This window comes from Ovis aries, chromosome 3, assembly GCF_016772045.2.
Source record: "Ovis aries strain OAR_USU_Benz2616 breed Rambouillet chromosome 3, ARS-UI_Ramb_v3.0, whole genome shotgun sequence".
Taxonomy (NCBI): Eukaryota; Metazoa; Chordata; class Mammalia; order Artiodactyla; family Bovidae; genus Ovis; species Ovis aries.
Genome location: NC_056056.1, coordinates 13,121,658 through 13,183,547, shown reverse-complemented (window position 1 = coordinate 13,183,547; position 61,890 = coordinate 13,121,658). Strand labels below are relative to the sequence as shown.

The window sequence follows — 61,890 nt, the reverse complement described above, 5'->3', positions numbered from 1 at the left end:
GCCACCATCACCCTAATACCAAAACCTGACAAAGATGCCACAAAAAAGAAAACTACAGGCCAATATCACTGATGAACATAGATGCAAAAATCCTCAACAAAATTCGAGCAATCAGAATCCAACAACACATTAAAAAGATCATACACCATGACCAAGTGGGCTTTATCCCAGGGATGCAATGATTCTTCAATATCTGCAAATCAATCAATGTAATTCACCACATTAACAAATTGGAAAATAAAAGCCATATGATTATCTCAATAGATGCAGAGAAGGCCTGTGACAAAATTCAACATCCATTTATGATAAAAACTCTCCAGAAAGCAGGAATAGAAGGAATATACCTCAACATAATAAAAGCTATATATGACAAACCCACAGCAAACATTATCCTCAATGGTGAAATATTGAAAGCATTTCCCCTAAAGTCAGGAACAAGACAAGGGTGTCCACTTTCACTGCTACTATTCAACATAGTTCTGGAAGTTTTGGCCACAGCAATCAGAGCAGAAAAAGAAATAAAAGGAATCCAAATTGGAAAAGAAGAAGTAAAACTTTCACTGTTTGCAGATGACATGATCCTCTACATAGAAAACCCTAAAGACTCCACCAGAAAATTACTAGAGCTCATCAATGAATATAGTAAAGTTGCAGGATATAAAATCAACACACAGAAATCCCTTGCATTCCTATACACTAATAATGAGAAAGTAGAAAAAGAAATTAAGGAAACAATTCCATTCACCATTGCAACGAAAAGAATAAAATACTTAGGAATATATCTACCTAAAGAAACTAAAGACCTATATATAGAAAACTATAAAACACTGATGAAAGAAATCAAAGAGGACACTAATAGATGGAGAAATATACCATGTTCATGGATCGGAAGAATCAATATAGTGAAAATGAGCATACTACCCAAAGCAATTTACAAATGCAATGCAATCCCTATCAAGCTACCAGCCACATTTTTCACAGAACTAGAACAAATAATTTCAAGATTTGTATGGAAATACAAAAACCTCGAATTGCCAAAGCAATCTTGAGAAAGAAGAATGGAACTGGAAGAATCAACTTGCCTGACTTCAGGCTCTACTACAAAGCCACAGTCATCAAGACAGTATGGTACTGGCACAAAGACAGAAATCTAGATCAATGGAACAAAACAGAAAGCCCAGAGATAAATCCACACACATATGGACACCTTATCTTTGACAAAGGAGGCAAGAATATACAATGGAGTACAGACAATCTCTTTAACAAGTGGTGCTGGGAAAAGTGGTCAACCACATGTAAAAGAATGAAACTAGATCACTTTCTAACACCATACACAAAAACAAACTCAAAATGGATTAAAGATCTAAATGTAAGACCAGAAACTATAAAACTCCTAGAGGAGAATATAGGAAAACACTCTCTGACATAAATCACAGCAGGATCCTCTATGATCCACCTCCCAGAATACTGGAAATAAAAGCAAAAATAAACAAATGGGATCTAATTAAAATTAAAAGCTTCTGCACAACAAAGGAAAATATAAGCAAAGTGAAAAGACAGCCTTCTGAATCGGAGAAAATAATAGCAAATGAAGCAACTGACAAACAACTAATGTCAAAAATATACAAGCAACTTATGCAGCTCAATTCCAGAAAAATAAACGACCCAATCAAAAAATGGGCCAAAGAACTAAATGGACATTTCTCCAAAGAAGACATACGGATGGCTAACAAACACATGAAAAGATGCTCAACATCACTCATTATTAGAGAAATGCAAATCAAAACCACAATGAGGTACCACTTCACACCAGTCAGAATGGCTGTGATCCAAAAATCTGCAAGCAATAAATGCTGGGGAGGGTGTGGAGAAAAGGGAACCCTCCTACACTGTTGGTGGGAATGCAAACTAGTACAGCCACTATGGAGAACAGTGTGGAGATTCCTTAAAAAATTGCAAATAGAACTACCTTATGACCCAGCAATCCCACTGCTGGGCATACACACCAAGGAAACCAGAATTGAAAGAGACACATGTACCCCAATGTTCATCGCAGCACTGTTTATAATAGCCAGGACATGGAAACAACCTAGATGTCCATCATCAGATGAATGGATAAGAAAGCTGTGGTACATATACACAATGGAGTATTACTCAGCCGTTAAAAAGAATTCATTTGAATCAGTTCTGATGAGATGGATAAAACTGGAGCCGACTATACAGAGTGAAGTAAGCCAGAAAGAAAAACACCAATACAGTATACTAACACATATATATGGAATTTAGAAAGATGGCAATGACGACCCTGTATGCAAGACAGCAAAAAAGACACAGATGTGTATAATGGACTTTTGGACTCAGAGGGAGAGGGAGAGGGTGGTATGATTTGGGAGAATGGCATTGTAACAGGTATACTATCATGTAAGAATCGAATCGCCAGTCTATGTCCGACGCAGGATACAGCATGTTTGGGGCTGGTGCACGGTGCTGACCCAGAGAGATGTTATGGGGAGGGAGGTGGGAGGGGGGTTCATGTTTGGGAACGCATGTACACCCATGGTGGATTCATGTCAATGTATGGCAAAACCAATACAGTATTGTAAAGTAGAATAAAGTAAAAATAAAAATTTTTTAAATAAATTAATTAATTTAAAAAAATAATAATAATAATTCACACCATAGACAAAAATTGCTTCCAGAAGATTATAGATCTAAAAGTGAAAGGTAAAAACTAAAAGCTTCTTAGAAATAATATACAAGGATATTTTTATATATTTGGCCATATTTTTAAAAACACAAAAATTACAAATCATAAAGGAACAAATCAACAAAGTTGACTACCTTAAATTTATGATCTGTTGTTCATCAAAATATATCCTTTAGATAGTTAAAAGGCAATGCACAGAGTAGGAAAAGATTCTATCTATCTATCTATCCACCTGTCTATATAGCTGGCTACCTACCTTTCTTTAACAAAGAAATCAGATTCAGACTATATAAAAAATTCTTTATATCAATGGAAAAAAAGGGGGAGAAAATGCCATAGAAAAATAAGTAAAATATTTGAATGACTACTTCACTTAAGATATCCAAATGAACAACATTCATAACAAAAGGTGTTCAAATTCAATTTTTAATGTCAAATAAATACAAATTAAAACCACCATGAGATACTATCACACACCCATCAGCATGACTAAAATTTAGAAGACTAGCAATCTGAGTCTTCCTGGGGTTGTGGAGCGACTAAAACCATCTTATGCCACAAGTGGGAGTACATACTCTGGACCCTCTGGACTGCCATTGAAAGTGATAGTGAAGTTGCTCAATCACGTCCGACTCTTTGCCATTTCCTTCTCTAGGAGATCTTCCCAACCCAGGGATTGAACCCAGGTCTCCCGCATTTTAGGCAGACGCTTTACCATCTCAGCCACCAGGGAAGTCCTGGACTACCATTGGGTGGTATCTTTTCACGTATTCCCTGTAACCTAGCATTTCCATACCTAGGTATGTGCCCCCAAAGAATTACATATATATGCATATTAACAGATGATAGTTACAAGAATGTCACAGCAGCCCTATTTATAATAGTCCCAAACTGGAAAAAAAAAATCCTAAATGTCCATTTACATTGTGTGTGTGTGTGTGTGTGTTAGTTGCTCAGTTATGTCCAATTCTTTTCGACCCCATGGACTATAGCCCACCAGGCTCTTCTGTCCATGGAATTCTCCAGGCCAGAATACTGGAGTGGGTAGCCATTCTCTTCTCCAGGGATTGTTACCAACCCAGGGATCAAAACCAGGTCTCTTGCACTACAGACAGACAGATTCTTTGCCATCTGAGCACAAGGGAACATTTCATCAATGTTACAATGGATTAAAAATTGTAGTATATTTGTATAATGGAATTCTAAACAGAATGAGAATAAACAAAATACACACTAAACAGTGATGAATCTCACAAACAAATTTGGTGAACAAAATAAATCAAACAATACTGATAAATTGGTCTACATTAAACTAAAGAATTTCTGTTCCTTAAAAGACACCCTAGTTGCACTTGATGAGGAGAATAACATACAGAAGGGTTGAAATATTTGTCAAGATACTTGGGCTAAGACCGTGTCAAGTCCAAATGAAGAACTAGATTATGCCCAGACTGTTCACCCAAGTTCTTCCTCTGAGCCACAGATATAAGAGAACAGGGCAACAGTAGCAAGCCCAGAACATTGCCTCCCCAGGTGACGGACAAAAGGAACGCTCTCTAAGAGCATGCATGTAGAACAGGAATCCCAACTGGAAAGAGCAGTGCTCCTCCTCTCTTTAGGGATTCAGAGACACTTAGTCTCTATTCCCACTAACGAGGTCACTAGGGTCTCCAAACCTGGAAAATATTCCCAGCATGAGTCCCCTCAGGCCCTCTCAGTTTCATTTATTGTGATTCTAGAAATCTACTCCATAGTTGCCGACAACACTGGGTTTCATTTCCATCACACGAGGAGAAGAGGCTGAGTCTCCTAATGGGGCTGTGATGTGAATTTGCCACTGTCCAAGGAGAAAGTGTTTGAGTGCACAACCCCATGCTGAGTAACAGCTGAGGTTGGCTTGAGATCAGCCGGGTAAGTGTTGAATCAGATACCCTGCAGTTCAAGTCTGGGTTTTACTGCTCACCTGCCACCTCATCTGGGACAAATTGCTTTACCTCTTTACATCTCAGTTTCCTCATCTGAAAAATAGAGAGTTCATCTAATCAGAGTGAAAATACCATGGTGAGAGAAGTAAAGCACTTTTAGTTCAACGTCTGGCGGGATGAATCAATACTTGTTATTCTTGCTATTGCTATTGTTGTGATCATTGAGATATTTTGTAATTTATCCCTGGCTCACAGATGAGGGAAGAAATTGATTGCCAGGTCCGTTTTACGCTAGAGTCTGCCCTCTTGAGCACTAAGTCATTCTGCCTCCCATTGAGGGTTGGGGTGGGGTAGGAAAGACTCAGAAGAGTGAAAATGAACTGGAACATCAGAAAGCAGCTGCTCTGGGAAAATGTGTTTTTATTATGTCAATGAGGTGAATTTTGGACCCCATCCAAGGTAGGATTGGGGAAGGCAGTGGCACCCCACTCCAGTACTCTTGCCTGGAAAATCCAATGGACAGAGGAGCCTGGAAGGCTGCAGTCCATGAGGTCACTCAGGGTCGGACACGACTGAGTGACTTCACTTTCACTTTTCACTTTCATGCATTGGAGAAGGAAATGGCACCCCACTCCAGTACTCTTGCCAGGAGAATCCCAGGGACGGGGGAGCCTGGTGGGCTGCTGTCTATGGGGTCGCACAGAGTTGGACATGACTGAAGTGACTGAGCAGCGAGGTAGGATGCTGGTTGTCAGGTGACCTTCCGTGGAGGGGAGGGGCTAGAGGTTGAGTGAATAGCCAGTGGCCAGTGATTTAAGTCAGTGATTCCAGTGTAATGATGTGCTCAGTCCCTAAGTCTTGTCTGACTTTTGGTGACCCCGTGGACTGTAGCACATCAGGCTTCCCTGTCCTTCACTCTCTCCTGGAGTTTGCTCAAACTCACATCCATTGGTCAGTGCCCTGTGTAATGAATCCTATATAATGGGCTTCCCAGGTGGTGCATGGTAAATAATCTGCCTACCAATGCAGGAGATGCAAGAGACAGGTGTTTGACTCCTGGGTTGGGAAAATCCCCTGGAGTGGAAAATGGCAACCTGCCCCAGTGCTCTTGCCTAGAAAATTCCAGATGGATGAACATATTTCTTGAGAGTATAATTACTTTACAATGTTGTGTAATGTCAGCTACAAATTGGCGCTTGCCAAGAACATTGTCCAATAATTCAACAACAACAAGGGCATTCGTCATCTGCAGTGGCACTAGTGGTAAAGAACATGCCTGCTAATGCAGGAACCGCAGGAGAAGCGGGTTCGATCCCTGGGTCAGGAAGATCCCCTAGAGGAGGGTATGGCAACCCACTCCAGTATTATCGTCTGGAGAATCCCATGGACAGAGGAGCCTGGCAGGCTACAGTAAAAAGAGTTAAAAACAGTCAGACAAGACTGAGAGACTTACACACCCACGAACACACAGGGACTTATATTTTCAGAGCCCAAAACTAATGGTTCAAGTCTCTGTATCACTAACTCTGAGTTTTAAATGACAATTCTCCTGACTCACTTTGACTCATTCAATTCCGTGGTTCAACCACCTGTGGCCAAAGAGGTTGTATTACATGCAGCTCATTGCCTGCTCACTACCCTCCAGTCACACTGCTTTTCCTCTACCGACCAGCCCTTTCCCTCCTCCAGACCACCACATGTGCTGGAAAGTTTTCATCCCCTCCTCTTCTTTCCTCTACTCCTGATTTTCTCAAAGAAGTTTTCCCTGAACTCCTTTCTAAATTAGGTCCTCTAATTATATGTTCTCAGTGTCACCCCTGTATCTCTCCTTTTCATACTCAGCAGAGTTTTGACCATGTATTTTCTTGTTCATTTGCTTGTTGTCAGTCTCTCCAATCAGACTGTACATGCAGAGACTGTGCCTGCTTCAAATAACTTTAAATATCTCATGCCCAGAGGCATTTCTAGTGTAATGTAGACAATCAATAAATATTTGAATAGATGAAAAATTACAAACATGGCTCCACAGACCCAATGTGGAGGTATTTTAAAGGTTGGATTTATTTCACATGATTACAAAGTTAACAAATATCTCTAGTGAATGTTTAGTCACCCAGTCATGTCGGACTCTTTGTGACCCCATGGACTGCAGCATATCAGGCCTCCCTGTCCCTCACCATCTCCCAAAGTTTGCCCAAGTTCATGTCCATTGCATCGGTCATTCCATCCAGCCATCTCAACCTCTGACACCATCTCCTCCTTCTGCCCTCAATCTTTAACAGCATCAGGGACTTTAGTCCCTCTCTAGTACCCACGAGAAAATAAAGGCCTGCCTTAGGAGGTAGAATTGCATGATGGACCAATTTCCAGATTTGGTTTAAGAGAGATCTTAGTTTGAATACTGACTTATTCCCTTATTGCTGTGTGATCTTAATCTGATCCCTTAGCCTCTCTGAGCTTTCCTGATCTGGAAGTGCAGGGTAAAGATGCATGGCATAAAGGTTGTATGGATTAAATGATAGACGTCATTGTCACATAGGAAACACATCAGAAATGATTTCTATATATATCCACAGTCCTGCAAATGGTCCCTGAAGCCTTTGCCTTTTTAATTCTCCCTCTTCTGGAAATAATTAAGAGTTGTCTGTATCACTGGCACTCTGCTTTTCTTTCTTTTTTTTTTTTTTTTACTTTAAAAGATTTAATTAAAAAACAAAGTTTGAAAACAAGTCAATGATCACCTTAAAAAACTAGAAAGTACTAGAAGCAATACAACTAAAAAGCTTCAGAGAATACAAATAGTAAAGACAAATGCTGAGACTAAATTAATACAGAGTAAAAGAGTAAATATTGCTGGCTAAACTGTAACAATAATAATTTTCTCAAGAAGGGCAAAGAAAACTAACAGGTAATTTCCATTAATGTTTCCAGGGCATTACAGGGATTTTTGCCATTTGAGAAATATTCTAAAGAAAGACCATTTCTTGGATATTTTAAGCTATATAATTTTTAAACAGATTCCATTGATAAAAGAAATCCCCTTAATCCTTTCCTGTTTACTTTAGAGAATTTTACTACTTGTACCTCTAAGAATGCAGCCATAGGAGTGAAAAGCCTTAATCTACTCCATATCTCTGTCTATCACTTCTGGTTTCTTGGGCAAGTCACTAAACTCCCTAAATCATCACCCAAATCCAGCTACTTCATCCTGTCTCTATACCTGGCTGGGTCCTATATGAATTTTCTCTTAAAAAAAAAACAACAACAACTTCTCTATCTATCTATTTATTTATTGCTGCTTCTGATCTTAGCTGCACCATGTGGGATCTTTCATTGCAGTGTGTGGGGCTCAGTTGTCCTGAGGCATGTGCAGTCTAATTCACTGTCCCCTGCATTGCAAGGTGGATTCTTAACCGCTGGACCATCAGGGAAGTCCCTGAATTTTCTAACTGGTCTCCTTGTACTATATAGTCATTCTTGCCCCTAAAGTCCTTCTCCCCACAGTAGCAGAATGATCCTTCCACACCCTCAGTCAGATCCCATGATAGATCCCGTCTGCAGAGAAGGCAATGGCACCCCACTCCAATACTCTTGCTTGGAAAATCCCATGGATGGAGAAGCCTGGTAGGCTGCAGTCCATGGGGTCACGAAGAGTCGGACACAACTGAGCGGCTTCACTTTCACTTTTCACTTTTCTGCATTGGAGAAGGAAATGGCAACCCGCTCCAGTGTTCTTGCTTGGAGAATCCCAGGGATGGTGGAGCCTGGTGGGCTGCCATCTATGGGGTCACACAGAGTCGGACACGACTGAAGCTACTTAGCAGCAGCAGCAGCTTTTTAAAGAGCCACCCATGCCAGCAGGTCTCCAGTGTTACCGGGAATCTTTACTCCATGGTGTACACGCTCTGTCTACCCCTATATGCCCCTCCCACCCCTCATCCCCTCTCCCAACCCTCTCCCTTCTCCTACCCCTCTCCACCTCCCCTACTCCTCTCCACCTACCATATTTGAGCCCCACTTGCCCTCCTTCTGCTCCTCCAAATATATGTGCTCCTGCCCTGTTTACACTTCCTGCAAACACTCTTTCCCACAATTCTTTACTTCGTTGGCTCCTTTTTAATCATTCATGGTGAGTTCTTTGCTGACAACAAAATTTAAAGCAACCAGCTAGTGATAGCTATATTTTGCCTTCATTTGAATTCTTATTTGTTTTTTTATAAAAGTCTTTGTATATTACAGGACTCCTCTGACTAGCATGTTATCCATAGAAAGGCAGGAACCATTGTTTCTCTGGTAGTTAGTTACAGTCAGTACTCACTGAATATGTGGAATGAATAAATGAATGAGTTCTGGACACCAAATCAGAGGCAGACTGGTAAGGAGGTTAAGATCGCAAACTCCAAAATCAGAATTGCCAGGTTTAAACTTTGCCTTTGACTCTTTCAAAGAAACTCATTCATTTATCAATAAAATGGGTATAATAATAACAGTCTCACAGATCTGTTTAGGTTTAAATGAAATAATGCATAGCTATTAATATCCTGATTCTATATTTATTTTATGCTTTTGTTTACATCTAGACAATATGAAGGCAAGAAAAGTTTTGGAAGCATCATCCTTCATTTTATTCCTTAGTTTACACCAGTGAGATGAAACCAGGAAACCACACATTCAGTGTCTCTGAATTCCTCCTCCTGGGCCTGTCTGAGCACCAGGAACAGCAGCCTCTTCTCTTTGGCATCTTCCTGAGCGTGTACCTGATCACTGTGGTGGGGAACATCACCATCAGCCTGGCCATTGTCTCTGACCCTCACCTCCACACCCCCATGTACTTCTTCCTGGCTCACTTCTCCCTCACTGACCTGGGTTTATCATCCACCACTGTCCCCAGGATGTTGGTGAACATCCAGGCTCACAGGCATACCATCCCCTATGCTGGATGCCTGTCTCAGCTCTACTTCTTCCTGTGGTTCATTGGTCTAGATGTTTTCCTCCTGGCAGTGATGGCGTATGACCGGCTGGTAGCCATCTGCCACCCTCTTCACTACACCTTGGTCATGAGTCCCAGATGCTGTATCCTGCTGGTAGTCATGTCCCTAATCCTTGCTCAGGCTTACTCTCTAACCCACACCCTTCTCCTGGCTCAGATATCCTTCTGCACTGACATCATCCCCCACTTCTTTTGTGAACTTCTCCCCCTGTTGAAGCTCTCTTGTTCTGATACTTATGCCAACAGGTGTGTGTTGACATACTGGGGAGGGGCATTAACCATCTTGATCCCCTTGCTGATTGTCATTTCCTATGCCCGCATTGTGGCTGCCATATTGCACATCCCATCAGCGAGTGGGAAGTGGAAAGCCTTCTCCACCTGTAGCTCCCACCTTTCAGCAATTTGCTTGTTCTACGTGTCTGCTATTGGGGTGTACTTCATTCCGTCCTCTGCGGATTCAGCCAGCAAGGACAGGATTGCAGCGGTGATGTATGCCGTGGTGACTCCCATGCTGAACCCATTCATCTACAGCCTGAGAAACAGAGACATGAAGAGTGCCTTGAAGAGACTCCTGAGCAGAAGGGCTCTGCAATCTCCATGAGGTCAGACACATCACTGGGGGGAATTCAGGGGAAATCAGCTTAAAGAGGTATCTTGGTGCCTCCATTCAAATTCTGTATCTGCCACTTGCTAGCTTTCCAACCCAAGGCAAATTAAATAACCTTCAGTCAGTTCAGTCGCTCAGTTGTGTCTGACTCTTTGTGACCCCATGAATTGTAGCATGCCAGGCCTCCCTGTCCATCACTAATTCCTGGAGTTCACTCAAATTCACGTCCATCAAGTCAGTGATGCCATCCAGCCATCTCGTCCTCTGTCATCCCCTTTTCCTCCTGCCCTCAATTCCTCCCAGCATCAGAGTCTTTTCCAATGAGTCAACTCTTCTCATGAGGTGGCCAAAGTACTGGAGTTTCAGCTTTAGCATCATTCCTTCCAAAGAACACCTGGGGCTGATCTCCTTGAGAATGGACTGGTTGGATCTCCTTGCAGTCCAAGGGACTCTCAAGAGTCTTTTCCAACACTACAGTTCAAAAGCATCAATTCTTGTATATTTTTGAGATTAGTTGTTTGTCAGTTGCTTCATTTGCTATTATTTTCTCCCATTCTGAAGGCTGTCTTTTTACCTTGCTTAGAGTTTCCTTTGTTGTGCAGAAGCTTTTAATTTTAATTGGGTCCCATTTGTTTATTTTTGCTTTTATTTCCAGTATTCTGGGAGGTGGGTCATAGAGGATCCTGCTGTGATTTATGTCAGAGAGTTGGTGAGTGTTGTTGGAGAGTGTTTTGTCTATGTTCTCCTCTAGGAGTTTTATAGTTTCTGGTCTTACGTTTAGATCTTTAATCCATTTTGAGTTTAGTTTTGTGCATGGTGTTAGAAAGTGTTCTAGTTTCATTCTTTTACAAGTGGTTGACCAGTTTTCCCAGTCCAGGTTCAATGCATGATACTGGATGCTTGGGGCTGATGCACAGGGATGACCCAGAGGGATGGTATGGGGAGGGAGGAGGAAGGGGGGTTCAGGATGGGGAACACGTGTATACCTGTGAGGGATTCATGTTGATGTATGGCAAAACCAATACAATGTTGTAAAGTGATTAAGCTCCAATTAAAATAAATAAATTTATATTTTAAAAAAAACACACACACAAAAGCATCAATTCTTCGGCACTCAGCTTTCTTCACTGTCCAGCTCTTGCATCCATACATGGCCACTGGAAAAACCATGAGACACAATTTCCTTACTTGCAAAAGGAGGTAATAAAACACTCTCTATCATGCAGGGTTTCTGGAAAGGTTAGAAGAAAAAACTATGTGTGTGTATGCAAATTCATTTTTTATGGTAAACTCTTAGGAAAGTTCATTATTACGTGCATCATCATTTGAGATTTTGCTTTTTTCTTTTGCCATACATTGACATGAATCCACCATGGGTGTACATGAGTTCCCAAACATGAACCCCCCTCCCACCTCCCACCCCATATCATCTCTGTGGATCATCCCCGTGCACCAGCCCCAAGCATCCTGTATCCTGCATCAAACATAGACTGGCGATTTGTTTCTTACATGCTAGTATACATGTTTCAATGCCATTCTCCCAAATCATCCTGCCCTCTTCCTCTCCCTCAGAGTCCAAAAGTCTGCTCTACACATCTGTGTCTCTTTTGCTGTCTCGCATACAGGATCATCATTACCGTCTTTCTAAATTCCATATATATGTGTTAGTATACTGTATTGGAGATTTTTCATTTTTATTTTATAATGGAGTACAGTTGATTTACAAAGTTGTATTAGTTTCAGGTATACAGCAAAGTGATTCAGTTATACATACACATATATCACTTCTTTTTCAAATTCTTTTCCCATTTAGGTTATTACAGAATATTGAGTAGAGTTTCCTGTATTATACAGTAGGTCCTTGTTAGTTATCTATTTTAAATGGGTGGGTGTGTTCAGTTGCTCAGCCATGTCTGAATCTTTGTGACCCCATGGATTGTAGTCTGACAGGCTCCTCTGTCCATGGTATTTTCCAGACAAGAATACTGGAGTGGGTTGCCATTTCCTTCTACAGGGATCTGCCCAACCCAGGGATAGAACCCGCATCTCCAGCATCTCATCTCCTGCATTGGCAGGTGAATTCTTTGCATATATCAATCTCAAAGTACTCTGTGTTGTATAAATTTATTTACATCTTCATTATTTTCAGCAATAGACAACATGAGACTTTGAGGCAAATATTGTGCAGAAGAGAAAGCAAAGGTTCAAACAGGCTAAATTGTATACCTGAAATAATTAATTATTACCACAGGAAGTAAGTGGCAGAGTCAGAATTTGAACCGAGATATCTGATTCTAAAATGCATACACTTGGTTCAGTGGACATGAAATACACATATTCCGAGATATCTGATTCTAAAATGCATACACTTGGTTCAGTGGACATGAAATACACATATTCTTCTCAATTACTAGCTTTCTCTTTTTTTTTTTTCTTCCTTCACATTGTTCACATACACAGTTCTAATCGACAACTTCTCCCAATACGACAAATGATTTGAAAACAAGGTAAAGCAAATAAGAAGCTGGAGAATGAGAGTGTGAAACAGGCCCAGAGATTATCTCTCCTCAGGGGTGCATACCCTCTGCTTGAGCATAAGCCCTTACTTAGATATCCTGCAATGACTTGTGAATCAAGCCCCATGATCAGAGAGAAGGGAACTTGGGACCACATTGTTTGAGACTCTCACCAAGTTTCTTTCATGAAACCATCATCTTTCTTCAGCAATATGGCAACAGTCCACCTTAGATTTGCTTTAAAATGTAACTGTATCAGTTTCATTATTGCATCCCCCCCCCCCCCTAAGGATGCTGCTAAGGATATATCCTAACAATCTGCAGAGGATTTTTAAATAAAATGTATGAGGAAGTTTGGAACCTGTACTGCACTCTGTATTTCTTCCCCACATAACTCAGATTCTACTGAGATCTCACTGATAAACTCAGATTTTTTTTAATAGTTTTTTAAATGAAAGTAAAACTTACATTAGTATCAGAAATACTTGGGTTTATAAGTTAGATTTACGGTTCACTGTCTTTGTTTTTGTTTTTGTTTTTAGTTTTGCTTTTAAATTACTCTTTTGATTTTATTTTATGTATGAATGCTAATCTCTTGGAGGACAAGCACTCTGTCTTATTCATTTTTGTTTCTTTTTTTTTAAATTTATTTTTATTTTTATTTTTACTTTATTTTACCTTACAATACTGTATTGGTTTTGCCATACATTGACATGAATCCACCATGGGTGTACAATGTCTTTGTGACTGTCAACAAATTCTCAACATCTCTGAGTCTGCTTCCAAATATGAACACATGAATAGTATTTGCTAGCAACTACAGTAACTATCATCTAAGGCTGCTGTGACAATTCTTATAAATGATAACACATAAAATGCTTATCACAGTGATATGTATAGTCCGCAAATTCTGTGTAAAATACAAATAATACCAAAATTTCTCTTCTTTTCTCTCTCTTTTTCCCTCCTTCTCTCTTCCTTTCCACCTGCTGTCAGAGAGAAGCTTGACATTTGCCGTTGTTAATGCACAAGTGATATGTCCACCCTAACTTTTTCCTAGTGAGTAAATCTCTGGGACTGGGAAATTGCTTCCAAGCTTAAAAAGATATTGGGGATGTGTCTCAATACTAAGGCTCTATCATGACCCTGGACCATCTTCTCCTTGAATGGTGGAAGCAATTATAATTCTCTGTTATCTCAGTGCTTTCTACCGATGCTAATCAGGGTTACAATAAAGTGGCAAATCCCTGACTTTTCTTGCTACCTGCAATCTAGACAAATATTGATTTCACCACCCTTCCTTGCCTTTTAGTGTTTGAGGATCAATTGAATCATAAAGCAGACACTAATTAACGAATTGATGGCCAGGAGCCATCTTAAGTGGCAGTTCCCAGTCTGCATACATTATCAAGTTGACATCAAGAGAATGATTGAAGATCCTGGGATCAGGAACATTAGATTCTCAGGTTGCCTCATACAGAGGGCAATAGATTCTCATCTTTTCTTGATATTATTCTGTATCTTTTCAGATATTTCTCCTGCCTTGAAAACTTCTATTTTCTGTTTTCTACCCTCACTTCAAGGCCCATTATAAATGTTTCCTTCTGGGTGAAATCCTCCTGGATTCACCCACCCAGAGGGAATTATTAATTTACACCTGTATGTACCCGCACACTTTTGCAAAATTTTCTATAAAATGATTGTAAATAGGTGTTTACATTTAGCTATTTTGGGTCCATGTGTTTAGTTGCCTGAGGATAGATAGTGTGTCTTAAATGCAGTAATTAAAGAGTGTGGAACTGGTGAATGAATCAACAAGTAGGCAAGTGAATAGAATAGAATACTCAGAAATAAAAATTTAGAATATATACAGATAGAACTTCAGAATAAAAATTTAGAGTATATACAGATAGAACTTCCATGCTTGTACAAAGATGCTTTGTTTAATAAATGTCCTAGACTAAGTGAATTGCCATTTGTCATACAGGTACTAGGAAGAAACATGGTAAATTCCTCTTTAACATCAATATTGAGAATAACTTTCATTCATAATCAAGAGGTAATACAATTTGGATAAATTTGATCATATTAAAACTTAAAACTTTTCATGACAAAGAAATCCTGTAAACAAAGTAAAAGATAGTTGACAAACTGGAAAAAAAAAAAGATATTTGCAATGTCTGTCGCAAATAAAGACAAACAGCTCTTAAACTGAGAGAGAAGAACATAACAACTCTATTCACTTCCTGATAGGATGTAATAAGGAGACACTTGCATTTTTGTGGTATGTCAAAGTGGTATCTGCTCAGTCCAATCATGAAGAAACATCTAATAACTCCAAATGAGGGATAAAATTCTACAAAATAACTGTCCAGTATTCTTCATATATATCAAGGACATAAAAAACAAAAGAACTATACAATATCAAAGGAAATTTGACAGTGAAGTATAATGCGTGACCCTGGATTGGCTTCTAGCTTAAAAAGGATATTACTGGGATAAGTAACAAAATTTGAAAAAAGTCTACTGATTATTTAATAAAAGCTTATCAATATTAATACCTTGATTTTGATAAGTACACTAGAGTAATTGGGAAAACTGGTTATCAGGTATATAAGAATACTGTTCAGTATTTTTGCTCTATTTTAAGAGTCTAAAATTATTTCATAATCAAGTGTAAAATAATTAAACACAAAAATTTTAAAAATAATAAATAATAATGAAATATGTAGGAACCCATGAAGTAACCACCATGCTTCTAAAAAGAGATCACCAGTCAAAAAATTAAAAAAAAAAAACAAGGGAAATAAGATAATATTTTAAGTTGCAAGATGTAGAAAAGACAACATATCAACATTGACAAGCTTCAGATAAAGCAATGCTTAAAGGGAAATTTATCACTTTAAATACTTACATTGAAAGAGAATAAAAAAACATCAACAAAAATAATAAAATTTTCTACCTTAGAAAGCTATAAAAGGCAGGATAAAAGATACCAGAAGTAGAAGGAAGACATAATAAAAATAAATACAGAAGTACTGAAACACAGTATTGGTAAGGGATAGAGAAAATAAAAAGAAACAAGCTGATTCTTTGAAGAATCAGCAGATTCATGTTGATGTATGGCAAAACCAATACAATACTGTAAAGTAATTAGCCTCCAATTAAAATAAATAAATTTAAATTTTTTTAAAAACTGATAATCAGCTACCAGATAAGAAAAATGAGAGAAAGCAAGTTGAATATATCATAGGAGGAAGAATTCTCACTGATCAGTGGTGGTAAACTTTATATGGATAAAATTGTCCAACTGGATGAAACAGACAAATTCTTTGAAAAAGAATAGCTGAGTCACTTGCTATACAGTAGAAAATCAAGCACAACATTGTAAACCAACTACACTTCAATAATTTTTTTTTAAAGATAAATGCCAAAGGTAAATCTGAGGATTGTGAGATTAGTTCACTTTCGCTCCCTTTTCTCATGCAAAGATGGGCTCAATAAAGGACAGAAATGGTATGGACCTAACAGAAGCAGAAGATATTAAGAAGAGGTGGCAAGAATACACAAAAGAACTATACAAAAAGATCTTCACAACCCAGATAATCAGGCAGGCGTGATCACTCACACTCACTTAGAGTCGGACATCCTGGAATGTGAAGTCAGGTGGGCCTTAGGAAGCATCACTACAAACAAAGCAAGAGGAGGTGATGGAATTCCAGTTGAGCTGTTTCAAATCCTGGAAGATGATGCTGTGAAAGTGCTGCACTCAATATGCCAGCAAATTTGGAAAACTCAGCAGTGGCCACAGGACTGGAAAAGGTCAGTTTTCATTCCAATCCCAAAGAAAGGCAATGCCAAAGAATGCTCAAACTACTGCACAACTGCACTCATCTCACACACTAGTAAAGTAATGCTCAAAATTCTCCAAGCCAGGCTTCAGCAATATGTGAACGTGAACTTCCAGACATTCAAGTGGGTTTTAGAAAAGGCAGAGGAACCAGAGATCAAATTGCCAACATCTGCTGGATCATCAAAAAAGTGAGAGAGTTCCAGAAAACATCTATTTCTGCTTTATTGACTATGTGAAAGCCTTTGACTGTGTGGATCACAATAAACTGTGGACAATTCTGAAACAGATGGGAATACCAGACCACCTGACCTGCCTCTTGAGCAATCTGTATGCAGGTCAGGGAAGCAACAGTTAGAACTGGACATGGAACAACAGACTGGTTCCAAATAGGAAAAGGAGTACATCAAGGCTGTATACTGTCACCCTGCTTATTTAACTTATATGCAGATTACATCATGAGAAATGGTGGGCTGGAAGAAGCACAAGCTGGAATCAAGATTTCTGGGAGAAGTATCAATAACCTCAGGTATGCAGATGACACCACCCTTATGGCAGAAAGTGAAGAAGAACTAAAGAACCTCTTGATGAAAGTGAAAGAGGAGAATGAAAAAGTTGGCTTAAAGCTCAACATTCAGAAAACAAAGATCATGGCATCTGGTCCCATCACTTCGTGGCAAGTAGATAGGGAAAGAGTGGAAAGAGTGGCTGACTTTATATTTCTGGGCTCCAAAATCACTGCAGATGGTGATTGCAGCCATGAAATTAACAGACACTTGCTCCTTGGAAGAAAAGTTGTGACCAACCTAGATAGCATATTCAAAAGCAGAGATATTGCTTTGCCAACAAAGGTCCATCTAGTCAAGGCTATGGTTTTTCCAGTAGTCATGTATGGATGTGAGAGTTGGACTATAAAGAAAGCTGAGCGCTGAAGAATTGATGCTTTTGAACTGTGGTGTTGGAGAAGACTCTTGAGAGTCCCTTGGACTGCAAGGAGATCCAACCAATCCATCCTAAAGGAGATCAGTCCTGGGTGTTCACTGGAAGGACTGATGTTGAAGCTGAAACTCCAGTACTTTGGCCACCTCATGTGAAGAGCTGACTCATTTGAAAAGACCCTGATGCTGGGAAAGATTGAGCACAAGAGGAGAAGGGGAAGACAGAGGATGAGATGGCTGGATGGTATCACTGACACAATGGACATGGGTTTGGGTGGACTCCGGGAGTTGGTGATGGACAGGGAGGCCTGGTGTGTTGTGTGTGGTTCATGGGGTCGCAAAGAGGTGGACATGACTGAGCAACTGAACTGAAGTGAACTGAACTAGACATACTAATGAAAGACAAGAAATTGTTAGCATGGACAGCTAGCCACTAAAGGCATTATATGAAAGCCAAATGGCTCCACATAGGTATTTAAAGAAACCAGCCAAAGCACAGCATGTTCTGGAAAATCACACCCACTCCTGTCCTGAATCCAGGGTTCTGATGGGAAAGACTAGACTCATGGAGCAATATTTGCCACCCCAATTGTCTCTTTGACTTGTCATTTAGTTCAAGTTGACAACAATTACAGCCCAAAAGACTCAGGAAGAACCTCGACCTTTCCCAGAACTCCCTAAAAGAAAGTAGACGAGGACCTGTTCCAGGAGGGAATCCATCACCGTAGATCACTACAGTATGAACCCAAGGTAGTAGACAGAGAAGAACCGAACAAAGTCTGTTAAAATTTCTCTCTGAGCCCAATGTTTATAAGACAGTACTTGACGTTAATGAAATACAAGTACTGTATTTCATTAATGAAATACACAGATGATTCACATTGTAGGATTTGGGGGCTTAAGTGAATGATTTTGAGATCACATTTCTCAAACATAAGTCAATATGGTAGAGGATGGTATTCCTTTATAAACGCATGGGTTCTACAGAGTGAAACTGCCAAATATGGATTTAGGATTAAAGTCCCTGAGAAGACAGTGTGTGAATTCCCAAAAGCCTGCTCAATGCCACCTTCATTTCCTTGTTCCTGAGGCTGTAAATGAAGGGGTTCAACATCGGTGTCACTACAGTGTAAAACACAGCCACAAGCCTGTACTCACCCCCAGAATTTGATGAAGGAGGACACAGGTAGACCCTGATAGCCATGCCATAGAACAAGAAGACCACCGTGAGGTGGGACCCACAGGTGGAGAAGGCTTTTTGCCGGCCAGAGGCAGATGGGACCCTGAGGATGCTGGAGATGATCCGTGTGTGTGACAGGATGATCAGGGAGAGAGGACCAGTCAGTATCATGGAGCCCACAGCGAACAGGGCTACCTGGTTGATGCTAGTATCTGAGCAGGAGAGTTGCAGCAGAGGGACCACATCACAGAAGAAGTGATGGATAGTGTTGTCTGCACAGAAAGAAAGGCTGGCCATGAGCAGGGTGTGTAAGAGGGGCAGCCAGCTTGATGAGAACCCAGCATGATGCCAAAAGGAGCACGCACACAAGAGGACTCACGAGTGTGGAGTAGTGAAGGGGCTGGCAGATAGCCACATAGTGGTTATATCACCCCCAAGAGGAAGTCATCCAGTGCCCCGAATGTCATGAACAAGGGCATCTGGGCCAATCACCCCCTATAGGATATGGTCTGACTGTGAGTCTGAATGTTCACCAGCATGTTGGGAACCATGGTGGAAGCAAAGCTGGCATCAGCCAAAGAGAGGTTGGCCAAGAAGTACATGGGGGTGTGGAGGTGGGGGTCAGAGCCAATGCCCAGGATGATGAGCAGATTTCCCAGCATGGTGACCAGGTACATGGCCAGGAAGATGCCAAATGGGAGAGGCTGCTGCTCTGGCCTCTCAGAAAGACCCAAGAGGAGGAATTCAGTGGCACTGGACTGGTTGTTCTGGTCCATGCCACCACTCTTGCTGAAGGGAGAGAAGACAGACATGTCAGAGACTGTACAAAAGGTGGTACTTCTAACTCTCTTTGAAAGAGACACCCCCTCATCCAGTTCATATGTGTGCACATCCCAAGCCCTGGATGTTCCCGCCTGGTGCCTATTGTCCCCTATTCATCTGATTTAGGCCTCTTACTCAGGCTTCTCCTCATAATCTAACTTGCACTATCTGCATTTTGGGTTCCTGCCCATAAATAAAGCTCACCAACCACCTTCTCACCAGCAAGCATGTTATATTCTTGCCAATTGCTTTATTTTGCTGACCACATGGGGGTCACCAGTGTTGCTCTGGAAGCCGCAACATTGTACGACAAAATAAAATAATCAACACCAACCAAGAAATAGCCAAAATAATATTTGAATATACTGTTTGCCTGCCACCACCCTTGAAGCCCTGACTGAAAGGCAGTGCTCCCTGGCAATTATGGTTGCTGACAGTCCCTTAGATTATCTGCCGTCAGCCAAGCGGGCATTTGTCCCCTGAAGGATACATGTTGTAGTATGTGAATACTCAATACAGAGTTAATCAGAGAGCACAGCACATGATCTGTCCCTCCAGCAGAACATTTTCCCCAGTCCCACGCCTTAACCACTGAGAGTTCTCAAACCCTCTCTCTACTTTGTCAAAGCCAACCTGCTTGCTCACACCCAGCTCTCCCCAGGAATCCTTTAGTGTGAGTAATAAACTTTCTCTTAAATTATCTTCCTGTCTTGAGTTATTCAGATGTTTCTGACATATGAATGAAATCATATGCCTTCTGATATATGTGCTGTTATACCTATCAAAGATTAACAGTGTGAATATTTGATACACACACACATATTAATAATAAAGCAAAACATGGTAAAATGTTAGCCTTTCTGGAATGTGGGTAAAGGGCATACAGGAATTCATTTTATCATCTTTACAACATTTTTCTAAGTCTGAAATCATTTAAAAATTAAATTAAAAAATTCTGAGTCCCAGCTGGAACTCTGCCCAAGGTAAGTTTGAACTTGGAACCATGCCCAAGAGGGAAGGAATCCAAGTCAGCCCTGGCATTAGAGACACTCTCCCCTGTGACTCCTCCAGTCCCCTCTGGCTCCTGGACATGCTACTCCCAAAACGGTAGTAAGAAATTGGCTGATTAATCCACAGGAGCTCCTCCTGTACTATGAAGAAAAGCTGAGGATTTAAGCAACAGTCTGAAAGAGGTGTCTGAACTCATGACAAGCACAGGTCGGAAGGACTTGGAAATCCACACTTGCTGAAGGATCTGTTTGGGTTTGAGTGTGAGTATGTCTGTGTTCATGAGTGTGTGTGTGTATGCTTGTGTACGAGCTGTCTGATAGCCGTGTGTGTATCGTGTGTGCTTGTGTATTTGTTGCTTGGTAGTTTGTGTGTGGGGGCTGTGTATGATTGTGTACGTGTTGTTTGATCATCGTGTGTGTGTGTGTCCTCTGTACCTGACTCCGAGCTTGATTCTCTTCCTGAGTTAGACCCAGTCCAGGCCTGCTTTAGCGCACAGAGATCTAGTTATCAGCCTCTTAACATGCAATTAGAAGCTCCTGAGCGGTGCCCATGATCTTAAATATCTGCCTCCTGCTGTCACAATGGGGCACGTCCCCACCAGGCAGGCATTACAGCTCAGGGTGAGCGCTCAGCATCGGGGCTGCTGCAGCAGATGCCCAACCTCACCAAGGAAGCAAGGTCAGACAGGACTCAACTTCCACTTGGCAGCCAGAGCTTAGAGTGTGTCCAACCTGTGTTTGTGGGTGACACACTCGTGCGTGAGAGCCGGAATGTGTGTTGTTTGCTTCTGTCTGTGCGTGCGTCACCATGGGCACAGGTTGGTGGTGGTGGTGAATAGGCTTAGCCTACCCATGCTAACTGCCTTCACCTCGCAAGGATTTGGGGCACAAGCAAACCTCAGTTAAGGTGTGTGTGTGCTGCTTGCAGTGAGTGTGTGACTGGTGTGCGTGTGTGTTGTTGGTGTGTGTCTTGTGAGATTTTGATTGGCAGTTGGCCTTGCATGTTCTGGTGGTGTGTATGTATAGTGATGAGCCATGGGTGTGCGGTATGTTTATGTATTTTATCAGGTGTGTCATGCTGTGCCAGTGGTGTGTTGTGAGTGTATTGTTGGAGGACACATGATTGTGCATTGTATATGTCTTGCTTTGTGTGATATTTATGACTTGTACATATATGAGTGTTTACGAACTGAACCACAGACTGGTTATCCTTCCCCTGGCATGAGTCTCGGACACAGGTGACAGGAATCCTCAGATCAGCAGGGTGTGTGTATATGCATGAGAGAGAGAGATTTCTATGTGTGTTTGAGGGCTCCTGACTTGCACCCATGACCTCAAATATCTCCTTATGTGACCTTCTTCTAGGGTAACATCCACTGATATAACCAATGCTCCAAGTGACTGTTCCTTGTAAAGGAACCACCCTCATTTTCAGACACCTGACAGTGACCGAGTCTCTCAAAGTTTTGTATCTCTTTGCTTCATTTAATGTCCCAGCAAAGAGACACAAGGCACCCTGGTGAGTGAAGTTAGAGCGCAGGACCCCTCCCCCACCAAAAATGGGTGCAAGACCTTGGAAGGCCACTTAATTCTTTTATTTCAGTTTACATGTCTATAAAATGGAAGCTCACACACTCTCAATAACGATCCATGGCTTAAACATAAGCTAATGTATGTGAGAGCCTTTTGGCATCTGGAAAGTATACAAACATGAATGAAAGGAATTATCTAGACAGAGCACTAAGAGAATTCAGGACAGCTTCAGTTTCCTTGCAGCCCTCAAACAACACAGAGTATCTGGCGCCAGTGACAATGGTGATGCTTCCATATTAAAGGCACGGAATCTGATCACACGAATAGCATTAGACTGAACTACATGAAGTAACTAATAGTTGACCATTTTTAACCTACAGAAAATGGCAATTTTATATGTGTAATACGTATATATTCTCATATATTCTTATTTGTATGCTGCTGCTGCTAAGTCGCTTCAGTCATGTCCGACTCTGTGTGACCCCACAGACGGCAGCCCACCAGGCTCCCCCGTCCCTGGGATTCTCCAGGCAAGAACACTGGAGTGGGTTGCCATTTCCTTCTCCAATGCAGGAAAGTGAAAAGTGAAAGTGAAAGTATATTCACTTTGTATATACAAATATACTTACTTGTATATTCCTATACATATGTGCAGTATGTTCATGTGTGTTTATGTATGTATATGAATATAGTTCAATCTCTATCTGTATGGGATATATACACATATGTATATGCCCCAGTTTCCATATATGTTTTTATACAGTCCATCTATGTATGTATATATACACACATATTACCATATATACGTGAATATATATGCATCCCATCTCTGACGGCTACATCAGCTACATGCCTGTGAATTGATATCATTTATGTTGTCATTTCCTAAAAGCTTAAAAGCAGAAAGAACACTAATTCTTAATACCATAAAGATTCTGTTGTAAGGCTGACATGTGGATTTAATTAGTAAATGTATATAAAGTGTTAGTCGCTCAGTTGTGTCCAACTCTTTGCTACCCCATGGACTGTAGCACACCAGGCTCTTCTGTCCATGGAATTCTCCAGGCAAGAATACTGGAGTGGGTTACCATTTCCTTCTCCAGAGGATCTTCCCTACCCAGGGGTCAAACCCTGGTCTCCTCATTGCAGGCAGATTCTTTACCGTCTGAGCCACCAGGGAAGGCCAATAATGTAAGAAAAACCCTTAGCATAGTGCTGGTAACACAATAATCCCGCAAGTGTTCACCATCATTACGAAAGATAATCTGTGGACTTTTTTGTTTGGGGAGCTATCCTGGCATCAAGTGGTGTTAAGCCATTTCTAGAGGACCAATGAGTTTATAGCTATGGGTCAATGGCACTAACCAGGGTCCCAGGAGGTGTTTCACATGGCTCAACACCACCACCTCAGCCCAGAAACACCTGAGATCAGTTTATAGAGACTCATTTACTATTTCTGCCACAGTGAAGTATTATGGTTTGGCTCCATCTCATTGGCATAAACTATCCCAGCATGTTTATAGAAAATATTCTCACCGAAGAAAGGGACCTTGCCTTTCTTCTTCACTGCTGCATTTTCAATCCTGAGTAGAGGGCAGGGTTCAGACTCAATGTTCAATAAATAATGGTTGAATGAAACAGCAAACATCTTCTGGCATTTGTGCAATGAGGTCTTGTTGGATACTTCTGGGTGTGATGTTTTCCTGGATCCAGACTGGGATAGAGCAAGGATGCATGCATCCACAGGGGCTAGAAATGAATAGGAAGATAGTTATCAATTCATTGTTTTCTCAGAAAATGCAGTACAGAATATATCCCTACCATTCTTCCTGATGTTCCTAAACCCCCTTTATCCCCAGCACGGTATGAGACCTGAGAACCAGAGCAGCATGTCCAGATTCCTCCTCCTGGGGCTCCCTATTCGGCCAGAGCAGCAGGGCGTGCTCTTCACCCTGTTCTTGGGTGTGTACCTGACCATGGTGTGGGTAACCTGCTCGTCCTCCTGCTCATCAGGCTGGACCCTCGCCTCCACACCCCCATGTACTTCTTCCTCAGCCACTTGGGCCTCACTGACATCTCCTTATCTGTCACCCTCCCTAAGATGCTCGTGAACATGCAGACTCGATGCCAAGCTATCACATATGCAGGGTGCGTTTCACAGGTGTATTGCTTTATATTCTTCGGTTGCCTTGACAGCTTTCTTCTTGCCGTGATGGCCTATGACAGGTACGTGGCTGTGTGTCACCCTCTCCACTACACTGCCATCATGAGGGATGGGCTTTGTGTCATCCTAGTGGCTGGGTGCTGGCTCGCCGCTTGTGCCCAACCTCTGTTGCACACCCTCCTTGTGGACCAGTTGGCTTTCTGTGCAGGGACTGTCACCCCTCACTTCTTCTGTGATCTCGCTGTTGTGCTCAAGTCCTCCTGCTCCAACACCTCCCTCAATGAGCTGCTCATCCTCACTGAAGGAGGGCTGATCTTCACCTTGCCTTTGGGTGGTATCTTGGGCTCCCATATCCGCATGGCAGCCATCATCCTGAAGGTCCCCTCCCTCACAAGAATCTTCAAAGCCTTGTCTACCTGTGGTTCTCACCTCTTCGTAGTGTTTTTATATTATGGCACAACTGCAGGTGTATACTATTTCCCCTCATCAGGCAACTCCAAAGTCAAGGTCATAGTTGCTTCACCCCCATGCTGAACCCCTTCATCTACAGCCTGAGGAATAAGGATATGAAACATGCTCTTCAGAAATTTTTCAGGACCATGGACACCCCTGGCTATCATTAATTCCTTCCCTATGTCATGGGCACTCATGAGGCTGTAAAATATGTTTCCTTTAGAAGTTGTAACTTGGACAAATCTTATCACTGACACCATTTTTCTCAGTCTCATTTTATATTTTCTCTCATCTTTTTCTTCACCTGATTTTTTTCCCTATCTGCTCTCTGAATTCTATGTATTAATGTTTCTGCACTGAAATTCCAACCCCTCCTATGATGGTCACTGCAAACTGTGAGACTTTGAATCCACTTCCCTGAGATTTTAGTTTTCTTGCCTCCATATTTTTCTTCAGTAATCTTCTCTGTCTTGTACTGATATCAACACATAATCATATGAATTTTCTTAATACCACAAAATTTCATCAGTTCATGTGTGAGGAATTCAGAAGAAGTTACCAAACTAGTTTATCTATGGAATCATCAATTACAGCTGGTATTAATTAATATACAGTTTTAATGTGCAATTTATATAATCCTCAGCACCATCCTCTTCAAGGATGCTAACATTTTCCAAATTTACAGAGAAGCATAGAAAAGTCCAGGCCCTCCAGGTGGCACTAGTGGTAAAGAACACGCCTGCCAATGCAGGAGACATACAAGACAAAAATTCTGTCACTGGGTGGGGATGATCCCCTTGAGGAGAGCATGGCAACCCACTCTACTATTCTTGCCTGGAGAATCCCATGGACAGAGCTGACTGGCAGGCTACAGTCCATAAGGTTGCAAAGAGTCAGACACACCTGAAGCGAATTATCACACACACACGCGGAGGTCCAGAGAAATCAAGTAACCGCCCTTACCTACATGTCTCAGACATGTATGACTTTAAAACCATGTGTTTAATCAGATTATTTCATTGCCATTATTTTGATCTCTAACGCTGTTTATGAGCTTGGGTGTTTTTGTCCTTATATAAAGTATACAATAAATACTCTTTTGTGGTCCACTTTTTTGCTTCAGTATCACTATGGCTAATTCAGTCTCAAGACTTTATATTTCAAACGTGTCTTTATGCCTTCATGTATTCATCCATTCTAGTTTTCCTTGATATTTGGATTGTTTCCAGTTGGGACTTGTATATATACCTAAGAATGGAGTTTGGGGTTCACAATGAATGCATATTTTCAGCCTTAATAGTTTGCATCAGAAAATGAAAGTGTTTGTACCAATCATCCTTGTAACATGTGAAACACTGGTCCGCTTCCTCACCACATTTATACCGTCCGTCTTTTCCACTGCACACATTTTTATGGGTTTGCAGAACTGTGTTATGATTTTAATTTACATTTGTCTGATACTCCTAAAGTTTGTCCCCTTTGCCTCTGCTTGTTAATCACTTGGGTATCTTTTCTTACAAAGGACCTCTTCCCAGTTCTTTGCTGCTGTTTTATTGGGTAGTCTGCTTTTATAAATTACTTCCCAGGAATTCTTTAAATATGCTAGTTATGACTCCTTTTTTGATATATATCTATTTATTTATATATAGAGAGAGAGAGTTTTTTTCTTTCATTATGTTGCTTGCTTGTGCACTGTATAAATGATTCTTTGGTCAAACAGAAGTTCTAATCTTAATGTAATAGATATTTTTCCAGCCTGGTTAATTTTGTTTGTGTTCTGTTGAAGAAATCCTTGTCTATCCAAAATTCATAAAGATATTACTCTAAGATTTTTCCTTTTAAATTTCTTGTTTTATCTTTAATATGCTTTGATATTTGTATTTAAAATCCGTCTGGGTTCACTTCTTATGTATGTTTTGGATATGGATTCAGATTAATTTTTTTCTATATGAGTATACAATAGATACACAAGAATTTACTGAAAATTACATCCTTTCTCCACTAAAACTACAAAATCATTATATCATTTTTATTATAAGTCAAATGACTGAATATGTTGTCTTGACTATTTTTTCCTTTCATTTAAATTTTAGATTCTGCTTGACAAAAACCAAAACCCAATTATTGTTATTTTATTTGGGAGGTCATTGAACATATGAAACAACCTGGGGAGAACTGTCATCTTTAAAGTGAGAAAACTGTAGCATACAAACAGTATTACATTCTTTCTCATTGAGAAATAATATTTCATTTTATGGACAAACCATGTTTTATTTATGCAATCTTCAGTTGCTAGACATGGAATTCCTTTACAGTTTTTTTGGCTATTCTGAATAACGCTGCTCAGAACATTTGTGTAGAAATTTTTGTGGGCCTGTGTTCATTTCTATTGAATATATACCTAAGATTGGATTTTGAAGGATCGTATGGAGAGTCTATATTTAACATTTGAGGAACTACCAGACTGTTTCCCAAAGTAGCTACACCATTTTACATTCCCACCAGGAATATGAGAAGGTTTCAATTTCTCCATATCCTCACCAGGACTTGAAATTGTTTTCCTTTTTGGTTTGCATTATCCTAGTGAGATTGAAGTGGTATCTCATTGTAGTTTTGATTTTTAGTTTTCTAAAGATGCTGAGCATTTTTTCATGTGTTTATTGGCCTTCTTTATATCTTCTTCAGAGGAATATCTATTCAGATCCTTTGTCCACTTTTAAACTGGATTTTTTCTAACAAGTTGTAAAAATTATACATATATACTTTAGAAGCAAGTCCTTTATCAGATATGTAATTTGCAAATATTTTCCCATTTCTCACTCCCATGAAAAGTGAGCTGACTTTTCATTTTCTTGATAATATTACTTTAAGCTTGAAGGCTTTAATTTTCATGAAATTTAATTTTTCTTTCTTATGGTACTTGTGTCAGGCCTAAAAAGGTTTTGTCAAACTCAAGGTCTTGAAGTTTAGTCCTATGTTTCTTGTAATAGTTTTATAGTTTAGCTCTTACTTTTAGAAATATAGTCCATTTTGAGTTAACTTTGTGTATATAGGGGAAAAGGAGCTCAAATTTATTCTTTTGCATATGTTCAGTTTTCCTAGCACCATTTGTTAAGAAGACGCTTCTTTCCCACACTGAACTGTCTTGACACCTTATCAAAATTCAAATGTATATAAATATAAGGGATTACTTCTGGGTTCTAAGCTCAGTTCCAATGATCTACACATCTATCCTTATGCCTTCATCATACTATCTTGATTACCACAGTTTTATATAGTTTCAAAATCGGAAATCAGAACATATGAATCCTGGCACTGTTCTACTCTTTCAAGATATTTTTTGTTAGTTTGGATTCCTTAAATTTGCATATGTAGATTAAGATCAGCTTGTCATTTTCTGCAAAAAAGCCAGCTGAGATTTTGGCAGAAATTATATTGAATACATAGATCAGTTTGAGGAGTCTTGCTACCTTAACAATATTATGTTTCTTAAGCTATGAACATAGGTATATTTATACCTTTAATTTATTTCTACCATACTATGCTGTTTTCAGAGAATGAACTTTGCACTGATTTTTTTTTGGATAAATTTATTCATAAGCATGTTATTCTTTTGGTACTATTGTAAGTAGAATTGTTTTGTTAGTTTCATTGTTCCTTGCTAATGTGTAGAAATACCATTGATTTTTTTTATATTGTACTTTGCAATCTTTTGAACTTATTATTAGTTCTCATAGTTTGTTTTGGGATTCTTTAGAAACCTTACATATATAAAATCACTTGGAAATAAAGTTTTTCTCTCTTCTTTCCAATCTTGATGACTTTTACTTTCTCGCCTAATTGCACTGGCTAGTTCAGTTCAGTTTAGTCACTCAGTCGTGTCCTACTCTTTGCGACCCCATGAATCGCAGCACGCCAGGCCTCCCTGTCCATCACCAACTCCGGGAGTTCACTCAAACCCATGTCCATGGAGTCAGTGATGCCATCCAGCCATCTCATCCTCTGTCATCCCCTTCTCCTGCTGCCCCCAATTCTTCCAGGCATTAGAGTCTTTTCCAATGAGTCAACTCTTCGCATGAGGTGGGCAAAGTCCTGGAGTTTCAGCTTCAACATCAGTCCATCCAATGAACACCCAAGACTGATCTCCTTTAGAATGGACTGTTTGGATCACCTTGCAGTCCAAGGGACTTTCAAGAGTCTTCTCTAGCACCACAGTTCAAAAGCATCAATTCTTCAGCATTCAGCTTTCTTCACAGTCCAACTCTCACATCCATACATGACCACTGGAAAAACCATAGCCCTGACTAGATGGACCTTTGTTGGCAAAGTGATGTCTCTGTTTTTGAATATGCTGTCTAGGTTGGTCATAACTTTCCTTCCAATGAGTAAGCGTCTTTTCATTTCATGGCTGCACTTGCCATCTGCAGTGATTTTGGAGCCCCCAAAAATAAAGTCTGATGTTGTTTCCACTGTTTCCCCATCTATTTCCCATCAAGTGATGGGACCAGATGCCATGATCTTAGTTTTCCAAGGCAACAATAGAGATGCAGAGAACAAACATTTGGATAGAAGAGGGGCAGGCGAGAGTGGAACAAACTGGGAGAATGGGATTGACATATACACACTACCCTGTGTGAAATAGATAGCGAGTGGAAACTACTATAAAGCACAGGAAGCTCAACTTTATGTTCTGTGATGATCTAGAGGGCTGGAACGGGGGTGATGTAAAGGAGGTCCAAGAGGGAAGGGATATATGTATGCATAAGTCTGATTCACTTCATTGTACAGCAGGAACTAACACAACATTGTAAAGCAATTACATTCCAATTTTTTTAAGTACAATTTATTCCATAAGCAAAATAAAAGAAAGAGTAATAAAAAATGTAATATGAATCCTAGAAGAACAAAAAATAAAATTGGAGGAAAAGATTTAGAAAAATAATGGAGACAAATTTATTCAGAGTTAAATATTAACAACTTCATATTTCAAGGGTCTGTAAAGTAACAAAAAGGAACGAAAATAAAAACCTCCATAGGCTTAATAGATTTTAAGAATTTCAAAGTCAAAGAGAAAATTCTGAGAGAAAAGGAAGTTTTCCTACAAAGGAACAGTAAGCATATTCACATCAGACTTCTTAATAGCTACCCTGTATGTAAAAATTTGGAAAACTCAGCAGTGGCCACAGGACTGGAAAAGGTCAGTTTTCATTCCAATCCCAAAGAAAGGCAATGCCAAAGAATGCACAAGCTACCACACAATTGCACTCATCTCACACGCTAGTAAAGTAATGCTCAAAATTCTCCAAGCCAGGCTTCAGCAATACGTGAACCATGAACTTCCAGATGTTCAAGCTGGTTTTAGAAAAGGCAGAGGAACCAGAGATCAAATTGCCAACATCTGCTGGATCATCGAAAAAGCAAGAGAGTTCCAGAAAACATCTATTTCTGCTTTATTGACTATGCCAAAGCCTTTGACTGTGTGGATCACAATAAACTGTGGAAAAATTCTGAGAGAGATGGGAATACCAGACCACCTGACCTGCTTCTTGAGAAACCTATATGCAGGTCAGGAAGCAACAATTAGAACTGGACATGGAACAACAGACTGGTTCCAAATAGGAAAAGGAGTATGTCAAGGCTGTATATTGTCACCCTGCTTATTTAACTTATATGCAGAGTACATCATGAGAAACACTGGGCTGGAAGACGCACAGGCTGGAATCAAGATTGCCAAGAAAAATTATAAAATATATCCCTTATAAATAGTATTAAAATTTCTATACATCATTATCAAAAGATAATCAACCCAATAAAAATAGGCAGACTCTTCTAAAAAGAAGATACAAGAATGACTAATAGGCATATGAAAATGTGTTCAACATTATTAAGAATTGGAAAGATGAGAAGTAAAACCAAAATGAGGTACCACTTCATGTACTTTTATTATAGAATGGCAAAAATGCACTTCTATTTTGGGAGACTGATTTTGAGGGGGAGAATATTTTTGACTTACTTACCTGAAAACCAAAGTTCAGAGAGGATAAGAGAATTTCGAGTCACAGAGTAAGTTCATTTAGAGTTTGAGGATTGGGTCTGGGCAAGGAACCAAGGTTTTTCCCATAATGGGTACTTTAGAGACCGATATTCCCAGATGTCTCTGCTGCTTCCACCAGGCAGCTCTGGGGATTGTGACACTACATGCAGATAACTTCTCTCTTCCTGGGCTTCTCTTCCATCTGGTTGACTAAGGATCTGGAGTGGCCTGCCCTCCTTTCTCCTTCATTGGAGCAGATGAGGGCTCCCTGACCCCTCCTTGAACAGAGGGGAGGAGGCTGTCTTTTCATCCGGCCATCAAATATGGCTTCTCCACTTTGACAAGTGAGAACTGAGAGCCCAAGAGTCAAACCTCTGTCTTAACGTGAAGAAATGATGACCCTTCCTGGCCCACCTCGGGACAGACAGTAAGTCATTGGCCATACTTCCCGCTTCTTGGTCAGTCGGGGGAAACAGAGTGGTCTGCTGGAAATAGTTGCAGGAAACCTGTTTCTGGTACCAGTTGTAGTGTGGGTCTTCATTACAGCAACTTAAGAGTCTATCACTTTCTCATTCATAAAATGCGAGTGGTATTAGATGGCTTATTGGGCTTTAACATGTGCTCTTTCACTGTTCTTACTCATATATCAACATGCGTGTTTCAATTTTACAAAAATAGTTATAAATACACGTGCTATTCTGAAATTCTACCTTTTAAAATTGGAAATTAATTACATAATTATTTTATTTATAATTATTACATGTTATTGTAGTAAAAACATTATTTTAATTTTTTATTAAGTTAAAAATTGTTTGCTTGATTGTGCTATTACTCAGTGAAAAATGCAAAGTAACATATTAAAAAAACAAAAGCAAAGTGCAACTCAAAGAACACTTTCACATGGTACCTGACATGTTTCATGGGGATGGTTAAAATAGTTCAAAGGAGCTTTGGATATCTGATCAAGTGCTGACATCCATCTATAAGTTTATAGAGTCTGATCCAAATTGTCTTTTAAAATGTGTACAATTATAAATCGAAGCTTTACCAAAACAGAAATTGTCAAACTATATTTATTTTTTTAAACAGGGATTCAGAGTACTTCCAACACAGCATTATGTCACTTTCTTGTTATTTATAATAACATTTATTTCATACAAAATTCCAGACTTGGACAGAAGAAACCAGTTGGGCACGTATGAATTTCTTCTCATGGGCCTCTCTGAGCACCCAGAGCAGCAGCCTCTCCTGTTTGGGCTCTTCCTGGGCATGTACCTGGTCACCGTCTGGGGGAACCTGCTTATCATCCTGGCCATTGGCTCTGACGTGCACCTCCACGCCCCCATGTACCTCTTCCTGGCCAACCTGTCCTTCTCTGACATTGGTTTTATCTCTACAGTCATTCCCAAGATGCTCAATAATATTGGCTCAGGAAGTAGATGGATTTCTTATGGTGGGTGCCTGACACAACTCTATTTCTTTGGCCTGTTTGCAGATCTGGACAACTTTCTCCTGGCTGTGATGGCACTGGATCGCTATGTGGCCATCAGCCAACCTCTCCATTATGCCATTACCATGAACTCCCAACGCTGCATCCTGTTGGTGGCTGGGTCATGGGTGGTCACTACCTTCCATGCCCTAGTGCACACCCTCCTGGTGACCAGGCTTTCCTTCTATGGCCCCAATGTCATCCCCCACTTCTTCTGTGATCTGGTCCCACTCCTAAAGCTGGCCTGCTCCAGCACTTATGCCAATGACCTGGTGCTCATCCTTGTGGCAGGAACACTGTTAATTGGACCCTCTGTCTGCATCCTTATGTCTTACTTTTACATTGCATTGGCTATCCTAGGAATCGATTCCCCAAAGGGTAAGCAAAAGGCCTTTTCCAATTGCACCTCACACCTCTCTGTGGTCTCTCTGTTTTACACCACAGCTATTGGGGTCTATTTATGCCCTCCATCATCCCCTTCAGGTGGAAAGGACCAAGTCTTCTCAGTAATGTACACGGCGGTGACCCCTATGTTGAACCCCTTCATCTACAGCCTGAGAAACAGGGATATAAAGGGGGCACTGGGGAAAATACTCAAAAGAAACATGTTTAACACTCTTTCTTGGGACTGAAAGGTCCAAGTCTCCAAGACTCAGAGCTGAGGGTTGAAAAATGGTCTCCTAAGAGCCTGACCACTATAGTGTCCTTGAACCTGAGACTTCTCTTTTCCTCATATTTACATTTCAGGGAAGGGACCACTGACACCAGTAACCACTAATCATTCCTGTGAAGTGTCCATGCTCTGAGCAGTTTACTACTCACTTTCAAAATGGTTCTTGCTTATTTTTACTAGATGCCTACCTGAAGTCCACAGGTCGGGGGCTTGTGTATATATATGTATATATATATGACATGATGAAAATGAAAGTGAAATTCTTATTTCGCTGAAGTCACAAAGGAACTATGGAAGATATCTCTAGTCCAAGAATACAGGAGTGATTGTGGTTGGTAGAATGAAATACAAAGGAAATAATCTGATACTTTATCTTAAACAAACAGTGATCTATAGAAGAATAAGGATGGGGCTATAAGTTCTGTGTTCCAATGCTGGCTTTGACATTATATAGTGCATGACAGCTGGATAATCACTTAACATCTCTGAGCCTTTGTTTCACTATTTGTAAAATAAAGTGATTGCGTTATATGAGTTGAAGCCCCTGTATACATGTTCCCAGTTCTAATAATATGTAGTGTTATAGTAACAAGGATGCAAGACCACGTCCGAAGTTACAAGTCAGAACCAAAGTCCACCACTTCACACTGTAAAACTTTAGGAACATTCTTTCTCTGAGTTTTGCTTTCAGGTGTACAGCAAAGTGATTCAGTTTTACTTATATACTTTTCTGATTCTTTTCCATTATAGGTTATTAGAAGATATTAAATATAGTTCCCTGTGCTATACAGTAAACTTCTATCAATTATTTTATGCATAGTAGTTTGTATGTTAATCCCGTACTCCTAATTTATCCCTCCCCTTCTCACTTTGCCCTTTGGTAACCATAAGTTTGTTTTCTATATCTGCGAGTCTATTTCTGTTCTGTATAAAGATTCATTTGTATTACTTTTTAGATTCCACATATAAATGACATCATAAAATAGTTATCTCTGCCTCTGCCAAAGTGCTGCTCCTCTCTTCCCCATAAGGGTAAAAATTATTCTTTGACTTTTTATGTCAATTACTTCCCTTCCTTGCTTTCTGTTTAATTTTTCCACATACACATGTGTGCTTAAACATTATAGTTTGGTTTTGCCCATTTTTAATTTTTTTTTAATTTTTCCAGTGCTATTGACGTATAATTGACATATAATGTTTGTGGAAGCTTAAGGTATAGAACTTGATGATTTGATATACATCCGTGGTGAAATCATGACTACAATAAAGGTCAGTTAACGCATCCATCACCTCACATAGTTATGTTCTATGTGTGCGGGTATGGGTGTTAGGAACATTTAGCATCTACACTGTTAACAACTTTAAAGTATATGACGCAGAATTGTTAACTATAGTTACCATACTGTTCATTATATACCCAGAACTTATTTGTCTTATAAATGGGGATGTATAACATTTTTCCAAACCCTGCCCATTTTACCCACACCCTGGACATCACATGTCACACCTGGACATAAGCTCTTTGTTTCTATGAGCTTGGCGTTTTTAGATTTCACACATAAGTGAGATCATACAGTATTTATCTTTCTCTGTCTGACTTATTTAATTTAACATCATGGTCTCCAAGTCCATCCAAGTTGTCACAAATGGCAGAATGTTCTTCTTTTGTATAACTGAGTAATATTCCACTCTTTATATATACCACATTTTCTCTATTGACAGTCATTTAGGTTTTTTTTCATATTTTGACTATTGTGGATAATGCTGCAATGAACATGAGTATAATTAATGTAGCTACTGAAAGGACTGAATGATATAAAAACATTCAGTTCAGTTCAGTTCAGTCACTCAGTTGTGTCTGACTCTTTGCGACCCCATGAATTGCAGCACGCCAGGCCTCCCTGTCCATCACCAACTCCTGGAGTTCACTCAGACTCACATCCATCAAGTCAGTGATGCCAGCCAGCCATCTCATCCTCTGTCATCCCCTCCTCCTCCTGCCCCCGATCCTTCCCAGCATCAGAGTCTTTTCCAATGAGTCAACTCTTCGCATGAGGTGGCCAAAGTACTGGAATTTCAGCTTTAGCATCATTCCTTCCAAACACTTTAAACAGAATGCCTGGCACATAGTAAACACTCAATATATATAACCTGTTACTGTTGCTAACTATATGCATTCAGTTATGTCTGTGTCCATGTGAGTTTCAGAGTTTTGAGAAATGACAAATACGAGAGATGACAAGAAATGTTCCGTTTCATGTTCTAGGGAAACTAATGATTTATGTTTCCAGAATGAACAGATAGTGTAAGTAAAAGAGAAAATGTCTATTTGAGCTGGACATTGAGAACAATTAGAGTTGTAAGTCAAGAAGGAAAACCTGAGAATATTTCATAATCAAAGCATAATTCCTGCAAATCAATAATAAAAGGACAGCAATAACATAGGAAAAGGGGGGCAACAATATAGTTGGAAATTTTTTTAAAAATAAGAAACTAAAATGGTTGAAAAATATTTTCTAAATTCCTCCATTAATACTTCCATCTGGCATTTCCACTTCTAGAAAATATCTGTACACAAAAATGCCTGTAAAAGAATATCCATGCAGCGTTGCTTTTATAATAACCATCCCTCCCCCCCACCACACACCAAAAAGGAGATAGGTAAGTGGCATGAGCAGGGAAATGTACATCTATTAACCTATTAAACACTTTAAAAAATAATGAGGTAGATCCCATGGTGATATAGGAGGTCCATGATATATTGGTGAGAGTAACAAAGAAAGCTCCAGAACAAATGATCCCATTTTGGTAAAATCAAAATTCTACATATGTATATACATATATATATGGTGCATAGAAAAGTGTCTGAAGGTGTACAGGTCAAAACTCTTAACAGTGATTACCCCTGGAGAGAGATGGGAACGATGAGAAACAGATTCTCACTTTTCATGTGATACCTGTTTCAGTGCTGTTTTTTTTTTTTTTCAGAGTATTTTTCCCTGCTTATTTATTTATTTGGCTGTGTTGGGCCTTAGCTGCAGTGTCCAGGCTCTTCGTTGCTTCTCTCTAGTTGTAACCCGAGGGCTCAGCAGTTGTGGCACATGTTTGTTTGCTCCAGGGCCTGTGGGATCTTAGTTCCCTGACCAAGGGTCAATCCCATGTCTCCTGCATTGGAAGGTGAATTCTTACCTACTGGACCACCATGGAGGTTCCTAAATATTTTTTTAAAATAAGTGTGTGTTACCTGAAAGAAATGTAAAACGCGAGGCTACATCTTCAAGGACTCTGGGCAGGGACACACCCATCTATGCCTTGACCATACCTGGATTTTTCTGAGCTTCCACCTCACAGTCGAATTTTGGAGCACAGATCAGAGAACTCCAGGTCCAGGATGAGCCCCTAAGTTCTGGCCTCCCCTCCTGGGATCAGCCAAGCTGCCAAGCCACAGTCACTAATACTAATATTCCCACTAATACTGGAAGCACTACTTCACGGGCTCCAGTCCCCAGAGAAGGCAGTGAGCTTGGACGATGACACACTTGGGGCTATGAAGTGATGGGAGCCACGGAATTCATGCAGAAGCGTGTAATAAAAAAAACCTCCCCATGCCTTTCCCAGACATGCCTTCCTGCCCCTGCCAAGCAGAAGCACCCCCCAGCAGTCTTGGTGCTCAACCCCGTCAGCCCTTCCCTAAGGTCTTTCTTCCTTCTGTGCTGGGCAACTTGCTCTGTCTTCCCTGAGCAGACAGATCCGAGCTGCTGTCACAACAGGATGACACGTGCCACCTGAGGGATGATGAAAGTGCCAAGCCCAGCCTATTCCAGCCCAGGGAGGGTCCACAGTGAGGTGAGTGTCTGCTGAGGACTCCACACTCACACAGCCCCTCAGACGATTCCTGCACAGGCTCCCCGTAAATTCTGGAGGGAAGATCACTTTCTCAAATTTGATCCTTCACGCAGCGTTGTATGCATCGTGACGTTCGTCTTTGACTCTGTGGGTCATCTTTTCCCCTTACTTTCCCTTCACGGTGTCTCTTCCCTATGCCATCCTCAGATATTCTGGGTCTTGGTGAACTCTCTCCCCTCCCCTCATTAAAACAGAACCACAAAAATAAATGGATTTACATAGTCAAAAGTGTTTCCTTTTAGGAACATTTTCTTGAGTGAAAAAGGAAATTATCTAATGGAATTCCAGAGACCTCAGTCAGGTAGGGAGAGATTGTAGGTAATCAGCTTTGAGTGACCCCAAAATCGGCCCCTGTTCAAGGCTGTCGACTTTGTCTTGCTTAACAACTGACCCAGATATTTCTTTTCACATCTGGGCATTAATGTTCCAACAGAGAAACCCAAAGAATAGACTGTCACCTTATCCAAATGCTTAGGTCTTTTTAGAATGAAATGCTTTATTATCACCAGTCCATGGATCAGACTGTCAGAAGTTATGGGGACCTATGCTAGACAGAAACCAAGTTCCAAGTGGACATGTAAAACAAACTTCTCACTGTCTCATAAGACTTGTTAAAGGACTTGTTATGTCCATAGTCTCCTCTGTTATTTTACAAAGCTTCTGCATGAAAAGCAGGTATTATTCATCCCATTTCCCAGATGAAGAAACTGAGGTCCCCAAGAATGAAGTGATTTTTTCCAAGATCTCAGAGTGTTCATGGCAGACCTGGGGCCAAAGCCCAAATCTTTCAATTTCTGGCACCAGACCCATTCCCACACCCAACCCTGCTTTTTCTTTGTCTACATCTTTCTCTATAAAGCAAGACTTTTCACTTGTAGTTCCCCAGTCTTGACTGCACAGCCCCATGCCCCACACTACATGTCAGGAGCTGACATGCTGCACTGTGGGTCAGGCAGAATGACTTTTGCCAGCCAGAGGAGAGCAAGGACTCCAAGGTTCCAGGAAGTCCCTCTCCCCCCACCTCTGGGGCTTTCTCTACTTCTGAGCAGCTGTCACAGTAGCTATATGGACATTGCCCCAGGTACCAGCCATAGCCTGCTGACTGTCAAGTACAGCTCAGTCCCTTCTCCAGCCTTCCCATGTTTCCTAAGCCAGGACTCAGGACCACTGATTCAATCTGGAGAGTTCAATTACAGTGACAGACTAACAAAAGGGACCCAAATGCAGGAAGAGAAAAAAACACAGGGGTAAATGGGTGAAGTGGGGTAGAGAGAGCCTTGCTTTGAGTGAGACAGACCTATAATCAACCTGACTCCAACCCTATACCCTGTGTCCCTGGGAAAGCAAATTCATCCCCCAGCCCTTATTTTCCTGATCTGAAAGTAGGAACAGTAATATCTACTCTCAAGTTCAATAATGAGGATTAAACTAGAAAGGAAAAGTGGGGTGGACATTTATCACTGGCCAAGTGCATAAGACAGCACAGTGGGAAAGGAAGGAACAAAGAGGAAAGTGGGAACTAGAATGGGAAGATGACATTTAAGAGATGGTACAGCCCAAGGTTAAGTGCATAGATGTTGAGGTCAGCTAGAACTGAATTCAAATATCAGTTCTACCGCTTACTAACTCAGTGTCTTTGAGCATCTCACAGAATCCCTCTGAGCTTCCATTGATCGTAGACTTGCTGTGATCACCAAATGAGAAACACACATATAAAGCTCTCAGAACACTTCCTGGTTTATAGTTAACGCTCAGTCAATGCGACTACAACTTGTAGTTCTCATTCATCATCATATCCTATTGAAATCAATTCAGAATGGTTCAATGGCATATTACAAATTTCCAAATTTTTGTCGTTGAAACATCTAAAGTTTACTCTCTGTGTGCTTCCATGGTGACATCCTTTAATCTGGGATATGAAAGCAGATAGACCAGGAGTGATGAATAAATTCATTTTCATGGGGGAGAAGCTTAGGCAATGAAAGGGCGGTGTGGTAGAGCCTTACACATATGAGCACTCAAGGTGTCCAGACACAAGTATGAAGTCCAGTCGAACCACCTAACACTGAGTGATGCTGAGCAAATTGTTATACCTCTCTAAGCCTTGGAAGAAAAGTTATGACCAACCTAGATAGCATATTCAAAAGCAGAGACATTACTTTGCCGACTAAGTTCCGTCCAGTCAAGGCTATGGTTTTTCCTGTGGTCATGTATGGATGTGAGAGTTGGACTGTGAAGAAGGCAGAGCGCTGAAGAATTGATGCTTTTGAACTGTGGTGTTGGAGAAGACTCTTGAGAGTCCCTTGGACTGCAAGGAGATCCAACCAGTCCATTCTGAAGGAGATCAACCCTGGGATTTCTTTGGAAGGAATGACGCTAAAGCTGAAACTCCAGTACTTTGGCCACCTCATAGGAAGAGTTGACTCATTGGAAAAGACTCTGATGCTGGGAGGGATTGGGGGCAGGAGGAGAAGGGAATGACAGAGAATGAGATGGCTGGCTGGCTGACTCGATGGACGTGAGTCTGAGTGAACTCCGGGAGATGGTGATGGACAGGGAGGCCTGGCGTGCTGCAATTCATGGGGTCGCAAAGAGTCAGATACGACTGAGCGACTGAACTGAACTGAACTGAAGCCTTGGTTTACTCACCTGTGAGATGAGGATAATAAATGACTGGTGTGGCTAGAAGTATGTCGGGATTACTATATGTTACATGTGATAAAGCATGTGAAAGTGCCTTCCACCAGGCAGCTCTTAACTCCTTGCACTTTTCCTCCCAACAATTGAATTGTGAAGCTTAAAAATTCTTGGGCTAGCCATGGACACAGCTAGCTTGGACACAGACTGCCAACTTTGATCCCCACCCAAAAAGCTACGAATGATGGCCAGACCAAATCATTATGTTTACCCTGTGATGAGAATCCAGACTCATAGAATTTTGCTCATTTCTGGAAACCACACCTTAAAGATAGTGACAAGAGACTTCACTGGTGACCTAGCGGCTAGACTCTCCAGTCCCAATGCAGGGGGCCCAGGTTCTCCCTGGTCAGGAAACTATAGCCTACATGCCACAGTCAAGACCTGGCATAGGCAAATAAATAAATGAATATTAAAAAAAAAAAGACAGTGACAAAGTAGAGTCGGTTTAGGTAGAGGGACCCAGTTGGCAGTGCACTGTCCTCCTAGAAAAATCCATTGACTCGGCGCAGAACATGTCTGAAAAATTGATCAGAATAATTGTCACCATTTACTGAACACTTGCCAAGGACCAGAAAGCATCACTTAATCCTCAGAACAACTTTATGAGTAATGCACTATTACCATTCCCCCCATTTTACAGATGAGAAGAGTTGGCTCATAGAGGGTAAGCAAATTCCTCTAGGTCATAAAACAATTAAATGGAAGAGCCAGGTTCTAGCCCAGTATCCGGGCTTCAAAACCCACCATGCAGTGCTTCCTCTGTTAACTCATGTTTAGATTTCTTAAGGACTTTTGTGTCAAAGAATAATAGACTTGTTCTTTGAGATTCCAGAGAACTAAATGCCGTGCAAGTAATATGACAGAAGTTAGTGTCACATACAAACAAAAATTATTTTAAATGGTGTGCTGACAAGTAGATTAGGTCTCCTTCAACATCTCTCCTTTTTTTATTTTTTTGAGAACAAAGAACTGGAAGCTCCCTGATCTCAAAATAGACTTGCTATCTGGCCCAAAAAGCCATTCATTTTCTTAATATTGCTGACTATTGTTTCATTTAACTTATTTGAAGTTTTTATTTCCGAGTCAATACATCTAATAAGATTTGTGATGGATGAAAGTAAGTCTTTTATTTGGCAAGTGATAGACAGGATAATGCATGAGGTGACATATTGAAGACAAAATAATTTTAATAAAGAGAATAAGTTGGGAATCTAGAAATTGATTCTCCTAAAACCATGTCTGTGTACTCTGAGAAGTTTGTGGGTACTGCCAAGGGTATGCATTACCCAAAATAGACAATACTTAACCAAATGCCCTTTGAAATCTCTTTTAACAAGGTTATGTAGCCCATTAGCAAGTTTTATTGCCATGAATTAGATGTCTTAGTTTTAATTTGGGAAGTCGTATTATATTTTGTCACTAGCACACTCTGGAGTCAGACAAATATGACCTTAAGTTCTGATTTTGCCCTTTATGAGTTTAAACATTCTATGCCTCCATTTTCTAGTATGTAAAACTGGAATAATAATGAATATGATAATAATAATAATAATTGCCCTATGGGGTTATTGTAAGAATCAAATATGATAATGTAGCAAAGTCCTTGATTCAAAATAAGTGCTCTACAAATGTTATCTATGATGATAGTGATGATGCTACTGATAATGAAAAATCCATATCTCATTATTTTGGAAAATAATTAAGCACTTGATCCTGTTATCCATACCAAGTTATCCCATGTGTAGTTTACCCTGGAGCACAAAACTAAAAGTAACTAGACAGACTGCTCAGATATCCAGGTCTATAAAAAAAATTCTTTTTGGAAAATAGTACGTAGGCTCCTTTAAAAATTAAAACTACTATATCATCCAGCAATTCCACTTCTGGATATTTATCCAAAGAAGACAGAAACTCTAATTCTAAAAGATATATGCAGCTTCCAGGTTCATTGCAACATTATTTACAGTTGCCAAGACATGGAAACAACTTGATGTCCATCATTGGGTAAATGGATAAAGAGGGCATAAACACATACACAGGAGAATAACTATGCAGCCATAAAAAGAAAGAAATCCTGCCATTTGCAACAACATGGATGAAGCTTGAGGGTATAATAAGTGAAACAGTCAGAGAGAGAAAGACAAATGCTCTATGGTCTCACTTACACATGGAATTAAAGAAAAAACAAGCTCATAGAGAAAAGATTGGAAGCAGGGGAGTGAGGGGATGGACAAGATGGGTGAAAGGGATTCAAAGGCTCAAACTTCCAGTTAATAAAATAGATAAATAATAGGCATGTAATATACAGCTTGGTGACTACAGTTAATAACATCATATTGCATATTTGAGAGTTGCTAAGGGAATAAATCTTAAAAGCCCTCATCATAAGAAAAAACAAATTCTGTAACTATGCATGAGTATGGATAATAACTAGACTTACTGTGGTGATCATTTTATAATGCATGCACTGATTGATTCACTATGCTGTACACCTGAAACTAATGTAAAGTTATATATCAATTACATCTCAATTAAAAATAATAACAATCCTGTTTTTTTAATGGTAATAGATGGACAATACCACCTGGACCAGTGTGTCCCATTTTGTTCTTTGGGGCATTTCTACCCACCAGGAAGAGCAGATCCCGCTCTGTCTCCTTTTTCTGCTCATGTCTACCATCAACATTTCTGGCAACTCTGTCATCATTATCCTGATTATCTCTGCTCCACGCCTCCAAACTCCCATGTATGTCTTTCTTAGCAACTTGGCCTTGGCAGACATCTGCTTCACCTCCACCACAGTCCCCAAGATGCTGCAGAACACTTTCTCTTCTACCAAGGCCATTTCCTACATGGGTTGCTTAACACAGACTTATTTCTTCATTTGCTTTGCAGCCATGGAGAACTTCCTCCTGGCTGTGATGGCCTATGACAGATACATCGCCATCTGCCACCCTTTCCGCTACTGTATGATTCTGAACAGGAAGCTGTGTTCACACTTGGTGGCTGTGTGCCACATCCTCTCCCATCTTCATGCCCTGCTGCACACCTTTCTCATGGGCAGATTGATCTTCTGTGCAGATAACAGGATCCCCCACTTCTTCTGCGACCTCTACCCTCTGATGAAGATCTCCTGCTCCAGCACCCACCTCAACACCTTGAGGATTCACACGGAAGGAGTCATTGTCATCAGTGGCGCTCTGGCCATCATCATGGCCTCCTACGCCTGCATCATCTCAGCAGTCCTCCAGAGCCCCTCAGCCAAAGGCAAGTGGAGAGCCTTTTCTACCTGCGGCTCCCACCTCACTGTGGTGGCTATATTCTATGGGACCCTCACCTGGGTCTACTTCCGGCCCCTTACCAGCTATTCAGTGGCTGGGGGTCGTACCCTGACTGTCATATACACAGTAGTGACCCCCATGTTGAACCCCTTCATTATAGCCTAAGGAACAAGGATGTCAAGGGAGCCTTCAGGAAATGGATGAACAGGATCTGGACTTCTTCATTTAGATAAAACCCCAAAACACAGTTTCAAGTTTTATCTATGATTTCAAGCTGTAACTATGAAAGATTTTTGTCCCTCAAATATCTGTTTCCTTTAGAACTTCCTAGAAATATTAGGTATGTATCACAGTTTTCTCATGGGATATTGCCTAGAAATATTTCTTAAACCCAATTGTAAAGTAAAATAAAGTAAAAATAAAAATTTTTTAAAAGCAAAGAAAGAAATTGTCTTTGGGAAACCTAAAACAAAAAAAAACCAAGTACATGGAGCTATATATTTAGTGTAAATCAGTAACATGATTTTAATTACAGCTGATGGTGTTCTGTGGGCCTGATTTCTAACACCAGGATTGTAACTTTCAGAGTTCTTAGATGCAGGCAACAGAAACTAATTCTGGTTATTCATGGAGGAAACAAGTTTATTGAAAGCATATGTGAAACTCATGAATTTCCAAGAAGACTAAGCCAACAAGTTCAGCAAAATGGACACAAATAAGAAAGGTCATACAGGCAGAACCATAGTCAAAATCATATCCCAGAACTGGTATGATGAGGTCACCACTGTAGCTACCAAACTCTGTTCCATGCCACTTGAATCCCCACCAACATTACCAGAAACAATCACTGGGCATAGCCCTTAGAGGCCTGAAAAACAGATGTGATCACCTCCAAAAAGAGCACTCATTTCTTATTCTCTCCATCAACACCTCTAGATTCAAAATAAAGTGGTGCGTCTGATTGGCCAAGTCTTGGTCACTCACCCAAGCTCTAATTCCCAAGGGAACGGGAAAAACAATACTGCTACTTTTTTTTTTTTTTGCTACTTTTATTTTCCATAAAAATTAGGGAGGTTCTGCCTCCCATCAGGACAAAGGAAATGGGGGGACTCCTCTGGAATGGGAAGAAGGACATCATGACAAATGTCCACTATAGGGCTAGGAGTTACAGTTGCTTCAGAACTGATCACCTGTCACAGCTCTCCGACTTGCACTTCCTTGACCTGGATGAGCTGCATTATTCTGGGATTACTTAACCTCTTTCTGTCTCAGGATTCTCCTAATCTTTTCTATAGTTGAAATGTGGAATTAGTCTATTACTATGTATCTGCTGTGATCCATGAAGGGGTTGCTTCATGGATCACGGGGTTCTTGAGGCAAGAATATTGGAGTGGTTTGCCATTCCCTTCTCCAGTGGACCACATTTTGTCAGAATTCTCCACTATGACCTGTCCATCTCGGGTGGCCCTACAGGGCATGATTAATAGCTTTACTGAGTTATGAAAAGCCCTTTGCCACAAGGCTGATGATACCACTCTAAAGGCAGAAAGTGAAGGAGAAATAAAGAGACTCTTAATGAAAGTGAAAGAGGAAAGTGAAAAGGCTGGCTTAAACCTCAACATTCAAAAAACAAAGATCATGGCATTCGGTCCCATCACTTCATGGCAAATAGATGGGGAAACAGTGGAGACACTGACAGATTTTATTTTCTTGGGCTCCAAAGTCACTGCAGATGGTGATTGCAGCCATGAAATTAAAAGATGCTTGTTCCTTGGAAGGAAAGCTATGACAAACCTAGACAGCATATTAAAAAACAGAGACATCACTTTGCTGACACAGGTCCATATAGTCAAAGTTATGGTTTTTCCAGTAGCCATATACAGATGTGAGAAGTGGACTATAAAGAAGGTTGAGTGCTGAAAAATTGATGCTTTCAAAATGTGGTGTTGGAGAAGACTCTTGAGAGTCCCTTGGACTACAGGAGATCAATCCTAAAGAAAATCAGTCCTGAATATTCACTGGAAGGACTGAGGCTGAAGCTGAAGTTCTGATACTTTGGCCACCTGATGAGAATATCAACTCATTGGAAAAGACTCTGATGCTGAGAAAGATTGAAGGCAGGAGAAGGGGGTGACAGAGGATAAGATGATTGGATGGCACCAATGACTCAATGGACATGAGTTTGAGCAAACTCTGGGAGATAGTGAAGGACAAGGAAGCCTGGTGTGCTTCAGTCCATGAGATTGCAAAGAGTCAGACATGACTTAGTAACAGAACAACAACAATGTGTTTGCTGACCAATCAATGCTGGACATGGGGAACAGGTCCAAGAGCCAAGATGTCTACCAATATGTTGATTCTTGGGCTTCCCAGGTGGGCCAGTGGTTGAGACTCTGTGCTCCCAAGGCAGGGGACCAGAGTTCAATCCCTGGCTGGGGAATTAAGATCCCACATGATGCGTGGTACGGCCAACAGTAATGTTGATTCTTCAGTTTTGTGGGTATAGGATCAAAAGGAAAAGTGAAAGTGGCCTCCCAGGACATGAAGCAGATGTCACAAGTACAAGTCAATTTGGTCCATCTGTCTAGATAAAGTTTCTATCATATAATATGGATTGTTATAGGCACAAAGTCAAGAAGAAAATAAAATTGTAATAATTTTTGTGTAATTAGCTACAATAAGGGTTTCTTATTAAATATGTATATATATAAGGCTTGGTCAAAATTTAAACCATTGAAGTGGGTTTGAGAAGCTATACCGCCTTAGTCTTTGCACCAGGATAATAAATCTTCCAAGGTAATGGGAGCCATCAGTTCAGTTCAGTCACACAGCCATGCCCGACTCTTTGCGACCCCAAGGACTGTAACACATCAAGCTTCCCTGTCCATCACCAACTCCTGGAGCTTGCTCAAAATCATGTCCATCAAGTCAGAGATGCCATCCAATCGTCTCATCCTCTATCGTCCCCTTCTCCTCCTGCTTTCAATCTTTCCCAGCATCAGTCTTTTCCAATGAGTCAGTCCTTTGCAATCAGGTGGTCAAAATTTTCGAACTTCAGATTCAACATCAGTGCTTCCAATGAACACCCAGGACTGATTTCCTTTAGGATGGATTGGTTGGATCTCCTTACTGTCCAAGGGACTCTCAAGAGTCTTCTCCAAAACCACAGTTCAAAAGCATCAATTCTTCAGCCCTCAGCTTTCTTTATAGTCCAACTTTCACATCCATACATTACTACCAGTAAAACCATAGCTTTGATTATACAGACCTTTGTTGGCAGAGTAATGTTTCTGTTTTTTAATATGCTGTCTAGGTTGGTCATAACTTTTCTTCCAAGGAGCAAGCATCTTTTAATTTCATGGCTGCAGTAACTATCTGCAGTGATTTTGAGAGCCATGGCACTTATAAAATGATAAGAAAAGATAAAGCCAACCTGTGGTTAGTTAACTAACATTTGCCAGTAAGTATCTTATATACCAAAAAAAAAATTTTTCTGAATTCCATTTCCTGCCTCCCAGCCCCACCTTCCTCCTTCTCTGTCTTTAGTTTTGTTGCTAATCTTCATTCTTTACCCATGGATTAGCCTCACTTCTTAGCACTCTACCCTCTTCTAAGAATCTGCCCGGCTCCCATGGGAAGAATTTTCTTAAGGTGAAGAAATGGTCAAGAGAGTAAATTGAATATATTTGAAGAAATAGATAGAATTGGGCAATTCCATCAAAAATTTTGTATTTAGATATCTTCCTCTTCTAGGAGTTTATCACACAGAATAAGCACATGAAATGAATAAACACATTTTATGTGTAAATACACAGATATATTTTAGGTTCAGTATATTATTGTCCATGACAGTAAAAAATTAGAAACAATCTTCATGCATACTAATGGAATTTTTGGTTCATCATGCCCAGTGTTGCTGTTCAGTCGATAAGTCGTGTCCGACTCTTTGTGACCCCATGGACTGTAGCAAGCCGGTCCTTCACTATCCCCAGACTTTGCTCAAATTCTTGTCCACTGAGTCAGTGATGCCATCCAACCATCTCATCCTCTGTCACCTGCTTCTCCTCCTGCCCTCAGTCTTTCCCAGCTTTTCCAATGAGGGTCTTTTCCAATGAGTTGGCTCTTCACATCAGGTGTCCAAAGTATTGGAGCTCCAGCTTCAGCATCAGTTCTTCCAATGAATATCGGGGCTTCCCTCATGACCCAGATGGTAAACAATCTGCCTATAATGCAGGGGACTTGGGTTCAATCTCTGGTTTGGGAAGATCCCCTGGAGAAGGGAATAGCTACCCACTCCAATATTCTTGTCTGGAGAATTTCATGGACAGAGGAACCTGGTGGGCTACAGCCCATGGGGTCGCGAAGAATCAGACACGACTGAGCAACTAATAGTAACACTATCATATTTAGTAGTTAGATAGTATCTATCTGTTCTTCCTTCCCTTCATATCCTTGCCATGGCTTCACTGAGAACAGAATACACATCTTCATCCCTTTGACTTTGGATTTGCTTTAGCCCACAGTTTATGAACAGGGATAACAAATGCTGCTTCAGATAAAGAGCTTTGAATGGGTTTAGAAGATTTGGTTTGCCCTCTTGAGCTCTGGCTTTCATCATGAGAAGAAAAGCTCACCCTGTGTAGTTAGGGCTGCTTAGCTTGGATCTCAGAATAAGAAATAAATTGAACAGACCTGAACTTGACCTGGGGTCTAAAGCATGGTTGGCCCTTTAGCCTCCAGACTTTTGACTGGGAAATAAAAGCCTGTTGTTATAAGCCACTGAGGTTTGGGATTGTTTCTTATTTAGGACTTTGAAGGAAATCCAAACTAATTCAACACACATACTATGAATTGCTGTGCAGTCGATAAAAAGAATGAGGCAGATTAATTTCTGGCCTTTCATTTCATCAAGTCTTTGGATACATACAGATATGCAAACCCTTATCTAGCCATTCTTTGCCCTTTTCTCCCATCATTTCTTCATGTGTATGTGTAGGAGATTTCTGGAGATTACGAGTGAAATGACATAAAACATACAAGACATACAAGAGACAGATACACTCTGGCCAGAGGAAAAATAATAACTGCGGCTCAAGCAAGCAAGCTCACGGTTTACTTTTATATAGCCCCCCTGGGCAGAATTCCAGACTGTATGACCAAGCTTGTTCAGTATAGTGCATGTGAATAAATGTTATCATACAGCAAAGGGAGTGAAATTCCGGCTTACTGCAGAGTCTGTCCAGAGCCCTTATCACAAGAAGGGAATGTTCCCTTATTTGCAAGGGACCATTAATCTCAAGGCTGTGTCTGTCTCCTTGACAGAACATCCTGTTTGCAAGCAGCACATCTCCACTTTCCCTATTGTGGCCACATTAACCCTCTAGTATGCTATTGATAATAAGTAACAATAATAATGATAGAAAACCCATATGTGGTAGTTAATGTGGACTGGTCATTGTTATGGTGTTTTACATATATTGTACTCATCAAATCCTTATGAACCCTAAACCTTAATTATACATACTATTTCTCTCTTTATCAATGGATAGATGAGGCAGAGAGTAATTGAATAATTACCAAAGATGATACACATTTAAACCCTGTGTTTCAATGGAATATTACTCAGCCATTAAAAGGAATGCATTTGAATCAGTTCTAATGAGGTGGATGAAACTGGAGCCTATTATGCAGAGTGAAGTAAGCCAGAAAGAAAAACACCAATACCGTATGCTAATGCATATATATGGAATTTAGAAAGAAGGTAATGATAACCCTGTATGCGAGACAGCAAAAGAGACACAGATGTATTGAACAGTCTTATGGACTCTGTGGGAGAGGGCAAGGGCGGGATGATATGGGAGAATGGCATTGAAACATGTAAATATCATATGTGAAATGAATCACCAGTCCAGGTTTGATGCATGATACAGGGTGCTTGGGGCTGGTGCACTGGGATGACCTAGAGGGATGTTACAGGGAGGGAGGTAGGAGGGAGGTGGGAGGAAGTTTCAGGATAGGAAACACATGTACACTCATGGTGGATTCAAGTCAATGTATGGCAAAACCAATACAATATTGTAAGGTAAAATAAATTAAGTAATTAATTAAAAATAAACAAATAAATAAACCCTGTGTTTTTCTTTTTGTAATGCAAGAGACTGACTTAAGCTTTGATTGAGGAAGCATGCATTTCAAAGGCTACCTGACATATTGCCAGCCACACCCACCTCCTTGGTTTAGAGATCTTGATTGATTTAGATTAACTGTTTGTTTGGGCCCCTTGATTTGATTCTTCCTGTGATTGAAATTCCCACTCTTGGGTTTTAAATCCATCCATTAAATAGTGAACCTTGAAGATGAATCCCTTATCTTCATCCCCAATAAAAGCAGAACTCTAAGCCCACACTCTCTCCCTCTATCCATAACCTCATTGGGTGGCCCAAGATGTGCTTGTCCTTTCCAGGACCTATGAGTAATAAACATTTCTTCCCCCCAAATTTCCCCAAAGAGCTGCTGAGGGTACCTTACAATCATAGTAAAAATCAAAAGGGCCTGACCAGCTCACTGGTTATCATAGGCACAAAACAATCACACAGCAAGTAATGACAGAGCTGGGATACAAATTCACTCTGTCTCCAAAATCCATTCCCTTAACCACTTACACTATACTACCTTCGAACAAGCAGCCCTAGCATTTTCCCTTGGGCTTTTGAACTCTCTTTCATTCTGACTTCTTTAAGGAAAATAATTTCTTGGAGATCCTATGTTTGCACAAAAGAACTCCTTGATTCTATTGTTTCAGTGTAATTATGGATACTACCTCCTTTATCTCTCAAAGGGATGTGTATCTTTACCACAATAGCAATCTATCTGAAAAGAAAAACAAGAAAACAATCCCATTTATAATAACAACAAAAAGAACCAGCTACTTAGGAATAAATTTAACCAAGCAGCTAAAAAAAACTGTACAGTAAAACCATAAATCATTGATGAAAGAAAGCAGACACAAATCAAAGGAACAGCCTCATGGGCGTGGATTGGAAGAATGAATATTGTTAAAATATCGATGCTACATAAAGGGTTCAGGAGCTGTGCTGCCATTCCCCGTTTGCCTGGGAACCAGGTTGGAAGTTGCTTGAGATACAGAGCTTCCTGAAAAGCCTTCGCAGGGCACTCTTCACCTCCTGGTTTCTTAGGCTGTAGATCAGTGGGTTTAGCATAGGGGTAACAACTGTGTAAAAGATGGCCACCTGACGCTCCTGGTCCAAGTCGTAGCTGGAAGATGGCCGGAGGTACATGCAGATCACAGAGCCGTACAGGAGCAGCACAACCAGGATGTGGGGGCTACAGGTGGACAGGGCTTTATGCAGGGCAGAAACTGAGTGCATGTGGGTTATGGCCACACCAATGCGGGCATAGGAACCTAAAATAAAGAAGGGGCTGACCACCACGGCTACCCCCTCAGTAAATATTAACATCTCATTGACCACTGGCCGGGGGCAGGAGAGCTTCAGCAAGGGTGTGATGTCACAGAAGAAGTGGGTGACCTGGTTGCCACAGAAAGTTAAGCGGGTGACCAACACACTATAAAGGAGGCTGTTGAGGCTGACGATCACCCACGAGGTCAATGTTATGCGTAAGCAGAGGCGATGGCTGATGATGGCAGAGTATCTTAAGGGGTCACAGATAGCCACGTAGCGGTCATAGGCCATAGCAGCCAACAAGTGGCCTTCCATGCTGCCCACAGCCATGAAAAAGAAGAGCTGGAGCATGCAGCAGTTGAAGGAGATGGTTCTGTTCACAGACAGTGTGTGCACCAGCATCTGGGGAACAGTGATGGTTGTCAGAGAGATGTCAATGAAGGAAAGTTGGCTGAGCAAGAAGTACATGGGGGTCTGAAGCTTGGGGTCTGAGAGGGCAGCAGTCATTAACAGAGCATTGCCCATAACTGCCACCAGGTACATGGGAAGGACGATCCCAAAAATAACTGGTTGCATCTCTGGCCAGCTGGACAGACCCAATAAAACAAATTCTGTTACTTCTGTCCTGTTTCTAGCAGCCATGAGCCTCAATCCACATCACCCGCAAAGAGCAAGGGTTAAGATCAAATAAGGTTGAAATTTACTCAGAGATAGCTTGCAGGAAACATCTTCTCTTGTGCAGATGTCCCTAGTTTTCCAAAATGAATTTTTTTCTCTTTAATTTTTTTCCCAGGCCATTATTTCTTATTCATCCACTCACCTACCCATTCTTTAGTATATTCCAGGTTCATGTATTGACCACTTACAATCTCTCAATTTGGTTAATACTAACGACAACAGGATATCTCACACACAGTCCTGGACTTTCTGAACTTCACTGTATAACAAGTAATCACTGAACATATAACGTCTTTGGTGCTTGCTGTGTGCATTCTAAATATCAGGCATTTGATTCTCACAACAGTCACTCATGGTAGAAACTGCTTTCAACCACTTAACTACAGATGAGAAAGTTAAAGCGTAAAGAATACTCTAGTGAAGGTCTTATGTGATCTGAGCAACAAAACCTGGACTTAATCCTGTACAGTAAGCCCCTTATATACAAACAAGTTCCCTTCCAAGAATGCATTTATAAATTCAACATTGCCTAGATACCCAACTAACACAATTGGCTACATAACACTGTACTGCAATAGGTTGATAATACATTTTAAAAAGGCAAACAAAAAATAAAGAAAACATTTTAAATCTTACAATACAGTGCCTTAAAAAGTGTAGTAGTACAGTACAACAGCTAGCATACAAGGGCTGGCATCAACTGAACAGGAAGAAGAGTTACTGGCTTGAGGAGGCAGATGAGGTGGGAGATGAAGAACTGAAGGATCATCAGCAACAGGAGATGGAGGGCAAGCTGCAGTTTCACTCACGCCTGACGATGATGGCCCAAGTTCCGGTTCCTTGCTGGAACCAGACGCACATTCGCTTCTTTGAAAGTTCACAGCTTGAAAGTTCACATGTAGGGAACTTACTGTGTAGTTTTATCAGCCTCAACCATCACACTTCATTTCTCAGAGCTGGAAGGAGAAGGGAAAGATCCTCAGACTCTGGCCAGATGTCTAAGTCTCTACGTCTTTGCTGAGGCACTGAAATTAAGATCTGGTCCTAGCTTTGCATGTCCAGAAACTCAACTTTTTTTTCCCATAGGAGAGCACTTATTCCATTAAGTCAAATGAACTTGCCTGGGGTGAGACTAGCAATGATAAATATAATTGTTGACTTTGTTAATGATTTATTTTCAAGGAATAATATAATCTGCTAGTGGATGTGATTCTTGTGACTTTTCAGCTTAGGTTTTTCCTATAGGTAGATTTATGCAGCACATCAAAGAGATAACCTTTTGAGGTTGTTTTGGGGGCAAGGATACATTTATATATTTTCAGCATTTTCTCATGAATGTGAGTAAAATAATTTTAAAGTAGTAGAGTGCAAGACAACATATACTAAAAAGCAGAGGTCTCTTACCCTACATTTACACACCTGTGTGTTTAGTTTGACCTCTTCTAGTGATTCACACCTCTCTGCTTCTAAATAAAGTGGTATATACTTATATATCTATGTGCCAGTTTTTATTAATTAAAGATAATCTTTTGGCTGTTTATCATAAAAGATAAAATTTTATCTTATTTACATTACTGCCACTCTTCCTTCTTTTCCTCAATTTTTTGATGATATTTTAGCTCTTCAATTAGTTGCTTTTCTGCTTTTAAATGATTTGCTTCAATCTACAGTCTATCAACTTCAGACTCCACTTATCTTCCTCACCTCTGCACCTCCCCCGCCCCCAAGTTTGGAAAGGTATATCTTTATTTGCATATTGTCAAGATTGAAAACACACAAATTACTGGTTGTAGGCATAGTTAAGTCTTCCAAGTAAATGCTAAAAATCAGTAGACAACATTAACATTAGTCTAACTGTGTAAATTTTTATCATGGCAGTGCCAAATCATGTGTTATGGTTTCATTTATTCTTTAGTGAGTCCAGTGTTCCACGCACCAAGATAATATCCCTAACATTAAGATAAAGAATCAAAACCATTTTAAGGCCATCTCTCTTGGTGCTTTCTTTAAAGAAAATCTCACAGGAGCTTAAAAGATAAAGAAAACTTATGTTTTCCAGTGTCTGTTCTTTTGTCTTTATTTCTTCATGTATCCTTTTCCATGTCAGTGATATGGCTCAAACTGTATGCTCTTATGATTCTATTATACATTCAAGCCAGTGGTCACACACAGACATCTACACGGAGGTATAGAAGAAGGTGAGAGAAAAAAAAAAAAAGATGGGAAGGAAGAAATATTGAAAAAGTCCCTTCATGGGGAAAGGGTAAGAGAAAATCATCTTTGAGAAGGAAAGAGTGTCAAAGGGTATAAATTTATCCATCATGAGGATTAAAATGTAATAATATAGAGTCCATTTTCTCTCAAGCAAAGCAAAACTGTATTTGAAAACTGATTATATGAAAAAATAGTCATAAGCTGTGGTAGTATTCTTCTGACTTTTTCAGTACTCATCTCTATATCTTGGTTATTTTCCAATATTTTAACATTATTCTCATCAGAATCTGAGCTCTGCGGATCCTGTTCAGACAACGTGGAGAGATCAAGGATGCTGATTCTAGAAGACACAGAGAGGAGTAGTTCATTTAGGAGAGAGATGAAGAAATACACGTATATAGATTTAAACAACTCAAAACACCAAACTAAACTGAAATTTGGGAGAGAAACAAAACAAAGGGAAGAATTCCTGGAACGAGATAGGAAAACATCTCAGATTTCCCAGTTTCCACCTGTACTTTAGGAACATACAGAGTCCTGAAGAAAGGAGAGAGATAAGTGTCAAACTCCAATTGTGCTATTCTTATCTTTCTTCTTTAATGAAAGCACCAAGGAACATATAGTCTTCCCTGTTTTATCAATATCTGAATGTTACAGATATGTTTTATATATTACTTTCTTGATTTAAATTCTATTTCTAGTCTTTTCCCCTGTGTTGATGAATCACAAAGGTTGAATCTGAGATGTATAAATCTGAACCTCTTTTTCTCTGTCCCAAGAATATATCTTCAATATTCTCACAAAATAAATTGGGTCCCCTGTCCCACATTTCTTGCACCTGGGGGCCGAAATGTCTGTCCATACCCTCTCCAATTCCATGACTATATTCTCCATCTAAGGTTTATTATTTTCACTCAAAAACATATCTTTCTGTGTCATCATTGTCAATTCCTCCATCCCATTGCTTTTTTTGACTATGACATTTGAACCTCACTCTATTCTTGGTATATTTTGAGTACCAGTATCACATTGCTTTCTACAAGAGGATTATGTGTTTACTTATTTCCTATTCCCTTTCTGTTTACTCTTAGGGCACAGTGTAACCTTAATCACACCTTTTCTTTGTACTTAATGTACACTCAGGTTAGAAAATTTGGGTGGAACTGTGTTTCTTCTCCACATTCTCACAAAACTGCTGCTAAGTCACTTTAGTCATGTCCAACTCTGTGCGACCCATAGACGGCAGCCCACCAGGTTCCCCCGTCCCTGGGATTCTTCAGGCAAGAACACTGGAGTGGGTTGCCATTTCCTTCTCCTCTCGCAAAACTAGGGATTCCCTTTTTGTCATTTTCCATAAAGGCTTTTCTGTAGAACAGCTCACCCCAGTGATACAGTGCCATTTACATGCCCTCATTCTGGGATTCTACCAACCCCAGGAGACTCCAATTTTGTTCAGATGAAATATTATTTAGAATGGGCTGAGCCCTTGTATCTTCCTTTATCAACTGGGATGGTAGCACAGGTGGCTCCTCCTTCTTCCTTATATCTAAATCTCACTGAGGCTAAGACTGTAAAGCATCTAAAAATAACTGTGCCTGTAGGGAAGGTCTATCCCTTAGGGGACACAGTGGCCTTGCATCACATCAACAGTTAGACAAGAAAAACCTTAAGGGGAACTCAATTCCCATATCAGCATCTCAAGAAGAAATACACATATGTAGATTTAAACAACTCAAAACACCAAGCTAAATTAAAACTGGGGAGAGAAACAAAACAAAGGGAAGAATTCCTGGAACGAGATAAAAAACATCTAACCTAGCCTTTCTATAATTATCAAGTGTTTGTTATCAATGCCAGCATTTTAACTCAGCTGAATTAATGGCAAGACATGAGGCTTTATGATACAGCAGTGGGACAACTTCAGATGTTATCATGGTTCCATTCTGCTCGCCAATGACTTTCTCAGTTCCTGCCCTCACCCGATTAAATTCTTTTGATGGATTTCATTTAACCATTTAGCTCTCTGGTTCACCTCAGAATACTGGATTTAAACACATCTGTGTGTACAAAACAAACAGAATGATGTAGAGCACCATAATGAGATTATATGAATATTGGGGAGATTCTTGGGAATGCAGAATGTTGAGACCAAGACCAACCATGGGTTGGGTTGGGAAATTTATAAAATTCCATGAAGATCTTCTATCCCGTTTCAGTGATTTTTCTCCTGGTGATGTTTTTTTGTTGATGTAAACATTTACCTATTAGGGGCTTCCCTGATAGCTCAGCTGGTAAAGAATCTGCCTGCAATGCAGGAGACCTGGGTTCAGACCCCGGTTGTGAAGATACCCTGCAGAAGGGAACGGCTACCTACTCCAGTATTCTGGCCTCGATAATTCCATGCACTATATAGTCCATGGGGTTGCAAGGAGCTGGACACGACTGAGCGACTTTCACTTTCATTTTCACCTATTCAGTCCAGTTCAGTTCAGTTCAGTTGCTCAGTTGTGTCCCACTCTTTGTGACCCCATGGACTGCAGCACGCCAGGCCTCCCTGTCCATTACCAAATCCCAGAGTTTACTCAAACTCATGTCCATTGCGTCAGTAATGCCATCCAGCCGTCTCATTCTCTGTTGTCCCCTTCTCCTCCCACCTTCAATCTTTCCCAACATCAGGGTCTTTTCAAATGAGTCAGTTCTTCACATCAGGTGGCCAAAATATCAGAGTTTCAGCTTCAGCATCAGTCTTTCCAATGAACACTTGAGACTGATCACCTTTAGGATGGACTGGTTGGATCTGCAGTCCAAGGGACTCTCAAGAGTCTTCTCCAGCACCACAGTTCAAAAGCATCAGTTTATCAGCGTTCAGCTTCCTTTATAGTCCAACTCTCACATCCATACATGACTACTGGAAAAACCATAACCTTGACTAGACGGACCTTTGCTGGCGAAGTAATGTCTCTGCTTTTTAATATGCTGTCTAGGTTGGTCATAACTTTCCTTCCAAAGAGTAAGTGTCTTTTAATTTCATGGCTGCAGTCACCATCTGCAGTGATTTTGGAGCCCAGAAAAATAAAGTCTGACACTGTTTCCACTATCTATTTCCCATGAAGTGATGGGACCAGATGCCATGATCTTTGTTTTCTGAATGTTGAGCTTTAAGCCAGCTTTTTCACTCTCCTCTCTCACTTTCATCAAGAAGCTCTTTAGTTCTTCTTTGCTTTCTGCCTTAAGGGTGGTGTCATCTGCACACCTGAGGTTATCGATATTTCTCCCAGAAATCTTGATTCCAGCTTATGCTTCATCCAGCCCAACATTTCTCATGATGTACTCTGCATATAAGTTAAATAAGCAGGGTGACAATATACAGTCTTGACGTACTCCTTTTCCTATTTGGAACCAGTCTGTTGTTCCATGTCCAGTTCTAACTGTTGCTTCCTGCATATAGGTTTCCCAAGAGTCATGTCATGTGGTCTGGTATTCCCATCTCTTTCAGAATTTTCCACAGTTTATTGTGATCCATACAGTCAAAGGCTTTGGCATAGTCAATAAAGCAGAAATAGATGTTTTTCTGGAACTCTCTTGCTTTTTCCATGATCCAGTGGATGTTGGCAATTTGACCTTTGGTTCCTCTGCCTTTTCTAAAACCAGCCTGAACATCTGGAAGTTCATGGTTCACGTATTGCTGAAGCCTGGCTAGGAGAATTTTGAGCATTACTTTACTAGCATGTGAAATGAGTGCAGTTGTGTGGTAGTTTGAACATTCTTTGGAATTGCCTTTCTTAGGGACTGAAATAAAAACTGACCTTTTCCAGTCCTGTGGTCACTGCTGAGTTTTCCAAATTTGCTGGCATATTGAGTGCAGCACTTTGACAGCATCATCTTCCAGGATTTGAAACAGCTCAACTGGAATTTCATCACCTCCACTGAGTTTGTAGTGATGCTTCCTAAGGCCCATTTGACCTCACATTCCAGGATGTCTGGTTCTAGGTGAATGATCACACCATTGTGATTATCTGGGTCTTGAAGATGTTTTTCACCTACTAGAGTTCTGAAAATATTGATTCTGATGGCACTGGGTTGGCCAAAAAGTTCATTTGGGTTGTTGTAACATCTTACAGAAAAACCCAAATGAACTTTTTGGCCAAATCAATACTTGCCAGTTTTTTCATGTTTTGAAGGAGGAACTGCCCCTGGAGATTCATCCTCTTTTTTTCTTTTCTTTCTTTTGTTGTTGTTCCAAATGCCTCTGCTGGCATTCAAAATCTCCTGGCTTACAGTGTTTGTCCTTCATTGTTTGTCCTTCATCGCAACCTGACCCATCGTCCGATGAATTACCTAATTTTATTCAAGTCTTCACAAATTGGCTTCTAAAATCAATGACAAAAATCTCACCAGACTATTTTGTAGAAATGGAGAAAAGCAAATCTAATATTCATATGGACTTGAAAGGAACCATGGGTACCCGAAACATTCTTGAAAAAAACTGAAGAACAAAGGCGAAGGACTCATGTGTTTCTATTTCAAAATTTATTTTGAAACTACAGCAATGAAAATAATATAGAAGTCCAGTGGTTAAGACTTCATACTTTCACTGCCAAGGGTCTGGGTTTGATCCCCGGTCCAGGAACTAAGATCCCAAACAAGCCACATGGTACAGCTAAAAATTTAAATAAATAAACACTTTGTGAAAAATACACTTAAAAAAGAATATGGTACATAAAAAATGTTAGACATATAGGCCAACAAAATATAGTTGAGAGTCTAGAAAAGACCTATTTCTCTTTTCAATTGATTTTTTTTTCTTTCTGCTGAATGTGTCTTAGTTGCAGCATGTAGGACATTTTGATGCAGTACACAGACTCTCTAGTTGTGGCACATGGGCTCAGTAGTTGCCAAGGGCTTAGTTGCTCCATGTCATGTTGGATCTTAGCTCCCCAACCAGGGATCAAACCCCTTGCCTGCACTGCAAGGCAGATTCTTAACCACTAGACCACTAGGGAAATCCCTGTCAATCGATTTTTGACAAGCAGTGGAGAAAGGATCATTTCTTCAACAAATGATGTTGAGGAAACTGAACAAACACATATTAAAAAATAGTAAAGCTGAACCTTTGTCCTACACTCTGCACAAAAATTAGCTCAAATGGATTAAAGGCTTAAACATAAGACCTGACACCATAAAACTGCTAGAAGAAGATAGGGAAGAAGGCCCTTCATATTGATCTGGGCAACTGTATATGACAGTGGCTATATATGACAACAAAAGCACAAAGAGCAGAAGTAAAAGTCAAGTGTGACTGCATCGGACTAAAAAGCTTCCGCACAGCTAAAGAAACATTGAAAAGTCAACATATAGAATGGGAGAAAATATTTGCAAACCATAATCTGACAGAATTCAATAACAACAACCAAAAACATCTGCTTAAGAAAAACCAATACAGCATTGTAAAGTAAAATAAAAAAATTTTAAAGGCAAAAAAAAAAAAAGAAAGAAAGAAGCATAAGGTCTGAGTAGAGTCTTTTTAAAAAGACATCCAAATAGCCAACAAGTACATGAAAAGGTGTTCAACATCACTAATCATTGAAAGTGAAAGTGAAAGTCGCTCAGTCGTGTCCGACTCTTTGTGACCTCATGGACTATTCAGTTCATGGAATTCTCCAGCCCAGAATACTAGAGTGGGTAGCGTTTCCCTTCTCCAGGGGATCTTCCCAACTCGGGAATCGAACCCAGGTCTCCTGCATTGCAGGCAGATTCTTTACCAGCTGAGCCACAGAGGAAGCCCAAGAATACTGGAGTGGGTAGCCTATCCCTTCTCCAGCAGATCTTCCTGACCCAGGAATGGAACCAGGGTCTCCTGTATTGCAGACAGATTCTTTACCAACTGAGCTATCAGGGAAGCCATTGGGGAAATGCAAACTAAACCCACAATGAAACAGCACTGCACACGTTTGAATGGCTATCATCAAAAAGACAAGTGTTGGCCAAGATGTGGAGAAAAGGGAAACTCTTGGGCACTGATGGTGTAAATATAAATTAGTATAGCCACTATGGAAAACAAAAAAAAATTTAAATATAACTACCATGCAATCCAGCAATCCCACTTCTGGGCATATCCTGGCACTCCCATGTTTATTATAGCGTTATTCAACATAACCAAGATAGGGAAACAACCTAAGTGTCAATCAATGGATGAACAGGTAAAGAAAATGCGATACAAATATACCATGGAATATTACTCAGCTATGAGAAAGAAGGAAATCCTGCTATTTGCAGAAACACAGGTGAACTATGAAGACATTATGCTACATTAGGTCAGTCAGAGAAAGACAATGCTGTATGATACCACTTATATGTAGGATCTAAAGAAAATAAAATCACAAAAACAGAGTAAAATGGTGGTTACCAGGAGTTGGGGTTACAGGTAGAATTGGGAAGATGTTGCTTAAGGTAACAAACCTACAACTGGTAGATACATAAGCCTTGGAAATAATGCACAGCAGACTAAATATAGACAATACTGTATCATAAACTCCTAAATTTCTAAGCAACTAGATCTTAATTGTTCCCACCACAAAAGAGAAATGATAATTATATGCTAGAGGGGATACTGGTAATCAAACTACAGTATATAAATGCAACAAATGAACACATTGTACACCTTAAACTTACACAATGCCATATGTTAATTATATATCAATTAAAAATGTTTTGATTATCACTGTAAATTTAAGAGATCACAAAATAGAGGTCAATGTCTAGTTCTTAAAAATCTAAGTACAACCAATTTATTTTATCTATTGTTTAAATAGTTCACTGTTTCCTGTATTATGCAGCAAAGTATTTAGCTTGCATTTTCTTCATATATTTTACTTTAAGAAATGTAAATTAAAATTAACTGAAAATATTAATATACAAAACAGAATTCACATGCATCAGAATAAGACATTCATAACATGAGAAGCCCATGGAAACTGGGGCTCAGGTGTGGAATAATAGAATCATGGCCCCCGTTTCACACTCACTTCTGGGCATATATTCGCTCACTTAATGAAAAAGGTAAGAAATTGACATATCTATTTACCCAAACTTCGCTTCCACTAACTTTCTCACATACACCAACCCACTCCCCACAAACCAGCTCACAGAATTCAATGTGACTTAATTAACTTCACTGTCTTTGCTTTAGCTCAGAATTTCACATCATTCCCATATTTCTGCAACTGGAATTACATAACCCAGGCTTAGTGATGCACTTCTATCCTCTGAAGATAAATGGCCAGAGGGAAAATTCTGGAGGCTTGCTAATGAGGAAGCCCTGAGCATGTGCGGCATGAATGTGGGAATTTTCACAGCTGTCAGAGCACCGGATCAACAAGAACTAAAACTGGAGTTCCATAAATTGCCCGGGCCATTCCCCGCTTTTAACTCCAAAAGCAGCCCTGCTCAAATCTGCCCACTTCTTTCTTCATCTAACAAACATGACTGTTTGTTGTTGCTGTTCAGTTGCTCAGTCATGTCTGACTCTTTGCAACCTCATGGACTGCAGCACCCCAGGCTTCCCTGTCCTTCATTATCTCCCAGAGCTTGCTCAAACTCATGTCCATTGAGTCAGAGATGCCATCCAACTATCTCATCCTCTGTTACCCGCTTCTCCTCCTGCCTTCAATCTTTCCCAGCATCAGAGTCTTTTCTAATGAGTCAGCTCTTCACATCAGGGGCCAAAGTATTGGAGCTTCAGCTTCAGTATCAGTCCTTCCAATGAATATTCAGGGTTGATTTCATTTAGGATTGACTGGTTTGATCTCTTGTGGACCAAGGGACTCTCAAGAGTCTTCTCCAACACCACAGTTCAAAAGCATCAGGCTAATCAGGAGGCCACCCTCCCTCCTCTAAGCAGCCTATGGAATGCACTCTGGACATCCTTGTTGCGAAGGCTGTACACAAAAGGGTTGGCCAAAGGAGTAATGGACGTGTACATCACAGCAGCCACCATGTCCTGATCCTGAGAGTTCTGGGAAGGAGGCTGGAAGTAGACCCAGATGACGGTGCCATAGAAAAAGCCAACCATGGTGAGATGGGACCCGCAGGTGGAGACTGCACGGCGGCGACCAGCTGCTGAGGGCAAACGTAGGATGGTGGCCCCAATGCAGACATAGGAGAGTACAATGAGGGCACAAGGGCCCATCATGAGGAAGCCTCCCTCCAAGAATATGGCCAGCTCATTGGAATGGATGTCAGAGCAAGAGGCTCGCAAAAGTGGTCGGTGGTCACAAAAGAAGTGGAGAAGGCGAACGTTGCCTTCGGCATCTGCAGCCCAGGAGAGAGGCAAGAGGAGACCCAAATGCAGCATGCTGTGCACCACAGACGCCACCCAACACAAGGCCAGTAAGCGGGCACAGCATTGGCGATTCATCACTGAAGGGTAGTGCAGAGGGTCACAGATGGCCATGTATCGATCCAGAGCCATGACAGAAATAACAAGTGTGTCTGTAACGCCAAACACATAGAAGAAGAATAACTGGGCCAGGCAGCGGGCAGCAGGAATGGCTGGGTCATGAGTGACCAGATGGGCCAGCAACTGGGGCAGAATGACTGTGGACAGCCCCATGTCTATAACTGAGAGACCACGGAGCAGATAGTACATAGGTGAGTGGAGCCTGGAGTCCCAGGAGATGAGCAGCACTAAAGTCACATTCCCCATCATGGTGGTCAGGTAAATAGCCAGGAACAGGACAAAGAGGACAATGGGGGGGACTTCAGCTCCTGAGAACATGAGAAGCAAGAAAACTGGAGAAT

At 40.5% G+C, this 61,890-nt stretch overlaps 5 protein-coding genes, 1 non-coding gene and 1 pseudogene across 6 annotated transcripts in view; 3 read left to right on the top strand and 4 right to left on the bottom strand.

Annotated features, from left to right (window-relative positions):
- Positions 1–3,368: 3,368 nt before the first annotated feature.
- TRNAF-AAA (transfer RNA phenylalanine (anticodon AAA)) lies at positions 3,369–3,440 on the bottom strand. The gene has a single exon. It is a non-coding gene; the product is annotated as a tRNA-Phe (tRNA).
- A 5,841-nt stretch (positions 3,441–9,281) lies between these two features.
- Positions 9,282–24,865, top strand: LOC105601967 (olfactory receptor 1J2-like). Its single transcript, XM_027965879.2, is given in 5 exon segments — positions 9,282–9,773; positions 12,206–12,219; positions 23,949–24,058; positions 24,061–24,759; positions 24,762–24,865. Coding segments are annotated over 5 exon segments (1,419 nt in total).
- On the bottom strand, positions 18,549–19,525 carry LOC114108713 (olfactory receptor 1N2-like; annotated as a pseudogene).
- A 5,952-nt stretch (positions 24,866–30,817) lies between the features above and the next one.
- On the top strand, positions 30,818–32,850 carry LOC101117238 (olfactory receptor 1361-like). Its single transcript, XM_012163588.2, has 2 exons — positions 30,818–30,821; positions 31,898–32,850. The coding sequence occupies exons 1-2, from the start codon at positions 30,818–30,820 to the stop codon at positions 32,848–32,850; spliced, it is 957 nt and encodes a 318-aa protein (XP_012018978.2).
- A 9,217-nt stretch (positions 32,851–42,067) lies between these two features.
- Positions 42,068–42,943, top strand: LOC101116979 (olfactory receptor 1Q1). The gene has a single exon (XM_012175924.3). It carries the CDS (start codon positions 42,068–42,070, stop codon positions 42,941–42,943), a length of 876 nt encoding a protein of 291 aa, XP_012031314.2.
- A 6,917-nt stretch (positions 42,944–49,860) lies between these two features.
- LOC101116720 (olfactory receptor 1361-like) lies at positions 49,861–50,841 on the bottom strand. The gene has a single exon (XM_042247186.1). It carries the CDS (start codon positions 50,839–50,841, stop codon positions 49,861–49,863), a length of 981 nt encoding a protein of 326 aa, XP_042103120.1.
- Positions 50,842–60,961: 10,120 nt separating this feature from the next.
- The window catches only part of LOC101116470 (olfactory receptor 1B1-like), a 954-nt gene continuing 25 nt past the window's right edge, over positions 60,962–61,890 (bottom strand). The window contains exon 1 of the mRNA XM_004007188.5: positions 60,962–61,890. This exon is cut by the window's right edge and continues 25 nt beyond it. Within this exon, the coding sequence (XP_004007237.3) occupies positions 60,962–61,890 (929 nt within the window).

Coding starts and splice junctions, on each gene's coding strand:
- LOC101116979 (XM_012175924.3), top strand. CDS start 42,068: ATGGACAATACCACCTGGACCAGTGTGTCCCATTTTGTTCTTTGGGGC.
- LOC101116720 (XM_042247186.1), bottom strand. CDS start 50,841: ATGGCTGCTAGAAACAGGACAGAAGTAACAGAATTTGTTTTATTGGGT.